Raw genomic sequence first — 71354 nt, 5'->3', positions numbered from 1 at the left:
GAGTTAAGACCTTAGCTATTAGGCAAGAGTAAGAGTTAAGACCTTAGCTATTAGGCCAGAGTACGAGTCTAAGACCTTAACCATTAGGCCAGAGTACGAGTCTAAGACCTTAGCTATTAGGCCAGAGTAAGAGTTAAGACCTTAGCTATTAGGCCAGAGTAAAAGTTAAGACCTTAACCATTAGGCCAGAGTACGAGTCTAAGACCTTAACCATTAGGCCAGAGTACGAGTCTAAGACCTTAGCTATTAGGCCAGAGTAAGAGTTAAGACCTTAACCAGTAGGCCAGGGTACGAGTCTAAGACCTTAGCTATTAGGCCAGAGTAAGAGTTAAGACCTTAGCTATTAGGCCACAGTAAGTGTTAAGACCTTAACCATTAGGCCAGAGTACGAATCTAAGACCTTAGCTATTAGGCCAGAGTATGAGTCTAAGACCTTAGCTTTTAGGCCAGAGTAAGAGTTAAGACCTTAGCTATTAGGCCAGAGTAAGAGTTAAGACCTTAGCTATTAGGCCAGAGTAAGAGTTAAGACCTTAGCTATTAGGCCACAGTAAGAGTTAAGACCTTAACCATTAGGCCAGAGTATGAGTCTAAGACCTTAGCTATTAGGCCAGAGTAAGAGTTAAGACCTTAACCAGTAGGCCAGAGTAAGAGTTAAGACCTTAACCATTAGGCCAGAGTACGAGTCTAAGACCTTAGCTATTAGGCCAGAGTAAGAGTTAAGACCTTAACCATTAGGCCAGAGTACGAGTCTAAGACCTTAGCTATTAGGCCAGAGTAAAAGTTAAGACCGTAGCTATTAGGCCAGAGTAAGAGTTAAGACCTCAACCATTAGGCCATAGTACGAGTCTAAGACCTTAGCTATTAGGCCAGAGTAAGAGTTAAGACCTTAGCTATTAGGCCAGAGTAAGAGTTAAGACTTTAACCAGTAGGCCAGAGTAAGAGTTAAGACCTTAACCTGTAGGCCAGAGTAAGAGTTAAGACCTTAACCATTAGGCCAGAGTACGAGTCTAAGACCTTAGCTATTAGGCCAGAGTAAGAGTTAAGACCTTAGCTATTAGGCAAGAGTAAGAGTTAAGACCTTAGCTATTAGGCCAGAGTACGAGTCTAAGACCTTAACCATTAGGCCAGAGTACGAGTCTAACACCTTAGCTATTAGGCCAGAGTAAGAGTTAAGACCTTAGCTATTAGGCCAGAGTAAAAGTTAAGACCTTAACCATTAGGCCAGAGTACGAGTCTAAGACCTTAACCATTAGGCCAGAGTACGAGTCTAAGACCTTAGCTATTAGGCCAGAGTAAGAGTTAAGACCTTAGCTATTAGGCCAGAGTAACAGTTAAGACCTTAGCTATTAGGCCAGAGTAAGAGTTAAGACCTTAGCTATTAGGCCAGAGTAAGAGTCGAGACCTTAGCTATTAGGCCAGAGTAAGAATTAAGACCTTAACCAGTAGGCCTGAGTACGAGTCTAAGACCTTAGCTATTAGGCCAGAGTAAGAGTTAAGAACTTAACCTGTAGGCCACAGTACGAGTCTAAGACCGTAGCTATTAGGCCAGAGTAAGAGTTAAGACCTTAGCTATTAGGCCAGAGTAAGAGTTAAGACCTTAACCATTAGGCCAGAGTACGAGTCTAAGACCTTAGCTGTTAGGCCAGAGTAAGAGTTAAGACCTTCGCTATTAGGCCAGAGAAAGAGTTAAGACCTTAACCATTAGGCCATAGTACGAGTCTAAGACCTTAGCTATTAAGCCAGAGTAAGAGTTAAGACCTTAACCAGTAGGCCAGAGTACGAGTCTAAGACCTTAGCTATTAGGCTAGAGTAAGAGTTAAGAAAGACCTTAACCAGTAGGCCAGAGTAAGAGTTAAGAACGTAACCATTAGGCCAGAGTACGAGTCTAAGACCTTAGCTATTAGGTAAGAGTACGAGTTAAGACCTTAGCTATTAGGCCAGAGTAAATGTTAAGACCTTAACCATTAGGCCAGAGTACGAGTCTAAGATCTTAGCTATTAGGCCCGTGTAAGAGTTAAGACCTTAGCTATTAGGCCAGAGTAAGATTTAAGACCTTAACCAGTAGGCCTGAGTAAGACTTAAGACCTTAACCTGTAGGCCGGAGTACAAGTCTAAGACCTTAGCTATTAGGCCAGAGTAAGAGTTAAAACCTTAGCTATTAGGCCAGAGAAAGAGTTAAGACCTTAACCATTAGGCCAGAGCACGAGTCTAAGACCTTAGCATTAGGCCATAGTACGAGTCTAAGACCTTAGCTATTAGGCCAGAATAAGAGTTAAGACCTTAGCTATTAGGCCAGAGTAAGAGTTAAGACCTTAACCAGTAGGCCAGAGTAAGAGTTAAGACCTTAACCAGTAGGCCAGAGTACGAGTCTAAGACCTTAACCAGTAGGCCAGAGTAAGAGTTAAGACCTTAACCTGTTTGGGAAAGCAAGCCATAAAACAGGAACAGTCAGGTGTGAAAGAGATTAGCTGGAGGCTTGTGTAGGATGAAAAGGCTTTATGGCGTGTCAAGCCCTGATGCTAATCACAGGTGGCCAGGGGACGGGGAGCTCGTGAGACCGGACTGACCTGGTGCAGTGGAGCCAAGCTGCCCAGGTCACAGAGAAGTCAAAGGAAAGTACATGTGTTCTGGAGGCCTGTATTTGTTCTAGAGTGTAGTCTATGTGAGGGCAACTATAAGATGGCCACCGCTCCAAGATGGAACCCACGGAGTCAATGTATAATAACGTATACATAGTGCATTTGGCAATGGGACGTTATGCAAAGCGCTTGTAAATACCGCATTGACCAATCGCGGTTTACTAATACATGAATAAACAGGGGCAGGGCCCTGTCTCCTACGCGGTCCCAAATATCAAAGTACGACAGGGCGTGGAAATGTTCTCCAGAACGCGCATCCTCTTCCGCCTCAAAATACCATAAATAGCTTTGATCAGCAAGCCAACGCGACTGGTAATACAGCTCAGTACTACAATAATGATTATTATGCAGAAGACGACAATGTAGAAGATGATGATTACTAGGACAGCCGTAGACAGAGAGAGGGAGTTGTTTCAGTGCCAGTGGATCAGAGCGGACCTTATGTTAAAGTAACTACAGCAAATGTAACAGAGCCCTTTCTGCTGGATACTGGTGCTGCAAAGAGTTCAATCATGCATTCAAAACTCCCTGGCGCGCCTTTGTCTGGCGAAATAAATGTCTCAGTAGGTTTTTCTGGCGCCCCAGTTAGGAACCCGATTTCTAGTCCTATGTCACTTTCTGTTGGTCCTTGTGAGCTAAAAGCACACCTCATCCTAACAACAGGTTGTGGTGAAAATTTGTTAGGCTTAGATTTGCTAAAAAGATTGCATGCGACGCTATATTGTTCTCCCTCAGGAGTACAACTTACATTAGGCAAGAAAGTGATTTCCCCAATGTATTGGTCTAAAAATGCAATGCCACCTGAATTGTCATCCCTTCCGGATGTCCTTTGGGCTACTGGGCCCAATGATGTGGGTCTCTTGGAAATACCGCCATATGTGGTAACTTTAAAGGCCAATGTCAGATTGCCACGTATTCCCCAGTACAAGATCTCCAATGAAGGTCAGAAAGCATTGTTAGCAATTGTCAGTGATTTAATTAAAAAGGGTGTAATTGAAGAGACAAGAGGCAACGTTTGCAATAGTCCTGTTTTACCTGTCTTAAAACGAATGGACCCTTCACAGCCACCTGTTTACAGATTTGTGATTGATCTTAGAGAGGTTAATAAGATTGTTGTACCACAGTTTCCAGTTGTCCCTGATATAACTGCCTTGTTAACCATGATTCCAGCCTCCGCTGCATGGTTCTCAGTAATCGATCTAAAGAATGCTTTCTTTAGCATCCCAATTGCAGAGGAGAGCAGAGACATTTTTGGTTTCAGTTTAGGAGGCCGAAGCTTCCGCTTTAAACGCGCTCCCCAGGGCTACTGTGAGAGTCCATCAATATACAGTCAGGCTTTAAAAGCACAGCTTGATGCACTGGTTTTACCTAGTGGCGCTATCCTCATTCAGTACGTCGATGATTTACTAATCGCCGCGGATACTGAAAAGATTTGCAAAAACGCTACCTTGTCATTGTTGCGTCATTTGTCTGCCTTCCATCACAAAGTGTCTCTCTCAAAGCTGCAATATTGTCGACAAGAAATGACCTACTTAGGTCATCTCTTATCGAAGGAAGGAAGGAAACTGACCCCAGAAAGAATTCAAGCCATTGCACAGTTGAGTGTGCCAAGAACACAGAGAGAAGTGCGTGCTTTCTTGGGCATTACTTCATACTGTAGACATTGGATTCCTAATTTTTCCTTGTTGGTAAAACCGTTGTTAGCATTAACATGCAAAGACACACCGAATCCTATCCCATGGTCTGAAGAGTGTCAGAAAAGTTTTTGGGAATTGCGTAATGCATTGTGTTCAGCTCCTGTATTGGGTACCCCTGACTACAGCAAGCCTTTTACATTGTATGTTCATGAGAAATATGGTTGCGCATTATCAGTGTTAACACAGCCTTTTGGCGACAGACCATGCGCATATTTTTTGTCAACCTTGGATCCGGTAGCGAGGGCATTGACAAGTTGTCTGAGAGCCACAGCCGCCACAGCTATGTCTATTCGACAGTCTGCTGGACTAGTAATGGATCATACATTGATTGTTATGGTTCCACATGCTGTGGACACATTGTTAAATAGGACCAAGACACAACACTTAACTAGTGCGCGATTATCTGGTTATGAGCTGACACTGTTAGCAAATCATATACACATAAAGAGATGCAACACATTGAATCCAGCTACACTATTACCAATCCCAGCAGACCTAGATGAGATTGAGCAACATGATTGTCTGTTCAGAACAGAAGAAGAGACGAAAGGGAGAGTAGATCTTAAAGATACTCCCCTGACTGAGTGTGATGGTACTTTATGGGTGGATGGTTCGTGTTTCAAGCTTCCAAATGGTGATACGACTGCTGCATATGCTATCACGACTTTGCACACGATTGTGGAAACTGCGCGTGTGCCACAAAATTCGGCTCAAGCAGAATTGATTGCCCTTATGAGAGCATGCGTGTTGTCTGAAGGAATGAAAGTGAACATATATACGGATAGCCAGTACGCCTTTGGCGTGGCTCATAGTTTTGGGCGATTGTGGAAGGAACGTGGGTTCCTGACTTCGCATGGAGCTAAGATTCAGAATGGCAAGTTGGTGAATGATCTCCTTGAGTCGCTGACCCTACCGTCACAAGTTGCGATTATGAAATGCAGTGCGCACAAGAAAATCACTGATGATGTTGGTCGTGGTAACGCGTTTGCTGATGAAACCGCGAAAGAAACAGCAAAAGATGTAAAGACTCGAATGTATGTTGCAGGCCCTGCCAGATGGGTTGGTGATGTTGGAATGTGTGAAAACACAATAGAGAGTGTAAAGTCCGTTCAAGCTGAAGCCACAGAGAAAGAGTTGAGCAAGTGGAGAGAAAGTATGGGTAAGTTGGATGAGAATGGTTGTTGGATTGATTTGTCAGAACATAGGCGATGGTTGCATATGTGCTTCCAGTGGTTACTATGGCACATGGAATGGCACATATCAGTACGAAAGGAATTTGTAAGTTGTTGGCTCCAGTGTGGCAGAATGCTGGAATTCCTAAGTGTGCAGAGAATGTGGTCAAGAATTGTATGGTATGCTTGAAGTACAACCCTGGTAGGGGAACCCCAACTCCAGCTGGTCATTTTGCGCCTCCATCATATCCATTTGAAGTTTTGCAGCTAGATTTTATCCACATGGAAAGGTGCAACAACCTGAAATACGTATTAGTGGTTGTTTGCGCTTTCTCAAAATGGATAGAGGCCTATCCTCTAAAAGATAACACTGCTCTGTCCACAGCCAAAGCCCTTGTGAAGGAATTTTTCCCTAGGTTTGGAATGCCAAGAATGGTATGGAGTGATAATGGGAGTGAGTTTGTGGGCCAAGTGATGAAGAATGTGTGTGAGGGACTAGGTATAAGGCAGAAATTTCACGCTGCAAATCTCCCCCAATCAGCTGGATTAGTAGAACGCTACAATGGCGCTCTAAAACTCAAACTGGCCAAAATCCAAGCGAGCTCAGGTCTTAAATGGCCTGACGCTCTGCCTCTAGCACTCCTATCCACCAGAATGACAGTGCATTCACGGGTGGGACTTAGTCCCTACGAGGTCGTTTTTGGCCGCCCGGCCAATGTATGGGGTGTGCCAAGACCGACGAAACTCAGTGAAATCGAACATCCAGTACTGCTTGATTACTTGTATGATTTGACGGTTAAACTGCGTGTTTTACACCAACAGGTGCACGATACTCTCCCCCCGGCCTCTGAGGCTCCAGGACACCCCATTGACCCTGGCACGTGGGTGCTCATCAAAAACTTCCAGCGGAAAACCAACGATGAGCCCCGCTGGATTGGCCCTCATCTCGTGCTACTGTCTACAAGATCAGCTGTTCGAGTGAAGGGGAAGAAGAACTGGATCCACGGCACCCACGTGAAGAGGATCCCTTTGCCTCTGCCGTATGACCAGTGGGTCCAGGAGGGTATCGCAGACTCTGAAACCGACACTGTACTTCGTTTTGTGCCGTTCAGTGATGCACGCATAAAAGGCACAACTTCAGCGCAGGAAAGTGACGATATTTTGCAAGAAGCTGTGCCACCGTCAATTTGATTGGACACTACAGAGCCTGAACTTTTGTTTCAAGATCAAATAGTACCTGGCCGTCTCCATTACAATCTAAGACCAAGGCCTATGGACAAATAAATATTCTTTTTCTTTTTACCTTTTTATTTTTTGATAACCAGAGCTCTCCCATCTGAAGGACTTTCTTGATTTTTGTTTTTCGAACCACCATCCGGGTTCAGCCGCAGGGTCGCGGTGCCAAGACTTTGGGGTACAGGCCGAAGACGTTAGGTCGACGGTTCTGGTTGGTCTAGGGCGTTCCCTGGCCTGACAGGCGTACTCCTTAGCAGAAGATACTCACCCGCCGTGATCGGCACGATTAGAGGATGGAGTTTTGTAAGATGGAGAGACTCACTGAGGAAATGAACTTTAAAGCAAGAATATGTAAAATAATGAGGAGCAAACATTTTGTATTTTTATGCCTATTCGTATTATGTAGTATGGTAGTGTTTACTGTAGGATTTGTATTCTTCTCCTCTCAAGAGCCCATTGCCCCCACTGTACAGCCTATACCTCCTCCTACTATCTCCTCACACTCTTTTCACCGTCTGCCTGAACATGAACAAGTTAGACGATCAGAGTTTGTGAATAACTCGTTTATTCAGCTCCTGGACCAGCACCAACTAGTCATGAATACAACAAATTGTTGGGTGTGCGGTTTAATGCCACATACCAATAATAAGGGTATTCCCTATCTGGTGCTGCCGTATAGTTACAATGGATCGTCATGGGCATTCCAGACCATGTTTCTCTATGCACTAGATGCGTACTCCCCGCGACAACCGCGTTCCATCAGACCTAGCACCAATAATAAAGCTTTAATGAAAGGAGTTGCCGATATGAGTAGAGATATCGATGCATACTCATCCATTCCCAAAGAAGAATTGAGAGCTTATGTAGGGTGGAACGCGACGGGGTATAGTATTAGTCTAGGTGAAAGACAGCGAAAAATTCCATCCCCAATCTGGGTCGTACCCCACATAGGTCGGTTCTGTTTGCAAGGTAATGGTCAGAATCCTAGAGCTCAACTGGGAAGAAGTGACTGTACTGAAACGTACACTTTTCCGTCACAGTTTTCCCCTGCGTTTTTGGCTGCCAAGGGTACATATTTTATCTGCAATGACCGAGCATATACATGGTTGCCCCCTGATTTCTCGGGCACATGTTATATTGCAAATCTGCTACCGCCAACATTTACTGCCGCCTCTGACCAGAGTCGTGAGAGGCGTGATTAGTAAGGAAGATACTGCCGGTCAGGAAGTGGGAGATTTCTTTTTGGGTTTCCTGCCGTTTTGGGGACCTATGGTCAATAGTAGGAACCTGAGACAGCTGACTCGTGTGGTTGAATCCACTGTTAATGTTACGGCAGGTGCCCTTGGTAATTTGACAGCTGAGCTCCAAGCGGATCGCCTCATGACTTTGCAGAACCGCATGGTTCTAGACGTCATACTTGCAGACTGCGGTGGGGTATGTAAGGTTATCCAATCCAGTTGTTGCATTTTCATACCAGACAATGCTCCAACAGTTTATCAAGCCATCTCCAAACTACATAAAATATCTGAGTCCATACACGTGGACAAAGGAGATTGGTCACTGGTGGGGTTGTTCTGGGAACTGATATCTGCCTTTGGTTGGAAAGTTCTGATGGTCATTGGAATTATCTTAGCCATCCTTTTCCTGTTCTGTCTGTGCATACAGTGTGCTCCTGCGATATGTGGCCTCTGTGCTACATTATGTATAAGGAAACCTGTATCGAGGGACGAGCTAAGTAATAGGATGATGCTACAGCAACATCTCCATGACTTCGTGAATATCGACCTAGATTCGGATTGAAATGAGTATAGTTATTGCCTATGTAAGGGCAAAAGGAGGGTCTGTCGTACTTTAGAATTTGGGACCGCGTAGGAGGCAGGGCCCTACCCCTGTCTATCCCGGTAATAGTGAACCGCGAATGGTTAATGCGGTATGTACAAGTGCTTTGTGTAACGTTTTAGCTATGAATGCACTGTGTATACGCTATTTCACATCACTACGTGGGTTCCATTTTGTATCGGTGGCCATCTTATGGTTGCCCTCACATAGGCTATATAGCATGAAGCGAAAACGGGCCTTTTGACTTTTCTGTGACCTGGGCAGCTTGGCTCCGCTGCCCCAGGTCAAACTGGTCCCACGAGTTCCCCGTCCTCTGGCCACCTGTGATTAGCATTAGGGCTTGACACACCATAAAGTCTTTTTCATCCTACACGAGCCTCCAGCTAATCTCTTTCTCACCTGACTGTTCCTGCTTTATGGCTTGTTTCCCAAAACAGGAGATGCTCATGTTTATTGGGGCCTATCGATATCTGATGTGGGATCTGAGCCTTGCTGTGTAAATAATTGCGGGCTGGCTTAACTGGAATGTGGGATGGTCATCATGACTCTGCCTTTTCGTTTTGTAATGTATACTTTAAATGACCATGCCATAAACCTAGGAATGTATGCCTGAAGCAGGAAATTCTGTATTTAAGGAGAAGCCCGTTTCTGTGATTTTCAGCAGTCTCCTGAGAACATACACGCTGTTGTACTTCTAGGATACCTTTAATTGGTCTGCAGCCAATAAACTGATCTTTGACTTCACCCAGAAGACTCTGTGTTTCTGTAGGTCTGAAACAGGAAGAACCCCGAAGTCATAGGGTGTGTTCCCCTGCACCGCTGGGCTTAAAATACCCAGTACTTCACCTATCGATATCTGATGTGGGATCTGAGCCTTGCTGTGTAAATAATTGCGGGCTGGCTTAACTGGAATGTGGGATGGTCATCATGACTGCCTTTTTCGTTTTGTAATGTATACTTTAAATGACTATACCATAAACCTAGGAATGTATGCCTGAAGCAGGAAATTCTGTATTTAAGGAGAAGCCCGTTTCTGTGATTTTCAGCAGTCTCCTGAGAACATACACGCTGTTGTACTTCTAGGATACCTGTAATTGGTCTGCAGCCAATAAACTGATCTTTGACTTCACCCAGAAGACTCTGTGTTTCTGTAGGTCTGAAACAGGAAGAACCCAGAAGTCATAGGGTGTGTTCCCCGGCACCGCTGGGCTTAAAATACCCAGTACTTCAGTTGGCACCCAACTCGGCGCGATTTCAGTGGTAACGGTCCAAGCCAGAGGTTCGTGAGGTGCTTTGTGTGGAAATTCTGGAGGAAGGCCGCCACTTCATCGACCCCTGCATGTCGACATGGTCCGAAAGTCTTTTCTACGAGGTTCTCCGCGTCCCGACGGCTACGAAGGACTGCTGCCCTGATTAATCGCCCTGTTTTGGACCCTTGACGATTTTTGGTAGAGCGAAACAATCGAGAGAGTCTTCTGGTGACGCCATCGATCATCAATATTCAGTTAAGTATAAGTGGAGCGTCTCCTAGTTTGAATTTGGTATCCTTCGGGATCATTTTCATTTGGTGCTTGCAAGTCCCAAAGCCAGAGGACTCGTGTATTCACGAGACTATCGTATTCGATAATCCTTTGACGTTTGAAACTAGACTAGTGAGCGAAGATGCCTGGTTCTAGGGTATTTTGTAGATTGTTTTGTTTGGGTTGTGGAAGGGATTTCCAGTTAGAGGATTCATGTCCGGTTCCTCCAATTGGAACTCCAACTTATGAGCTTTATGTAAAACATGGCGTGGGCCCCATTGCATATAATGAAATATGGATCCGATATACTAGAAAGGACGGTGTTTTAAAATGGCCCCAAAATGGTAGTTTCGATACAGATATCTTAGATAATTTGGAAGTGAAATTGTTTAAAAAGAAAGCCCGGCCGGCGATGTTTGATTCTTTCCGCCTATGGCGAAAGGAAGCCAAACAGAAGGAAATAAAGCTAGCGAAAAGGAATAAGAGAGAGAGAGGTATGTCAGTGATGCAAGCAGCTGTACAATTTAAAGATAATGAGGAGGAACAAATGAATGAGCAATTGCACAGACAGCGCAAACTAGGGATTGATAAATGTTACCCTGTTTTGTCACCCCTTGTGCAAGATGAGACAAAAGAGAAAGAAAAAGATTCCCTAATGTCCCATTTGTTAAGTTCGCCACCCCCATATGCGCAAAATGCCACCGCACCTCCACAGCTTGTAAATGCGCAACCTCTAGTAAATATGCCGCAAGCCTTCCCGCAGCTGCCAGCTCCTCTTCAGCTGGCTCCTATCCCTGCAGTGCAGCCCTCTCAAGGGCTGCCAGTTTTGCTACCTGTTATCCCCGCGCTTTCTGCGACTTTGCCTAGCACGCCAGCGGTTTCCCCTGGCGCTCCTTACACTACCCAGGTACCTGTATCTGAATCTGTTTTTCTTCCCTCCGTCTATCCCCCTGTTTTCGCCTCAACTTCTCCTTCAGCACGACAACGACTAGCTAATGTAGTTACTAGTTTAATGTCGCCTCTCTTTGGGTCATCTAGTGCGACTCCTGGTTTACAGCGTAAGCAATTGCGCAGTCAGCTACCTGGTCCCGAAGAGAAAGAGGTGTTAGATCATTTGGCGTGTAGGTGGATTGGTTTCCCTTCACTCTATGATGTGGAATCGGTTGTTAACGTTTTTCACCAATGGGATGCCCCAAAACAGAGATATGTCTTTGATAAAATGTGTGAATTCCTCTGTGCGGAATTGGAGGATAAGGGTGCAAACCCAAACCCACAGGAATTGTGTCGAGTGCGATTTGATTTCAAAACAGGTGTAATTGTGGGCCCCAAGGTAGATAAAGCAGTTGCGACTTTACTGTCCCTCAGAAATGGCGATTGTCAGCAATCATTGTTTGACCAGGATTCCCTGTGGGGAAGGAGGTAAAAGCGCGCCAATATCCGATGCGTGAGGTTCCCCCAGTTTGGAGACCTGCTGATCCGAATGCTAATCCAGCTGTCCCAGCACATTTTCAGCGTGTTTGGGTACATGTCCCATGGAAGCGATCTGAGGTGTTAGCGCTTAAACAGACATTGCCTGACCCCCGTAAAAACCCTACCGGTTATTATAAGGAGTTATCCCAAACTGCAGAGTCGTGTGTCATGAATTTGGCCGACGTAGATATGCTGTTTGGGAATGTGGTTCCACAGCCTTTATGGGGATCCATTCGTAATGTAGATCACGCTGTAGATTTGGGTGACACATGGGCTAATATCGTTGCTGCAGACGCTAGACAAGTTGGTGGTGCAAAACCTGAGCCTTTGGTAGCAGAGCTCCCTGGTAGAATTATTACCTACATGAAAACTATAATGCCTGCGATGCGCGTAAATTGGGATAAACTATCCGCATGCAAGCAGAAGAAAGATGAGACAGTGTCTGATTTCTTCACCAGGTTTGAAGAAACGTTTATCGACCACAGTGGTCAAGACATGAGCACTGAAGGTGGCCAACGGTTATTCGTTGATAAATTTGTGCAGAATCTACTTCCCGAGTTGTGTAAAAAATTAAAAGACTCAGTAAGTTCTTGGGCTGTTTCCTCTTCAGCGCAAATACTGGCTACTGCACAGTATTATGAGAATAGAGACAAAGATGAGAAGGATAGAACAGATAAGAAAACGAAAGAACTAAAGACAAATGGCCTTTTGCAGCAGGCCATTCCGCCACATGGAGGACAGAATAATTATAGGCAAACACAAGGTATCTATTCTGAAATTGTTGGGGTTGCTGATAGTCAGCAAATGAACGGGTATTATCAACCACGAATCCCTGTAGGTCCCAACCAATGTTCATATTGCAAAGAGGAAGGTCATTTTAAATATAGTTGCCCTAAATTAATGCAGCGTAACAGTAATGCGTATGGCGCAAGAGGTAGAGGTGGTCAGCAAGCTCCTAGGGGTAGAGGGCGTGGAAATGCTCCCCAGAACGAGCGTCCTTTTCCGCCTCAAAATACCATAAATAGCTTTGATCAGCAAGCCAACGCGACTGGTAATACAGCTTAGTACTACAATAATGATTATTATGCAGAAGACGACAATGTAGAAGATGATGATTACTAGGACAGCCGTAGACAGAGAGAGGGAGTTGTTTCAGTGCCAGTGGATCAGAGCGGACCTTATGTTAAACTAACTACAGCAAATGTAACGGAGCCCTTTCTGCTGGATACTGGTGCTGCAAAGAGTTCAATCATGCATTCAAAACTCCCTGGCGCGCCTTTGTCTGGCGAGATAAATGTCTCAGTAGGTTTTTCTGGCGCCCCAGTTAGGAACCCGATTTCTAGTCCTATGTCACTTTCTGTTGGACCTTGTGAGCTAAAAGCACCCCTCATTCTAACAACAGGTTGTGGTGAAAATTTACTAGGCTTAGATTTGCTAAAAAGATTGCATGCAACGCTATATTGTTCTCCCGAGTACAACTTACATTAGGCAAGAAAGTGATTTCCCCGATGTATTTGTCTAAAAATGCAATGCCACCTGAATTGTCATCCCTTCCGGATGCCCTTTGGGCCACTGGTCCCAATGATGTGGGTCTTTTGGAAATACCGCCATATGTGGTCACTTTAAAAGCCAATGTCAGATTGCCACGCATTCCCCAGTATAAGATCTCCAATGAAGGTCAGAAAGCGTTGTTAGAAATTGTCAGCGATTTGATCAAGAAGGGTGTGATTGAAGAGACAAGAGGCAACGTTTGCAATAGTCCTATTTTACCTGTCTTAAAACGAACGGACCCTTCACAGCCACCTGTTTACAGATTTGTGATTGATCTTAGAGAGGTTAATAAGATTGTTGTGCCACAGTTTCTAGTTGTCCCTGATATAACTGCCTTGTTAACCATGATTCTAGCCTCCGCTGCATGGTTCTCAGTAATCGATCTAAAGAATGCTTTCTTTAGCATCCCAATTGCAGAGGAGAGCAGAGACATTTTTGGCTTTAGTTTAGGAGGTCGCAGCTTCCGCTTTAAACGCGCTCCTCAGGGCTACTGTGAAAGTCCATCAATATACAGACAAGCTTTAAAAGCGCAGCTTGATGCACTGGTTTTACCCAGTGGCGCTATCCTCATTCAGTACGTCAACGATTTACTAATCGCCGCGGATACTGAAAGGATTTGCAAAGAAGCTACCTTGTCATTGTTGCGTCATTTGTCTGCCTTCCATGTATGTATGTATGTAAAAATATTTATAGAGCGCACTGCAACCCCACGGGCATCCTGGCGCTATAGACATAATGAAGGGAGGGAAGAAGAAGGGGAAAGAACAAGGAAAAAAATTAGGCTCTAGGGAACAGCCAAGTCTTAAGCAGTCCACGGAAACGTGTCAGATCATGAACCTGTCGTAGTTCCGGGGGGAGACCATTCCATAGGCGAGCAGCCGCATAGCTAAAAGCTCTGCCTCCCAAAGTAGCTCTCTTTATCTTGGGAATCAGGGCCAGCCTAGCTGAGGAAGAGCGCAGAAAGCGCGAGGGAGCATACCATCTAAAGCGACTTTGCAATGGTATAGGGCCATGGCCATGAAGAGCTTTAAAGGCTATACACAGGGATTTAAACATAATCCTCTGTTGCACAGGCAGCCAGTGAAGCTCAGCCAGAGCTTTGGTGCTGGATGAGTAGCGTGGTCTTTGAAGGGCTAGTTTTGCGGCAGCTGCTTGGATACGTTGAAGCCTCCGAATCAGATAAACTGGGGAAGCAAGCAACAAGGCGTTACAATAATCCAGACGACTAAGAATGGTGCATCGGACTACTGTACCTCGCACATGGGGAGGAAGAAGAGGCAAGATCCTGCGTAGGCCTCTCATAATCAAATAACAATTCGAGACAACCTTGTTGACATGCGACTCAAGACTTAGCTTCTCATTGAAACAGACCCCCAGATTACGTACAGTCTTTACAGGGACCAGGGGGGTGTCCAAAGGAAGAGGCCAGAAATTAAGAGGCAGGGCTGGCGATACCCTGCCCACTGAACAGTGTAAAATCTCGGTTTTGGCACCATTAAATTGCAGAGCATTATTTCTCAGCCAAGTCGTCATTTCCAGCATACAATTATGGAAGGTGGGCAGAGAGTCTGCCTGATCACCTTCCAGGGAAATGATTAGTTGCGTATCGTCGGCATAGTTGACGGCCGTAATGGTGCAAGATTTAATGATTTGTAACAACGGTCGCATGTAAACATTAAACAGTATCGGGCTGATAGAGGAGCCCTGCGGGACACCCTGTTTGTTAGGCGAAAAATCTGACTGATAAGGAGGCAGAAAAACCGCCTGCCGTCTATCTGACAGATAGGAACATAGCCATTTTAGGGCCGAGCCAGTGATCCCCACCTCTTCGAGCCGATGTAAAAGAATATTATGGCTGACTGTATCGAATGCGGCGGATAAGTCAAGTAATATCAACGTTGCAGACTGTCCCTTATCCGCTCGCATTCGCAGATCATCCAAGGCAGTGATCAGAGCAGTCTCGGTACCATGCCCCGGACGGAAACCAAATTGATTCTCCTCCAATATGCCTTTGCTCTCTAAGAACCCAGATAGCTCCTGGCTAACGAGGCGTTCAGCTATCTTAGCTGGATAAGGCAGCAGAGAAATAGGGCGATAGTTTCCATAACAGGTTGGATCCAGCGAAGGTTTTTTCAGAAGGGGAGATACCAACGCATCCTTCCAGTTGGCCGGGACCTCACCGCTAGTCAATGACTGATTGGTAATCAGGTGGAGGTGCGGAAAAGTTTCTGACCCCAATTCCTTCCAGAGTTTATGCGGAATAGGGTCAAGAGGAGACCAGGAGCAGACTTCCTTGGCCACATTGGAAAAGTCCTCCCAAGAAGGGCACGTCCAGTGATCCAAACGAGGTCCTGCTGTTACCTCCTCGTTTAGTCTGAGAGTTGAATGATTCGGTGGCTCCACTGTTGGTAGGCCTACATCAGTTTTGCAGCCAGTAATAGGATCATACTGCAGGCCCTGAAGGATCCCCTTGATTTTATTGTGAAAAAAGGCTGCCAGCCCATCACACAAATCCTGCGAGGGAGAGATCTTATTGGCCAAACATTCTGGATTAGCAAGACCTCTCAGAATGTTGAAGACACACTTAGCACTATTCGGGGAGTTTTGAATGAGGTCCGCAAAGTAGAGCGCCTTAGCAGATACAATAGCGCACTTATATCTGCCCAGCAGGTTCCGCCAAGTAGTCCTATCACTGGCTAGATAGTGACGTCGCCATTGCCTCTCTGCATGTTTGCACTGAATTTTAAAAGCCCTTAGTTCCTCTGAGAACCAGGGGGCCGAAGGGGTAACTCTTTTCCTGAGCTGTTTCATTGGAGCAATCTGATTTACCGTGTTCTTAATGTAACTGCAAAGCTCCTCAAAGTTAGTGTCAACCGACTGCCCTGGGACAGGGAGAGGGGCCGCACTAAACAGAGAGGTAACCTGCGCTCTCCTTTGTAAGGCTTTCCAGTCCCTGCTCAAAACACTATCACTACCTTTCGACAGCGAGGGTCTGCTCTTAGGAATTACCAGAATTCTGAAACTGATCAAATGATGATCAGACCAGTCCATAGGGAGGATATTGTCGAGAGTCGCTACATTCTCAGCCGCAAATAAAAGATCAAGGGCATGTCCTGCCGAGTGTGTCGCCTCCAGCACGTGTTGTACTAGATTGAGATTGGCACAAGATTGAATAATGTTGTTATATGACGTTTTCATCGTAGCATTAGGCCAAAGATTAAAATCTCCCAAGATCAACAAACTGTGGTGAGTGAGTGCCAGATTGCCAATCACATCCAGTAATTGCTGCTGTGTCAGTTCACTCACAGTCCCCGGAGGTCTATAACAAAGGATTCCTGTCAGGACATCATAAAGTGTCTCTCTCAAAATTGCAATATTGTCGACAAGAAGTGACCTACTTAGGTCATCTCTTGTCGAAGGAGGGAAGGAAACTGACCCCAGAAAGAATTCAAGCCATTGCACAGTTGAGTGTGCCAAGAACACAGAGAGAAGTGCGTGCTTTCTTGGGCATTACTTCATACTGTAGGCATTGGATTCCCAATTTTTCCTTGTTGGCAAAACCTTTGTTAGCATTAACATGGAAAGATACACCGAATCCTATCCCATGGTCTGAAGAGTGTCAGAAGAGTTTTTTAGAATTGCGTAATGCATTGTGTTCAGCTCCTGTGTTGGGGACCCCTGACTACAGCAAGCCTTTTACATTGTATGTTCATGAGAAAGATGGTTGCGCATTATCAGTGTTAACACAGCCTTTTGACGACAAACCGCGTCCATGCGCGTATTTTTCGTCAACCTTGGACCCTGTAGCGAGGGCATTGCCAAGTTGTCTGAGAGCCACAGCCGCCGCAGCTATGTCTATTCGACAGTCTGCTGGACTAGTAATGGATAATACATTGATTGTTATGGTTCCACATGCTGTGGACACATTGTTAAACAGGACCAAGACGCAGCACTTACCTAGTGCGCGATTATCTGGTTATGAGCTGACACTGTTAGCAAATCATATACACATAAAGAGATGCAACACGTTGAATCCAGCTACACTATTACCAATTCCAGCAGATCTAGATGAGATTGAGCAACATGATTGTCTGTTCAGAACAGAAGAAGAAACGAAAGGGAGAGTAGATCTTAAAGATACTCCCCTAACTGAGTGTGATGGTACTTTATGGGTGGATGGTTCGTGTTTCAAGCTTCCAAATGGTGATACGACTGCTGCATATGCTATTACGACTTTGCATACGATTGTTGAAACTGCGCGTGTGCCACAGAATTCGGCTCAAGCAGCAGAATTGATTGCCCTTACGAGAGCATGCGTGTTGTCTGAAGGAATGAAAGTGAACATATATACAGACAGCCAGTACGCCTTTGGCGTGGCTCATAATTTTGGGCGATTGTGGAAGGAACGTGGGTTCCTGACTTCGCATGGAGCTAAGATTCAGAATGGCAAGTTGGTGAATGATCTCCTTGACTCGCTGACCCTACCGTTGCAAGTTGCGATTATGAAATGCAGTGCGCACAAGAAAATCACTGATGATGTTGGTCGTGGTAATGCGTTTGCTGATGAAGTCGCGAAAGAAACAGCCAAAGATGTGAAGACTCGAATGTATGTTGCAGGCCCTGCCAGATGGGTTGGTGATGTTGGAATGTGTGAAAACACAATAGAGAGAGTAAAGTCCCTTCAAGCTGAAGCCACAGAGAAAGAATTGAGCAAGTGGAGAGAAAGTATGGGTAAGTTGGATGAGAATGGTTGTTGGATTGATTTGTCAGAACATAGGCGATGGTTGTTACCTGATGCATATGTGCTTCCAGTGGTTACTATGGCACATGGAATGGCACACATCAGTACGAAAGGAATCTGTAAGTTCTTGGCTCCAGTATGGCAGAATGCTGGAATTCCTAAGTGTGCAGAGAATGTGGTCAAGAATTGTATGGTATGCTTGAAGTACAACCCTGGTAGGGGAACCCCAACTCCAGCTGGTCATTTTGCGCCTCCATCATATCCATTTGAAGTTTTGCAGCTAGATTTTATCCACATGGAAAGGTGCAACAACCTGAAATATGTATTGGTGGTTGTTTGCTCTTTCTCAAAATGGATAGAGGCCTATCCTCTAAAAGATAACACTGCTCTATCCACAGCCAAAGCACTTGTGAAGGAATTTTTCCCTAGGTTTGGAATGCCAAGAATGGTGTGGAGTGATAATGGGAGTGAGTTTGTGGGCCAAGTGATGAAGAATGTGTGTGAGGGACTAGGTATAAGGCAGAAATTTCACGCTACAAATCACCCCCAATCAGCTGGATTAGTGGAGCGCTACAATGGAGCACTAAAACTCAAACTGGCCAAAATCCAAGCGAGCTCAGGTCTTAAATGGCCTGACGCTCTGCCTCTAGCACTCCTATCCACAAGAATGACCGTGCACTCACGAGTGGGACTTAGTTCTTATGAGGTTGTTTTTGGCCGCCCGGCCAATGTATGGGGTGTGCCAAGACCGACGAAATTCAGTGAAATCGAACACCCAGTACTGCTTGATTACTTGTATGATTTGACGGTTAAACTGCGTGTTTTACACCAACAGGTGCACGATACTCTCCCCCGGCCTCTGAGGCTCCAGGACACCCCATTGACCCTGGCGCGTGGGTGCTCATCAAAAACTTTCAGCGGAAAAACAACGATGAGCCCCGCTGGATTGGTCCTCATCTCGTGCTACTGTCTACAAGATCAGCTGTTCGAGTGAAGGGGAAGAAGAACTGGATCCACGGCACCCACATGAAGAGGATCCCTTTGCCTCTGCCGTATGACCAGTGGGTCCAGGAGGGTATCGCAGACTCTGAAACAGACACTGTACCTTGTTGTGTGCCGTTCAGTGATCCACGCATAAAAGGCACAACTTCAGCGCAGGAAAGTGACGATATTTTGCAAGAAGCTGTGCCAACGTCAATTTGATTGACACTACAGAGCCTGAACTTTTGTTTCAAGATCAAATAGTACCTGGCCGTCTCCATTACAATCTAAGACCAAGGCCTATGGACAAATAAATATTCTTTTCCTTTTACCTTTTTATTTTTTGATAACCAGAGCTCTCCCATCTGAAGGACTTTCTTGATTTTTGTTTTTCGAACCACCATCCGGGTTCAGCCGCAGGGTCGCGGTGCCAAGACTTTGGGGTACAGGCCGAAGACGTTAGGTCGACGGTTCTGGTTGGTCTAGGGCGTTCCCTGGCCTGACAGGCGTACTCCTTAGCAGAAGATACTCACCCGCCGCGAGCGGCACGATTAGAGGATGGAGTTATGTAAGATGGAGAGACTCACTGAGGAAATGAACTTTAAAGCAAGAATATGTAAAACAATAAGGAGCAAACGTTTTGTATTTTTATGTCTGTTTGTATTATGTAGTATGGTAGTGTTTACTGTAGGATTTGTATTCTTCTCCTCTCAAGAGCCCATTGCACCCACTGTACAGCCTATACCTCCTCCTACTATCTCCTCACACTCTTTTCACCCTCTGCCTGAACATGAACAAGCTAGACGATCAGAGTTTGTGAATAACTCGTTTATTCAGCTCCTGCACCAGCACCAACTAGTCATGAATACAACAAATTGTTGGGTGTGCGGTTTAACCCCTTCCATGCTGCGCAAATTCCGCCGCTGTGCTGACGGTTTCTTGCGCGGGCGTGGTCATGACGGAACGGTTCCGTCATGAGCACAGCTCAACCGTGGCTCATGACGGAACCGTTCCGTCATGAGCACCGAAGGGGTTAATGCCACATACCATTAATAAGGGTATTCCCTATCTGGTGCTGCCGTATAGTTACAATGGATCGTCATGGGCATTCCAGACCATGTTTCTCTATGCACTAGATGCGTACTCCCCGCGACAACCGCGTTCCATCAGACCTAGCACCAATAATAAAGCTTTAATGAAAGGAGTTGCCGATATGAGTAGAGATATTGATGCATACTCATCCATTCCCAAAGAAGAATTGAGAGCTTATGTAGGGTGGAACGCGACGGGGTATAGTATTAGTCTAGGTGAAAGACAGCGAAAAATTTCATCCCCAATCTGGGTCGTACCCCACATAGGTCGGTTCTGTTTGCAAGGTAATGGTCAGAATCCTAGAGCTCAACTGGGGAGAAGTGACTGTACTGAAACGTACACTTTTCCGTCACAGTTTTCCCCTGCGTTTCTGGCTGCCAAGGGTACATATTTTATCTGCAATGACCGAGCATATACATAGTTGCCCCCTGACTTCTCGGGCACATGTTATATTGCAAATCTGCTACCGCCAACATTTACTGCCACCTCCGACTATCACAAGACCAGAGTTGTGAGAGGCGTGATTAGTAAGGAGGATACTGCCGGTCAGGAAGCGGGAGATTTCTTTTTGGGTTTCCTGCCGTTTTGGGGACCTATGTTTAACAGTAGGAACCTGAGACAGCTGACTCGTGTGGTTGAATCCACTGTTAATGTAACGGCTGGTGCCCTTGGTAATTTGACAGCTGAGCTCCAAGCGGATCGCCTCATGACTTTGCAGAACCGCATGGTTCTAGACGTCATACTTGCAGACCGCGGTGGGGTATGTAAGGTTATCCAATCCAGTTGTTGCATTTTCATACCAGACAACGCTCCAACAGTTTATCAGGCCATCTCCAAACTGCATAAAATATCTGAGTCCATACACGTGGATAAAGGAGATTGGTCATTGGTGGGGTGGTTCTGGGAACCTCCTTTTGCCCTTACATAGGCAATAACTATACTCATTTCAATCCGAGTCTAAGTCAATATTCACGAAGTCATGGAGATGTTGCTGTAGCATCATCCTATTACTTAGCTCGTCCCTCGATACAGGTTTCCTTACACACTGTACGCACAGACAGAACAGGAAAAGGATGGCTAAGATCATTCCAATGACCATCAGAACTTTCCAACCCCAGGCAGATGTCGTACTTTAGAATTTGGGACCGCGTAGGAGGCAGGGCCCTACCCCTGTCTATCTCGGTAATAGTGAACCGCGAATGGTTATTGCGGTATGTACAAGTGCTTTGTGTAACATTTTAGCTATGAATGCACTGTGTATACGCTATTTCACATCACTACGTGGGTTCCATTTTGTATCGGTGGCCATCTTATTGCCCTCACATAGGCTACATAGCATAAAGCGAAAACGGGCCTTTTAGAGCACATGTGCCTTTCTTTGACTTTTCGGTGACCTGGGCAGCTTGGCTCCGCCGCCCCAGGTCAAACTGGTCTCACGAGTTCCCCGTCCTCTGGCCACCTGTGATTAGCATCAGGGCTTGACACGCCATAAAGTCTTTTCATCCTACACGAGCCTCCAGCTAATCTCTTTCTCACCTGACTGTTCCTGCTTTATGGCTTGTTTCCCAAAACAGGAGATGCTCATGTTTATTGGGGCCTATCGATATCTGATGTGGGATCTGAGCCTTGCTGTGTAAATAATTGCGGGCTGGCTTAACTGGAATGTGGGATGGTCATCATGACTCTGCCTTTTTCGTTTTGTAATGTATACTTTAAATGACCATACCATAAACCTAGGAATGTATGCCTGAAGCAGGAAATTCTGTATTTAACCCCTTCGATGCTGCGCAAATTCCGCCGCTGTGCTGACGGAATCTTGCGCGGGCGTGGTCATGACGGAACGGTTCCGTCATGAGCACAGCTCAACCGTGGCTCATGACGGAACCGTTCCGTCATGAGCACCGAAGGGGTTAAGGAGAAGCCCGTTTCTGTGATTTTCAGCAGTCTCCTGAGAACATACACGCTGTTGTACTTCTAGGGTAACGTTTTAGCTATGAATGCACTATGTATACATTATTATACATTGACTCCGTGGGTTCCATCTTGGAGCGGTGGCCATCTTATAGTTGCCCTCACATAGGCTACACTTTAAGAACAAATACAGGCCTTAGAACACATGCGCCTTCCTTTGACTTCTCTGTGACCTGTGCAAACTGACTCCACTGCCCGAGGTCAGCCCTGTCCGGCCGGTTCCTTTTACTGCGGCCACCTGTGATTAGCATCAGGGTTTGACACACCATAAAGCCTTTTCATCCCACACAAGCCTCCGGATAATCTCTTTCCCACCTGACTGTTCCTGCTTTATGGCCTGTTTTGCAAACAGGAGCTGCCCGTGTTTATTGGGGTCTGCTGATATCTGATGAGGGATCTGAGCCTCGCTGGGTAAATAATTGCGGGCTGGCTGAACTGAAATGTGGGATTGTAATCATGACTCTGCTTGTTCTTTGAAGTAAAATATGTGAAAGACCAACTGCAAGAGAAGGGCGGTGTTGCCCAAAGCGTAATATTCTGCATAAAAGAGAAGACTCGTGTTTGTTCTAGAGACTGCCTCATTCAGTTGCTAAGGCTTCTGTGCGACGTAGTCTCACTCATGTGAGTTTAATAAAGATGTCATATTTCAGCTTCTTTGCCAAGTTCTTTGTTATATTACCATGAGAGTGGAATTTTATAATACTACGCCAACATGGAAAAACGAAGTCATAGGGTGCTACCCCGGCACCGCTGGGGTCCTAAAATCCCCGGTACTTCAGCTTCATTTCACCTTTTCGACGCCCAGGAGTCTTCACTGTGAGATTTGGACACTTATGTGATGTTTATGGCTACGTGCATTTTCATACCAGACAACGCTCCAACAGTTTATCAGGCCATCTCCAAACTGCATAAAATATCTGAGTCCATACACGTGGATAAAGGAGATTGGTCATTGGTGGGGTGGTTCTGGGAACCTCCTTTTGCCCTTACATAGGCAATAACTATACTCATTTCAATCCAAGTCTAAGTCAATATTCACGAAGTCATGGAGATGTTGCTGTAGCATCATCCTATTACTTAGCTCGTCCCTCGATACAGGTTTCCTTACACACTGTACGCACAGACAGAACAGGAAAAGGATGGCTAAGATCATTCCAATGACCATCAGAACTTTCCAACCCCAGGCAGATGTCGTACTTTAGAATTTGGGACCGCGTAGGAGGCAGGGCCCTACCCCTGTCTATCTCGGTAATAGTGAACCGCGAATGGTTATTGCGGTATGTACAAGTGCTTTGTGTAACATTTTAGCTATGAATGCACTGTGTATACGCTATTTCACATCACTACGTGGGTTCCATTTTGTATCGGTGGCCATCTTATGGTTGCCCTCACATAGGCTACATAGCATAAAGCGAAAACGGGCCTTTTAGAGCACATGTGCCTTTCTTTGACTTTTCTGTGACCTGGGCAGCTTGGCTCCGCCGCCCCAGGTCAAACTGGTCTCACGAGTTCCCCGTCCTCTGGCCACCTGTGATTAGCATCAGGGCTTGACACGCCATAAAGTCTTTTCATCCTACACGAGCCTCCAGCTAATCTCTTTCTCACCTGACTGTTCCTGCTTTATGGCTTGTTTCCCAAAACAGGAGATGCTCATGTTTATTGGGGCCTATCGATATCTGATGTGGGATCTGAGCCTTGCTGTGTAAATAATTGCGGGCTGGCTTAACTGGAATGTGGGATGGTCATCATGACTCTGCCTTTTTCGTTTTGTAATGTATACTTTAAATGACCATACCATAAACCTAGGAATGTATGCCTGAAGCAGGAAATTCTGTATTTAACCCCTTCGATGCTGCGCAAATTCCGCCGCTGTGCTGACGGAATCTTGCGCGGGCGTGGTCATGACGGAACGGTTCCGTCATGAGCACAGCTCAACCGTGGCTCATGACGGAACCGTTCCGTCATGAGCACCGAAGGGGTTAAGGAGAAGCCCGTTTCTGTGATTTTCAGCAGTCTCCTGAGAACATACACGCTGTTGTACTTCTAGGGTAACGTTTTAGCTATGAATGCACTATGTATACATTATTATACATTGACTCCGTGGGTTCCATCTTGGAGCGGTGGCCATCTTATAGTTGCCCTCACATAGGCTACACTTTAAGAACAAATACAGGCCTTAGAACACATGCGCCTTCCTTTGACTTCTCTGTGACCTGTGCAAACTGACTCCACTGCCCGAGGTCAGCCCTGTCCGGCCGGTTCCTTTTACTGCGGCCACCTGTGATTAGCATCAGGGTTTGACACACCATAAAGCCTTTTCATCCCACACAAGCCTCCGGCTAATCTCTTTCCCACCTGACTGTTCCTGCTTTATGGCCTGTTTTGCAAACAGGAGCTGCCCGTGTTTATTGGGGTCTGCTGATATCTGATGAGGGATCTGAGCCTCGCTGGGTAAATAATTGCGGGCTGGCTGAACTGAAATGTGGGATTGTAATCATGACTCTGCTTGTTCTTTGAAGTAAAATATGTGAAAGACCAACTGCAAGAGAAGGGCGGTGTTGCCCAAAGCGTAATATTCTGCATAAAAGAGAAGACTCGTGTTTGTTCTAGAGACTGCCTCATTCAGTTGCTAAGGCTTCTGTGCGACGTAGTCTCACTCATGTGAGTTTAATAAAGATGTCATATTTCAGCTTCTTTGCCAAGTTCTTTGTTATATTACCATGAGAGTGGAATTTTATAATACTACGCCAACATGGAAAAACGAAGTCATAGGGTGCTACCCCGGCACCGCTGGGGTCCTAAAATCCCCGGTACTTCAGCTTCATTTCACCTTTTCGACGCCCAGGAGTCTTCACTGTGAGATTTGGACACTTATGTGATGTTTATGGCTACGTGCATTTTCATACCAGACAACGCTCCAACAGTTTATCAGGCCATCTCCAAACTGCATAAAATATCTGAGTCCATACACGTGGATAAAGGAGATTGGTCATTGGTGGGGTGGTTCTGGGAACCTCCTTTTGCCCTTACATAGGCAATAACTATACTCATTTCAATCCGAGTCTAAGTCAATATTCACGAAGTCATGGAGATGTTGCTGTAGCATCATCCTATTACTTAGCTCGTCCCTCGATACAGGTTTCCTTACACACTGTACGCACAGACAGAACAGGAAAAGGATGGCTAAGATCATTCCAATGACCATCAGAACTTTCCAACCCCAGGCAGATGTCGTACTTTAGAATTTGGGACCGCGTAGGAGGCAGGGCCCTACCCCTGTCTATCTCGGTAATAGTGAACCGCGAATGGTTATTGCGGTATGTACAAGTGCTTTGTGTAACATTTTAGCTATGAATGCACTGTGTATACGCTATTTCACATCACTACGTGGGTTCCATTTTGTATCGGTGGCCATCTTATGGTTGCCCTCACATAGGCTACATAGCATAAAGCGAAAACGGGCCTTTTAGAGCACATGTGCCTTTCTTTGACTTTTCTGTGACCTGGGCAGCTTGGCTCCGCCGCCCCAGGTCAAACTGGTCTCACGAGTTCCCCGTCCTCTGGCCACCTGTGATTAGCATCAGGGCTTGACACGCCATAAAGTCTTTTCATCCTACACGAGCCTCCAGCTAATCTCTTTCTCACCTGACTGTTCCTGCTTTATGGCTTGTTTCCCAAAACAGGAGATGCTCATGTTTATTGGGGCCTATCGATATCTGATGTGGGATCTGAGCCTTGCTGTGTAAATAATTGCGGGCTGGCTTAACTGGAATGTGGGATGGTCATCATGACTCTGCCTTTTTCGTTTTGTAATGTATACTTTAAATGACCATACCATAAACCTAGGAATGTATGCCTGAAGCAGGAAATTCTGTATTTAACCCCTTCGATGCTGCGCAAATTCCGCCGCTGTGCTGACGGAATCTTGCGCGGGCGTGGTCATGACGGAACCGTTCCGTCATGAGCACAGCTCAACCGTGGCTCATGACGGAACCGTTCCGTCATGAGCACCGAAGGGGTTAAGGAGAAGCCCGTTTCTGTGATTTTCAGCAGTCTCCTGAGAACATACACGCTGTTGTACTTCTAGGGTAACGTTTTAGCTATGAATGCACTATGTATACATTATTATACATTGACTCCGTGGGTTCCATCTTGGAGCGGTGGCCATCTTATAGTTGCCCTCACATAGGCTACACTTTAAGAACAAATACAGGCCTTAGAACACATGCGCCTTCCTTTGACTTCTCTGTGACCTGTGCAAACTGACTCCACTGCCCGAGGTCAGCCCTGTCCGGCCGGTTCCTTTTACTGCGGCCACCTGTGATTAGCATCAGGGTTTGACACACCATAAAGCCTTTTCATCCCACACAAGCCTCCGGCTAATCTCTTTCCCACCTGACTGTTCCTGCTTTATGGCCTGTTTTGCAAACAGGAGCTGCCCGTGTTTATTGGGGTCTGCTGATATCTGATGAGGGATCTGAGCCTCGCTGGGTAAATAATTGCGGGCTGGCTGAACTGAAATGTGGGATTGTAATCATGACTCTGCTTGTTCTTTGAAGTAAAATATGTGAAAGACCAACTGCAAGAGAAGGGCGGTGTTGCCCAAAGCGTAATATTCTGCATAAAAGAGAAGACTCGTGTTTGTTCTAGAGACTGCCTCATTCAGTTGCTAAGGCTTCTGTGCGACGTAGTCTCACTCATGTGAGTTTAATAAAGATGTCATATTTCAGCTTCTTTGCCAAGTTCTTTGTTATATTACCATGAGAGTGGAATTTTATAATACTACGCCAACATGGAAAAACGAAGTCATAGGGTGCTACCCCGGCACCGCTGGGGTCCTAAAATCCCCGGTACTTCAGCTTCATTTCACCTTTTCGACGCCCAGGAGTCTTCACTGTGAGATTTGGACACTTATGTGATGTTTATGGCTACGTGCAGTTTGCAGGCCTCGGGTGCAAAAATCAACCCTAATAGCTTGATTTGACTTTTGAGCCTGGGAGCCTTGTTAGACGTAACTGAGCTTGGGAGTCTCATATGGTTTTTCCGGCTCCCTGCAAGTCATTAAAGCACATTTTCAGGCTCTGGTTGTTCATGCTCCCAACAGTCAGTAAGCACGTTTCCAGGCCCTAGAGCTGCCAATACAGAACAGTGAGCTTGGGAGTCTCATGTGGTTTTTGAGGCTCCATGCTGTTTGCAGACCTCGGGTGCAAAAACCATCCCTCAACAAGCTTGATTTACCTTTTGAGCCTGGGAACATTTTTAGACATTAAGGTGAGCTTGGGAGTCTCATGCGGTTTTTCGGCCTCCCAGCAGTCAGTGAGCACGTTTCCAGGCTCTAGGGCACGGTTAGGTTAGGAGTCTCATGTGGTTTTTGAGGCTCCGTGCAGTTTGCAGACCTCGTGTGCAAAAATCAACCCTCAAAAAGCTTGATTTAACTTTTGAGCCTGGGAGCCTTGTTAGACGTAAGCTGAGCATTGGAGTCTCATATCGTTTTTCCTGCTCCCTGCAAGTCAGTAAGCACGTTTACAAGCTCTGGGATGGCAATACAGTTTTTGCCAGTGATTTTGAAATCCTGCCACGAACTGTGACTCTGGTCTACGTTAATAAGCTTCATTTCACCTTTTGGAGGACCAGGAGTCTTAACTGTGAGATTAGGACTCTCACGTGGCTTTTTTTGCTCCCAGCAGTTTGCAGGCCTCATGGGCAAAAATAGACCATGACCTCTCGCAAGCTTTTTTTTTTTGTTTGTTTGTTTTGTTCGACTTTTGAGCCTGGGAGCCTTGTAGACATCACAGTGAGCTTAGGAGTCTCATGTGGTTGTTCAGGCTCCCAACAGTCAGTAAGCACGTTTCCAGGCTCTAGAGCTGCCAATACAGAACAGTGAGCTTGGGAGTCTCATGTGGTTTTTGAGGCTCCATGTTGTTTGCAGACCTCGGGTGCAAAAACCATCCCTCAACAAGCTTGATTTACCTTTTGAGCCTGGGAACATTTTTAGACATTAAGGTGAGCTTGGGAGTCTCATGCGGTTTTTCGGTCTCCCAGCAGTCAGTGAGCACGTTTCCAGGCTCTAGAGCTGCCCATACAGAACGGTGAGCTTTGAGTCTCATGTGGTTTTCGAGGCTCCATGCTGTTTGCAGACCTCGGGTGCAAAAACCAACCCTCAACAAGCTTGATTTTACTTTTGAGCCTGGGAACCTTTTTAGACGTTAAGGTGAGCTTGGGAGTCTCATGCGGTTTTTCAGTCAGCCAGCAGTCAGTGAGCACGTTTCAAGGCTCTAGGGCTGCCAATACAGCTTTTGCCAGTGTTTTTGAAATCCTGCCACGAACTGTTACTCTGGCCTACGTTAATAAGCTTCATTTCACCTTTTCGACGTCCAGGAGTCTTAACTGTGAGATTAGGACTCTCACGTGGCTTTTTTTGCTCCCAGCAGTTTGCAGGCCTCATGGGCAAAAAAAGGCCATGACCTCTCGCAAGCTTTTTATTTTGTTTGTTTGTTTTGTTCGACTTTTGAGCCTGGGAGCCTTGTTAGACATCACAGGGAGCTTAGGAGTCTCATGTGGTTGTTCAGGCTGCCAACAGTCAGTAAGCACGTTTCCAGGCTCTAGGGCTGCCAATACAGAACAGTGAGCTTGGGAGTCTCATGTGGTTTTTGAGGCTCCATGCTGTTTGCAGACCTCGGGTGCAAAAACCATCCCTCAACAAGCTTGATTTTACTTTTGAGCCTGGGAACCTTTTTAGACGTTAAGGTGAGCTTGGGAGTCTCATGCGGTTTTTCGGTCTGCCAGCAGTCAGTGAGCACGTTTCCAGGCTCTAGGGCTGCCAATACAGCTGTGCCAGTGTTTTTGAAATCCTGCTACGAACTGTTACTCTGGCCTACGTTAATAAGCTTCATTTCACCTTTTCGACGTCCAGGAGTCTTAACTGTGAGATTAGGACTCTCACGTGGCTTTTTTTGCTCCCAGCAGTTTGCAGGCCTCATGGGCAAAAATAGACCATGACCTCTCACAAGCTTTTTTTTTTTTTGTTTTGTTCGACTTTTGAGCCTGGCAGCCTTGTTAGACATCACAGGGAGCTTAGGAGTCTCATGTGGTTGTTCAGGCTGCCAACAGTCAGTAAGCACGTTTCCAGGCTCTAGGGCTGCCAATACAGAACAGTGAGCTTGAGAGTCTCATGTGGTTTTTGAGGCTCCATGCTGTTTGCAGACCTCGGGTGCAAAAACCATCCCTCAACAAGCTTGATTTACCTTTTGAGCCTGGGAACATTTTTAGACATTAAGGTGAGCTTGGGAGTCTCATGCGGTTTTTCGGTCTCCCAGTAGTCAGTGAGCACGTTTCCAGGCTCTAGAGCTGCCCATACAGAACGGTGAGCTTAGAGTCTCATGTGGTTTTCGAGGCTCCATGCTGTTTGCAGACCTCGGGTGCAAAAACCAACCCTCAACAAGCTTGATTTTACTTTTGAGCCTGGGAAACTTTTTAGACGTTAAGGTGAGCTTGGGAGTCTCATGCGGTTTTTCGGTCAGCCAGCAGTCAGTGAGCACGTTTCCAGGCTCTAGGGCTGCCAATACAGCTTTTGCCAGTGTTTTTGAAATCCTGCCACGAACTGTTACTCTGGCCTACGTTAATAAGCTTCATTTCACCTTTTCGACGTCCAGGAGTCTTAACTGTGAGATTAGGAATCTCACGTGGCTTTTTTTGCTCCAGCAGTTTGCAGGCCTCATGGGCAAAAATAGACCATGACCTCTCGCAAGCTTTTTTTTTTTGTTTGTTTGTTTTGTTCGACTTTTGAGCCTGGGAGCCTTGTAGACATCACAGTGAGCTTAGGAGTCTCATGTGGTTGTTCAGGCTCCCAACAGTCAGTAAGCACGTTTCCAGGCTCTAGGGCTGCCAATACAGCACGGTTAGGTTAGGAGTCACATGTGGTTTTTGAGGCTCCGTGCAGTTTGCAGACCTCGTGTGCAAAAATCAACCCTCAAAAAGCTTGATTTAACTTTTGAGCCTGGGAGCCTTGTTAGACGTAAGCTGAGCATTGGAGTCTCATATCGTTTTTCCTGCTCCCTGCAAGTCAGTAAGCACGTTTACAAGCTCTGGGATGGCAATACAGTTTTTGCTAGTGATTTTGAAATCCTGCCACGACTCTGGTCTACGTTAATAAGCTTCATTTCACCTTTTCGACGACCAGGAGTCTTAACTGTGAGATTAGGACTCTCACGTGGCTTTTTTTGCTCCCAGCAGTTTGCAGGCCTCATGGGCAAAAATAGACCATGACCTCTCACAAGCTTTTTTTTTTGTTTGTTTTGTTCGACTTTTGAGCCTGGCAGCCTTGTTAGACATCACAGGGAGCTTAGGAGTCTCATGTGGTTGTCCAGGCTGCTAACAGTCAGTAAGCACGTTTCCAGGCTCTAGGGCTGCCAATACAGAACAGTGAGCTTGGGAGTCTCATGTGGTTTTCGAGGCTCCATGCTGTTTGCAGACCTCGGGTGCAAAAACCAACCCTCAACAAGCTTGATTTTACTTTTGAGCCTGGGAACCTTTTTAGACGTTAAGGTGAGCTTGGGAGTCTCATGCGGTTTTTCGGTCAGCCAGCAGTCAGTGAGCACGTTTCCAGGCTCTAGGGCTGCCAATACAGCTTTTGCCAGTGTTTTTGAAATCCTGCCACGAACTGTTACTCTGGCCTACGTTAATAAGCTTCATTTCACCTTTTCGACGTCCAGGAGTCTTAACTGTGAGATTAGGACTCTCACGTGGCTTTTTTTGCTCCCAGCAGTTTGCAAGCCTAATGGGCAAAAATAGACCATGACCTCTCATAAGCTTGTTTTTTTTTTTTGTTTGTTTTGTTCGACTTTTTGGGAGCCTTGTAGATATCACAGTGAGGTTAGGAGTCTCATGTGGTTGTGCAGGCTCCCAACAGTCAGTAAGCACGTTTCCAGGCTCTAGAGCTGCCAATACAGAACAGTGACCTTGAGAGTCTCATGTGGTTTTTGAGGCTCCATGCTGTGTGCAGACCTCGGGTGCAAAAACCATCCCACAACAAGCTTGATTTACCTTTTGAGCCTGGGAACATTTTTAGACATTAAGGTGAGCTTGGGAGTCTCATGCGGTTTTTCGGTCTCCCAGCAGTCAGTGAGCACGTTTCCAGGCTCTAGAGCTGCCCATACAGAACGGTGAGCTTAGAGTCTCATGTGGTTTTCGAGGCTCCATGCTGTTTGCAGACCTCGGGTGCAAAAACCAACCCTCAACAAGCTTGATTTTACTTTTGAGCCTGGGAACCTTTTTAGACGTTAAGGTGAGCTTGGGAGTCTCATGCGGTTTTTCGGTCAGCCAGCAGTCAGTGAGCACGTTTCCAGGCTCTAGGGCTGCCAATACAGCTTTTGCCAGTGTTTTTGAAATCCTGCCACGAACTAATACTCTGGCCTACGTTAATAAGCTTCATTTCACCTTTTCGACGTCCAGGAGTCTTAACTGTGAGATTAGGACTCTCACGTGGCTTTTTTTGCTCCCAGCAGTTTGCAGGCCTCATGGGCAAAAAAAGGCCATGACCTCTCGCAAGCTTTTTTTGTTTGTTTGTTTGTTTTGTTCGACTTTTGAGCCTGGGAGCCTTGTAGACATCACAGTGAGCTTAGTAGTCTCATGTGGTTGTTCAGGCTCCCAACAGTCAGTAAGCACGTTTCCAGGCTCTAGGGCTGCCAATACAGCACGGTTAGGTTAGGAGTCACATGTGGTTTTTGAGGCTCCGTGCAGTTTGCAGACCTCGTGTGCAAAAATCAACCCTCAAAAAGCTTGATTTAACTTTTGAGCCTGGGAGCCTTGTTAGACGTAAGCTGAGCATTGGAGTCTCATATCGTTTTTCCTGCTCCCTGCAAGTCAGTGAGCACGTTTACAAGCTCTGGGATGGCAATACAGTTTTTGCTAGTGATTTTGAAATCCTGCCACGACTCTGGTCTACGTTAATAAGCTTCATTTCACCTTTTCGACGACCAGGAGTCTTAACTGTGAGATTAGGACTCTCACGTGGCTTTTTTTGCTCCCAGCAGTTTGCAGGCCTCATGGGCAAAAATAGACCATGACCTCTCACAAGCTTTTTTGTTTTTTTGTTTTGTTCGACTTTTGAGCCTGGCAGCCTTGTTAGACATCACAGGGAGCTTAGGAGTCTCATGTGGTTGTTCAGGCTGCCAACAGTCAGTAAGCACGTTTCCAGGCTCTAGGGCTGCCAATACAGAACAGTGAGCTTGGGAGTCTCATGTGGTTTTTGAGGCTCCATGCTGTTTGCAGACCTCGGGTGCAAAAACCATCCCTCAACAAGCTTGATTTTACTTTTGAGCCTGGGAACCTTTTTAGACGTTAAGGTGAGCTTGGGAGTCTCATGCGGTTTTTCGGTCTGCCAGCAGTCAGTGAGCACGTTTCCAGGCTCTAGGGCTGCCAATACAGCTTTTGCCAGTGTTTTTGAAATCCTGCCACGAACTGTTACTCTGGCCTACGTTAATAAGCTTCATTTCACCTTTTCGACGTCCAGGAGTCTTAACTGTGAGATTAGGACTCTCACGTGGCTTTTTTTGCTCCCAGCGGTTTGCAGGCCTAATGGGCAAAAATAGACCATGACCTCTCATAAGCTTGTTTTTTTTTTTGTTTGTTTTGTTCGACTTTTTGGGAGCCTTGTAGATATCACAGTGAGCTTAGGAGCCTCATGTGGTTGTTCAGGCTCCCAACAGTCAGTAAGCACGTTTCCAGGCTCTAGAGCTGCCAATACAGAACAGTGACCTTGAGAGTCTCATGTGGTTTTTGAGGCTCCATGCTGTTTGCAGACCTCGGGTGCAAAAACCATCCCTCAACAAGCTTGATTTACCTTTTGAGCCTGGGAACATTTTTAGACATTAAGGTGAGCTTGGGAGTCTCATGCGGTTTTTCGGTCTCCCAGCAGTCAGTGAGCACGTTTCCAGGCTCTAGAGCTGCCCATACAGAACGGTGAGCTTAGAGTCTCATGTGGTTTTCGAGGCTCCATGCTGTTTGCAGACCTCGGGTGCAAAAACCAACCCTCAACAAGCTTGATTTTACTTTTGAGCCTGGGAACCTTTTTAGACGTTAAGGTGAGCTTGGGAGTCTCATGCGGTTTTTCGGTCAGCCAGCAGTCAGTGAGCACGTTTCCAGGCTCTAGGGCTGCCAATACAGCTTTTGCCAGTGTTTTTGAAATCCTGCCACGAACTGTTACTCTGGCCTACGTTAATAAGCTTCATTTCACCTTTTCGACGTCCAGGAGTCTTAACTGTGAGATTAGGACTCTCACGTGGCTTTTTTTGCTCCCAGCAGTTTGCAGGCCTCATGGGCAAAAAAAGGCCATGACCTCTCGCAAGCTTTTTTTTTTTGTTTGTTTGTTTTGTTCGACTTTTGAGCCTGGGAGCCTTGTAGACATCACAGTGAGCTTAGGAGTCTCATGTGGTTGTTCAGGCTCCCAACAGTCAGTAAGCACGTTTCCAGGCTCTAGGGCTGCCAATACAGCACGGTTAGGTTAGGAGTCACATGTGGTTTTTGAGGCTCCGTGCAGTTTGCAGACCTCGTGTGCAAAAATCAACCCTCAAAAAGCTTGATTTAACTTTTGAGCCTGGGAGCCTTGTTAGACGTAAGCTGAGCATTGGAGTCTCATATCGTTTTTCCTGCTCCCTGCAAGTCAGTGAGCACGTTTACAAGCTCTGGGATGGCAATACAGCTTTTGCCAGTGTTTTTGAAATCCTGCCACGAACTGTGACTCTGGCCTACGTTAATAAGCTTCATTTCACCTTTTCGACGACCAGGAGTCTTAACTGTGAGATTAGGACTCTCACGTGGCTTTTTTTGCTCCCAGCAGTGTGCAGGCCTCATGGGCAAAAATAGACCATGACCTCTCACAAGCTTTTTTTTTTTTTTGTTTTGTTCGACTTTTGAGCCTGGCAGCCTTGTTAGACATCACAGGGAGCTTAGGAGTCTCATGTGGTTGTTCAGGCTGCCAACAGTCAGTAAGCACGTTTCCAGGCTCTAGGGCTGCCAATACAGAACAGTGAGCTTGGGAGTCTCATGTGGTTTTTGAGGCTCCATGCTGTTTGCAGACCTCGGGTGCAAAAACCATCCCTCAACAAGCTTGATTTTACTTTTGAGCCTGGGAACCTTTTTAGACGTTAAGGTGAGCCTGGGAGTCTCATGCGGTTTTTCGGTCTGCCAGCAGTCAGTGAGCACGTTTCCAGGCTCTAGGGCTGCCAATACAGCTTTTGCCAGTGTTTTTGAAATCCTGCCACGAACTGTTACTCTGGCCTACGTTAATAAGCTTCATTTCACCTTTTCGACGTCCAGGAGTCTTAACTGTGAGATTAGGACTCTCACATGGCTTTTTTTGCTCCCAGCAGTTTGCAGGCCTAATGGGCAAAAATAGACCATGACCTCTCATAAGCTTGTTTTTTTGTTTTGTTTGTTTTGTTCGACTTTTTGGGAGCCTTGTAGATATCACAGTGAGCTTAGGAGTCTCATGTGGTTGTTCAGGCTCCCAACAGTCAGTAAGCACGTTTCCAGGCTCTAAGCTGCCAATACAGAACAGTGAGCTTGGGAGTCTCATGTGGTTTTTGAGGCTCCATGCTGTTTGCAGACCTCGGGTGCAAAAACCATCCCTTAACAAGCTTGATTTACCTTTTGAGCCTGGGAACATTTTTAGACATTAAGGTGAGCTTGGGAGTCTCATGCGGTTTTTCGGTCTCCCAGCAGTCAGTGAGCACATTTCCAGGCTCTAGAGCTGCCCATACAGAACGGTGAGCTTTGAGTCTCATGTGGTTTTCGGGGCTCCATGCTGTTTGCAGACCTCGGGTGCAAAAACCAACCCTCAACAAGCTTGATTTTACTTTTGAGCCTGGGAACCTTTTTGGACGTTAAGGTGAGCTTGGGAGTCTCATGCGGTTTTTCGGTCTGCCAGCAGTCAGTGAGCAGGTTTCCAGGCTCTAGGGCTGCCAATACAGCTTTTGCCAGTGTTTTTGAAATCCTGCCACGAACTGTTACTCTGGCCTACGTTAATAAGCTTCATTTCACCTTTTCGACGTCCAGGAGTCTTAACTGTGAGATTAGGACTCTCACGTGGCTTTTTTTGCTCCCAGCAGTTTGCAGGCCTAATGGGCAAAAATAGACCATGACCTCTCATAAGCTTGTTTTTTTTTTTTTGTTTGTTTTGTTCGACTTTTTGGGAGCCTTGTAGATATCACAGTGAGCTTAGGAGTCTCATGTGGTTGTTCAGGCTCCCAACAGTCAGTAAGAACGTTTCCAGGCTCTAGAGCTGCCAATACAGAACAGTGACCTTGAGAGTCTCATTTGGTTTTTGAGGCTCCATGCTGTTTGCAGACCTCGGGTGCAAAAACCATCCCTCAACAAGCTTGATTTACCTTTTGAGCCTGGGAACATTTTTAGACATTAAGGTGAGCTTGGGAGTCTCATGCGGTTTTTCGGTCTCTCAGCAGTCAGTGAGCACGTTTCCAGGCTCTAGAGCTGCCCATACAGAACGGTGAGCTTGGGAGTCTCATGTGGTTTTTGAGGCTCCATGCTGTTTGCAGACCTCAGGTGCAAAAATCAACCCTCAACAAGCTTGATTTTACTTTTGAGCCTGGGAACCTTTTTAGACGTTAAGGTGAGCTTGGGAGTCTCATGCGGTTTTTCGGTCAGCCAGCAGTCAGTGAGCACGTTTCCAGGTTCTAGGGCTGCCAATACAGCTTTTGCAAGTGTTTTTGAAATCCTGCCACGAACTGTTACTCTGGCCTACGTTAATAAGCTTCATTTCACCTTTTCGACGTCCAGGAGTCTTAACTGTGAGATTAGGACTCTCACGTGGCTTTTTTTGCTCCCAGCAGTTTGCAGGCCTCATGGGCAAAAAAAGGCCATGACCTCTCGCAAGCTTTTTTTTTTTGTTTGTTTGTTTTGTTCGACTTTTGAGCCTGGGAGCCTTGTAGACATCACAGTGAGCTTAGGAGTCTCATGTGGTTGTTCAGGCTCCCAACAGTCAGTAAGCACGTTTCCAGGCTCTAGGGCTGCCAATACAGCACGGTTAGGTTAGGAGTCACATGTGGTTTTTGAGGCTCCGTGCAGTTTGCAGACCTCGTGTGCAAAAATCAACCCTCAAAAAGCTTGATTTAACTTTTGAGCCTGGGAGCCTTGTAGACGTAAGCTGAGCATTGGAGACTCATATCGTTTTTCCTGCTCCCTGCAAGTCAGTAAGCACGTTTACAAGCTCTGGGATGGCAATACAGTTTTTGCTAGTGATTTTGAAATCCTGCCACGACTCTGGTCTACGTTATTAAGCTTCATTTCACCTTTTCGACGACCAGGAGTCTTAACTGTGAGATTAGGACTCTCACGTAGCTTTTTTTGCTCCCAGCAGTTTGCAGGCCTCATGGGCAAAAATAGACCATGACCTCTCACAAGCTTTTTTTTTTGTTTGTTTTGTTCAACTTTTGAGCCTGGGAGCCTTGTTAGACATCACAGGGAGCTTAGGAGTCTCATGTGGTTGTTCAGGCTGCCAACAGTCAGTAAGCACGTTTCCAGGCTCTAGGGCTGCCAATACAGAACAGTGAGCTTGGGAGTCTCATGTGGTTTTTGAGGCTCCATGCTGTTTGCAGACCTCGGGTGCAAAAACCATCCCTCAACAAGCTTGATTTTACTTTTGAGCCTGGGAACCTTTTTAGACGTTAAGGTGAGCTTGGGAGTCTCATGCGGTTTTTCGGTCTGCCAGCAGTCAGTAAGCACGTTTCCAGGCTCTAGGGCTGCCAATACAGCTTTTGCCAGTGTTTTTGAAATCCTGCCACGAACTGTTACTCTGGCCTACTAAATAAGCTTCATTTCACCTTTTCGACGTCCAGGAGTCTTAACTGTGAGATTAGGACTCTCACGTGGCTTTTTTTGCTCCCAGCGGTTTGCAGGCCTAATGGGCAAAAATAGACCATGACCTCTCATAAGCTTGTTTTTTTTGTTTGTTTGTTTTGTTCGACTTTTTGGGAGCCTTGTAGATATCACAGTGAGCTTAGGAGTCTCATGTGGTTGTTCAGGCTCCCAACAGCCAGTAAGCACGTTTCCAGGCTCTAGAGCTGCCAATACAGAACAGTGAGCTTGGGAGTCTCATGTGGTTTTTGAGGCTCCATGCTGTTTGCAGACCTCGGGTGCAAAAACCATCCCTCAACAAGCTTGATTTACCTTTTGAGCCTGGGAACATTTTTAGACATTAAGGTGAGCTTGGGAGTCTCATGCGGTTTTTCGGTCTCCCAGCAGTCAGTGAGCACGTTTCCAGGCTCTAGAGCTGCCCATACAGAACGGTGAGCTTTGAGTCTCATGTGGTTTTCGAGGCTCCATGCTGTTTGCAGACCTCGGGTGCAAAAACCAACCCTCAACAAGCTTGATTTTACTTTTGTGCCTGGGAACCTTTTTAGACGTTAAGGTGAGCTAGGGAGTCTCATGCGGTTTTTCGGTCTCCCAGCAGTCAGTGAGCACGTTTCCAGGCTCTAGAGCTGCCCATACAGAATGGTGAGCTTTGAGTCTCATGTGGTTTTCGAGGCTCCATGCTGTTTGCAGACCTCGGGTGCAAAAACCAACCCTCAACAAGCTTGATTTTACTTTTGAGCCTGGGAACCTTTTTAGACGTTAAGGGTGAGCTAGGTAGTCTCATGCGGTTTTTCGGTCTGCCAGCAGTCAGTGAGCACGTTTCCAGGCTCTAGGGCTGCCAATACAGCTTTTGCCAGTGTTTTTGAAATCCTGCCACGAACTGTGACTCTGGCCTACGTTAATAAGCTTCATTTCACCTTTTCGACGTCCAGGAGTCTTAACTGTGAGATTAGGACTCTCACGTGGCTTTTTTGGCTCCCAGCAGTTTGCAGGCCTCATGGGCAAAAATAGACCATGACCTCTCGCAAGTTTTTTTTTTTGTTTGTTTGTTTTGTTCGACTTTTGAGCCTGGGAGCCTTGTAGACATCACAGTGAGCTTAGGAGTCTCATGCGGTTTTTCGGTCTGCCAGCAGTCAGTGAGCACATTTCCAGGCTCTAGGGCTGCCAATACAGAACAGTGAGCTTGGGAGTCTCATGTGGCTTTTGAGGCTCCATGCTGTTTGCAGACCTCGGGTGCAAAAACCATCCCTCAACAAGCTTGATTTACCTTTTGAGCCTGGGAACATTTTTAGACATTAAGGTGAGCTTGGGAGTCTCATGCGGTTTTTCGGTCTCCCAGCAGTCAGTGAGCACGTTTCCAGGCTCTAGGGCTGCCAATACAGTTAGGTTAGGAGTCACATGTGGTTTTTGAGGCTCCGTGCAGTTTGCAGACCTCGTGTGCAAAAATCAACCCTCAAAAAGCTTGATTTAACTTTTGAGCCTGGGAGCCTTGTTAGACGTAAGCTGAGCATTGGAGTCTCATATCGTTTTTCCTGCTCCCTGCAAGTCAGTAAGCACGTTTACAAGCTCTGGGATGGCAATACAGTTTTTGCTAGTGATTTTGAAATCCTGCCACGACTCTGGTCTACGTTAATAAGCTTCATTTCACCTTTTCGACGACCAGGAGTCTTAACTGTGAGATTAGGACTCTCACGTGGCTTTTTTTGCTCCCAGCAGTTTGCAGGCCTCATGAGCAAAAATAGACCATGACCTCTCGCAAGCTTTTTTTTTTTGTTTGTTTGTTTTGTTCGACTTTTGAGCCTGGGAGACATCACAGTGAGCTTAGGAGTCTCATGTGGTTGTTCAGGCTCCCAACAGTCAGTAAGCACGTTTCCAGGCTCTAGAGCTGCCAATACAGAACAGTGAGCTTGGGAGTCTCATGTGGTTTTTGAGGCTCCATGCTGTTTGCAGACCTCGGGTGCAAAAACCAACCCTCAACAAGCTTGATTTTACTTTTGGGTCTGGGAACCTTTTTAGACGTTAAGGTGAGCTTGGGAGTCTCATGCGGTTTTTCGGTCTGCCAGCAGTCAGTGAGCACGTTTCCAGGCTCTAGGGCTGCCAATACAGCTTTTGCCAGTGTTTTTGAAATCCTGCCACGAACTGTGACTCTGGCCTACGTTAATAAGCTTCATTTCACCTTTTCGACGTCCAGGAGTCTTAACTGTGAGATTAGGACTCTCACGTGGCTTTTTTGGCTCCCAGCAGTTTGCAGGCCTCATGGGCAAAAACAGACCATGACCTCTCGCAAGTTTTTTTTTTTGTTTGTTTGTTTTGTTCGACTTTTTGGGAGCCTTGTAGATATCACAGTGAGCTTAGGAGTCTCATGTGGTTGTTCAGGCTCCCAACAGTCAGTAAGCACGTTTCCAGGCCCTAGAGCTGCCAATACAGAACAGTGAGCTTGGGAGTCTCATGTGGTTTTTGAGGCTCCATGCTGTTTGCAGACCTTGGGTGCAAAAAGCATCCCTCAACAAGCTTGATTTACCTTTTGAGCCTGGGAACATTTTTAGACATTAAGGTGAGCTTGGGAGTCTCATGCGGTTTTTCGGTCTCCAAGCAGTCAGTGAGCACGTTTCCAGGCTCTAGGGCTGCCAATACAGCACGGTTAGGTTAGGAGTCACATGTGGTTTTTGAGGCTCCGTGCAGTTTGCAGACCTCAAAACCCTCAAAAAGCTTGATTTAACTTTTGAGCCTGGGAGCCTTGTTAGACGTAAGCTGAGCATTGGAGTCTCATATCGTTATTCCTGCTCCCTGCAAGTCAGTAAGCACGTTTACGCTCTGGGATGGCAATACAGTTTTTGCTAGTGATTTTGAAATCCTGCCACGACTCTGGTCTACGTTAATGAGCTTCATTTCACCTTTTCGACGACCAGGAGTCTTAACTGTGAGATTAGGAATCTCACGTGGCTTTTTTTGCTCCCAGCAGTTTGCAGGCCTCATGGGCAAAAATAGACCATGACCTCTCACAAGTTTTTTTTTTTTTTGTTTTTGTTTTGTTCGACTTTTGAGCCTGGGAGCCTTGTTAGACATCACAGTGAGCTTAGGAGTCTCATGTGGTTGTTCAGGCTCCCAACAGTCAGTAAGCACGTTTCCAGGCTCTAGAGCTGCCAATACAGAACAGTGAGCTTGGGAGTCTCATGTGGTTTTTGAGGCTCCATGCTGTTTGGCAGACCTCGGGTGCAAAAACCATCCCTCAACAAGCTTGATTTACCTTTTGAGCCCGGGAACATTTTTAGACATTAAGGTGAGCTTGGGAGTCTCATGCGGTTTTTTGGTCTCCCAGCAGTCAGTGAGCACGTTTCCAGGCTCTAGGGCTGCCAATACAGCACGGTTAGGAGTCACATGTGGTTTTTGAGGCTCCGTGCAGTTTGCAGACCTCGTGTGCAAAAATCAACCCTCAAAAAGCTTGATTTAACTTTTGAGCCTGGGAGCCTTGTTAGACGTAAGCTGAGCATTGGAGTCTCATATCGTTTTTCCTGCTCCCTGCAAGTCAGTAAGCACGTTTACAAGCTCTGGGATGGCAATACAGTTTTTGCTAGTGATTTTGAAATCCTGCCACGACTCTGGTCTACGTTAATAAGCTTCATTTCTCCTTTTCGACGACCAGGAGTCTTAACTGTGAGATTAGGAATCTCACGTGGCTTTTTTTGCTCCCAGCAGTTTGCAGGCCTCATGGGCAAAAATAGACCATGACCTCTCGCAAGCTTTTTTTTTTTGTTTGTTTTGTTCGACTTTTGAGCCTGGGAGCCTTGTTAGACATCACAGGGAGCTTAGGAGTCTCATGTGGTTGTTCAGGCTGCCAACAGTCAGTAAGCACGTTTCCAGGCTCTAGGGCTGCCAATACAGAACGGTGAGCTTTGAGTCTCATGTGGTTTTCGAGGCTCCATGCTGTTTGCAGACCTCGGGTGCAAAAACCAACCCTCAACAAGCTTGATTTTACTTTTGAGCCTGGGAACCTTTTTAGACGTTAAGGTGAGCTTGGGAGTCTCATGCGGTTTTTCGGTCTGCCAGCAGTCAGTGAGCAAGTTTCCAGGCTCTAGGGCTGCCAATACAGCTTTTGCCAGTGTTTTTGAAATCCTGCCACGAACTGTGACTCTGGCCTACGTTAATAAGCTTCATTTCACCTTTTCGACGTCCAGGAGTCTTAACTGTGAGATTAGGACTCTCACGTGGCTTTTTTTGCTCCCAGCAGTTTGCAGGCCTCATGGGCAAAAATAGACCATGACCTCTCGCAAACTTTTTTTTTTTGTTTGTTTGTTTTGTTCGACTTTTGAGCCTGGGAGCCTGGTAGACATCACAGTGAGTTTAGGAGTCTCATGTGGTTGTTCAGGCTCCCAACAGTCAGTAAGCACGTTGCCAGGCTCTAGAGCTGCCAATACAGAACAGTGAGCTTGGGAGTCTCATGTGGTTTTTGAGGCTCCATGCTGTTTGGCAGACCTCGGGTACAAAAACCATCCCTCAACAAGCTTGATTTACCTTTTGAGCCCGGGAACATTTTTAGACATTAAGGTGAGCTTGGGAGTCTCATGCGGTTTTTTGGTCTCCCAGCAGTCAGTGAGCACGTTTCCAGGCTCTAGGGCTGCCAATACAGCACGGTTAGGAGTCACATGTGGTTTTTGAGGCTCCGTGCAGTTTGCAGACCTCGGGTGCAAAAACCATCCCTCAACAAGCTTGATTTACCTTTTGAGCCTGGGAACATTTTTAGACATTAAGGTGAGCTTGGGAGTCTCATGCGGTTTTCCGGTCTCCCAGCAGTCAGTGAGCACGTTTCCAGGCTCTAGAGCTGCCCATACAGAACGGTGAGATTTGAGTCTCATGTGGTTTTCGAGGCTCCATGCTGTTTGCAGACCTCGGGTGCAAAAACCAACCCTCAACAAGCTTGATTTTACTTTTGAGCCTGGGAACCTTTTTAGACGTTAAGGTGAGCTTGGGAGTCTCATGCGGTTTTTCGGTCTGCCAGCAGTCAGTGAACACGTTTCCAGGCTCTATGGCTGCCAATACAGCTTTTGCCAGTGTTTTTGAAATCCTGCCACGAACTGTTACTCTGGCCTACGTTAATAAGCTTCATTTCACCTTTTCGACGTCCAGGAGTCTTAACTGTGAGATTAGGACTCTCACGTGGCTTTTTTTGCTCCCAGCAGTTTGCAGGCCTAATGGGCAAAAATAGACCATGACCTCTCATAAGCTTGTTTTTTTTTTTGTTTGTTTTGTTCGACTTTTTGGGAGCCTTGTAGACATCACACTGAGGTTAGGAGTTTCATGTGGTTGTTCAGGCTCCCAACAGTCAGTAAGCACGTTTCCAGGCTCTAGAGCTGCCAATACAGAACAGTGAGCTTGGGAGTCTCATGTGGTTTTTGAGGCTCCATGCTGTTTGCAGACCTTGGGTGCAAAAACCATCCCTCAACAAGCTTGATTTACCTTTTGAGCCTGGGAACATCTTTAGACATTAAGGTGAGCTTGGGAGTCTCATGCGGTTTTTCGGTCTGCCAGCAGTCAGTGAGCACGTTTCCAGGCTCTAGGGCTGCCAATACAGCACGGTTAGGTTAGGAGTCACATGTGGTTTTTGAGGCTCCGTGCAGTTTGCAGACCTCAAAACCCTCAAAAAGTTTGATTTAACTTTTGAGCATGGGAGCCTTGTTAGACGTAAGCTGAGCATTGGAGTCTCATATCGTTATTCCTGCTCCCTGCAAGTCAGTAAGCACGTTTACAAGCTCTGGGATGGCAATACAGTTTTTGCTAGTGATTTTGAAATCCTGCCACGACTCTGGTCTACGTTAATGAGCTTCATTTCACCTTTTCGACGACCAGGAGTCTTAACTGTGAGATTAGGAATCTCACGTGGCTTTTTTTGCTCCCAGCAGTTTGCAGGCCTCATGGGCAAAAATAGACCATGACCTCTCACAAGTTTTTTTTTTTTTTTTTTTGTTTTGTTCGACTTTTGAGCCTGGGAGCCTTGTTAGACATCACAGTGAGCTTAGGAGTCTCATGTGGTTGTTCAGGCTCCCAACAGTCAGTAAGCACGTTTCCAGGCTCTAGAGCTGCCAATACAGAACAGTGAGCTTGGGAGTCTCATGTGGTTTTTGAGGCTCCATGCTGTTTGGCAGACCTCGGGTGCAAAAACCATCCCTCAACAAGCTTGATTTACCTTTTGAGCCCGGGAACATTTTTAGACATTAAGGTGAGCTTGGGAGTCTCATGCGGTTTTTTGGTCTCCCAGCAGTCAGTGAGCACGTTTCCAGGCTCTAGGGCTGCCAATACAGCACGGTTAGGAGTCACATGTGGTTTTTGAGGCTCCGTGCAGTTTGCAGACCTCGTGTGCAAAAATCAACCCTCAAAAAGCTTGATTTAACTTTTGAGCCTGGGAGCCTTGTTGACCGTAAGCTGAGCATTGGAGTCTCATATCGTTTTTCCTGCTCCCTGCAAGTCAGTAAGCACGTTTACAAGCTCTGGGATGGCAATACAGTTTTTGCTAGTGATTTTGAAATCCTGCCACGACTCTGGTCTACGTTAATAAGCTTCATTTCACCTTTTCGACGACCAGGAGTCTTAACTGTGAGATTAGGAATCTCACGTGGCTTTTTTTGCTCCCAGCAGTTTGCAGGCCTCATGGGCAAAAATAGACCATGACCTCTCGCAAGCTTTTTTTTTTTGTTTGTTTTGTTCGACTTTTGAGCCTGGGAGCCTTGTTAGACATCACAGGGATTCTCAGGGCAGGGTTGTTCAGGCTGCCAACAGTCAGTAAGCACGTTTCCAGGCTCTAGGGCTGCCAATACAGAACGGTGAGCTTTGAGTCTCATGTGGTTTTCGAGGCTCCATGCTGTTTGCAGACCTCGGGTGCAAAAACCAACCCTCAACAAGCTTGATTTTACTTTTGAGCCTGGGAACCTTTTTAGACGTTAAGGTGAGCTTGGGAGTCTCATGCGGTTTTTCGGTCTGCCAGCAGTCAGTGAGCACGTTTCCAGGCTCTAGGGCTGCCAATACAGCTTTTGCCAGTGTTTTTGAAATCCTGCCACGAACTGTGACTCTGGCCTACGTTAATAAGCTTCATTTCACCTTTTCGACGTCCAGGAGTCTTAACTGTGAGATTAGGACTCTCACGTGGCTTTTTTTGCTCCCAGCAGTTTGCAGGCCTCATGGGCAAAAATAGACCATGACCTCTCGCAAACTTTTTTTTTTTTTGTTTGTTTGTTTTGTTCGACTTTTGAGCCTGGGAGCCTGGTAGACATCACAGTGAGCTTAGGAGTCTCATGTGGTTGTTCAGGCTCCCAACAGTCAGTGAGCACGTTTCCAGGCTCTAGAGCTGCCAATACAGAACAGTGAGCTTGGGAGTCTCATGTGGTTTTTGAGGCTCCATGCTGTTTGCAGACCTCGGGTGCAAAAACCAACCCTCAACAAGCTTGATTTTACTTTTGAGCCTGGGAACATTAAGGTGAGCTTGGGAGTCTCATGCGGATTTTTCGGTCTCCCAGCAGTCAGTCGTTTCCAGGCTCTAGGGCTGCCAATACAGCACGGTTAGGTTAGGAGTCACATGTGGTTTTTGAGGCTTCGTGCAGTTTGCAGACCTCGTGTGCAAAAATCAACCCTCAAAAAGCTTGATTTAACTTTTGAGCCTGGGAGCCTTGTTAGACGTAAGCTGAGCATTGGCGTTATTCCTGCTCCCTGCAAGTCAGTAAGCACGTTTACAAGCTCTGGGATGGCAATACAGTTTTTGCTAGTGATTTTGAAATCCTGCCACGACTCTGGTCTACGTTAATGAGCTTAATTTCACCTTTTCGACGACCAGGAGTCTTAACTGTGAGATTAGGACTCTCACGTGGCTTTTTTTGCTCCCAGCAGTTTGCAGGCCTCATGAGCAAAAATAGACCATGACCTCTCGCAAGCTTTTTTTTTTTTGTTTGTTTGTTTTGTTCGACTTTTGAGCCTGGGAACCTTGTTAGACATCACAGTGAGCTTTGGAGTCTCATGCTCCCAACAGTCAGTAAGCACGTTTCCAGGCTCTAGAGCTGCCAATACAGAACAGTGAGCTTGGGAGTCTCATGTGGTTTTTGAGGCTCCATGCTGTTTGGCAGACCTCGGGTGCAAAAACCATCCCTCAACAAGCTTGATTTACCTTTTGAGCCCGGGAACATTTTTAGACATTAAGGTGAGCTTGGGAGTCTCATGCGGTTTTTTGGTCTCCCAGCAGTCAGTGAGCACGTTTCCAGGCTCTAGGGCTGCCAATACAGCACGGTTAGGAGTCACATGTGGTTTTTGAGGCTCCGTGCAGTTTGCAGACCTCGTGTGCAAAAATCAACCCTCAAAAAGCTTGATTTAACTTTTGAGCCTGGGAGCCTTGTTAGACGTAAGCTGAGCATTGGAGTCTCATATCGTTTTTCCTGCTCCCTGCAAGTCAGTAAGCACGTTTACAAGCTCTGGGATGGCAATACAGTTTTTGCTAGTGATTTTGAAATCCTGCCACGACTCTGGTCTACGTTAATAAGCTTCATTTCACCTTTTCGACGACCAGGAGTCTTAACTGTGAGATTAGGAATCTCACGTGGCTTTTTTTGCTCCCAGCAGTTTGCAGGCCTCATGGGCAAAAATAGACCATGACCTCTCGCAAGCTTTTTTTTTTTGTTTGTTTTGTTCGACTTTTGAGCCTGGGAGCCTTGTTAGACATCACAGGGAGCTTAGGTTGTTCAGGCTGCCAACAGTCAGTAAGCACGTTTCCAGGCTCTAGGGCTGCCAATACAGAACGGTGAGCTTTGAGTCTCATGTGGTTTTCGAGGCTCCATGCTGTTTGCAGACCTCGGGTGCAAAAACCAACCCTCAACAAGCTTGATTTTACTTTTGAGCCTGGGAACCTTTTTAGACGTTAAGGTGAGCTTGGGAGTCTCATGCGGTTTTTCGGTCTGCCAGCAGTCAGTGAGCACGTTTCCAGGCTCTAGGGCTGCCAATACAGCTTTTGCCAGTGTTTTTGAAATCCTGCCACGAACTGTGACTCTGGCCTACGTTAATAAGCTTCATTTCACCTTTTCGACGTCCAGGAGTCTTAACTGTGAGATTAGGACTCTCACGTGGCTTTTTTTGCTCCCAGCAGTTTGCAGGCCTCATGGGCAAAAATAGACCATGACCTCTCGCAAACTTTTTTTTTTTGTTTGTTTGTTTTGTTCGACTTTTGAGCCTGGGAGCCTTGTAGACATCACAGTGAGCTTAGGAGTCTCATGTGGTTGTTCAGGCTCCCAACAGTCAGTGAGCACGTTTCCAGGCTCTAGAGCTGCCAATACAGAACAGTGAGCTTGGGAGTCTCATGTGGTTTTTGAGGCTCCATGCTGTTTGCAGACCTCGGGTGCAAACCAACCCTCAACAAGCTTGATTTTACTTTTGAGCCTGGGAACCTTTTTAGACATTAAGGTGAGCTTGGGAGTCTCATGCGGTTTTTCGGTCTGCCAGCAGTCAGTCGTTTCCAGGCTCTAGGGCTGCCAATACAGCACGGTTAGCTTAGGAGTCACATGTGGTTTTTGAGGCTCCGTGCAGTTTGCAGACCTCAAAACCCTCAAAAAGCTTGATTTAACTTTTGAGCCTGGGAGCCTTGTTAGACGTAAGCTGAGCATTGGAGTCTCATATCGTTATTCCTGCTCCCTGCAAGTCAGTAAGCACGTTTACAAGCTCTGGGATGGCAATACAGTTTTTGCTAGTGATTTTGAAATCCTGCCACGACTCTGGTCTACGTTAATGAGCTTCATTTCACCTTTTCGACGACCAGGAGTCTTAACTGTGAGATTAGGAATCTCACGTGGCTTTTTTTGCTCCCAGCAGTTTGCAGGCCTCATGGGCAAAAATAGACCATGACCTCTCACAAGCTTTTTTTTTTTTTTTTTTGTTTTGTTCGACTTTTGAGCCTGGGAGCCTTGTTAGACATCACAGTGAGCTTAGGAGTCTCATGTGGTTGTTCAGGCTCCCAACAGTCATAAAGCACGTTTCCAGGCTCTAGAGCTGCCAATACAGAACAGTGAGCTTGGAAGTCTCATGTGGTTTTTGAGGCTCCATGCTGTTTGGCAGACCTCGGGTGCAAAAACCATCCCTCAACAAGCTTGATTTACCTTTTGAGCCTGGGAACATTTTTAGAGATTAAGGTGAGCTTGGGAGTCTCATGCGGATTTTTCGGTCTCCCAGCAGTCAGTGAGCACGTTTTCAGGCTCTAGGGCTGCCAATACAGCACGGTTAGGTTAGGAGTCACATGTGGTTTTTGAGGCTCCGTGCAGTTTGCAGACCTCGTGTGCAAAAATCAACCCTCAAAAAGCTTGATTTAACTTTTGAGCCTGGGAGCCTTGTTAGACGTAAGCTGAGCATTGGAGTCTCATATCGTTTTTCCTGCTCCCTGCAAGTCAGTAAGCACGTTTACAAGCTCTGGGATGGCAATACAGTTTTTGCAAGTGATTTTGAAATCCTGCCACGACTCTGGTCTACGTTAATGAGCTTCATTTCACCTTTTCGACGACCAGGAGTCTTAACTGTGAGATTAGGAATCTCACGTGGCTTTTTTTGCTCCCAGCAGTTTGCAGGCCTCATGGGCAAAAATAGACCATGACCTCTCACAAGCTTTTTTTTTTTTTTTTTGTTTTGTTCGACTTTTGAGCCTGGGAGCCTTGTTAGACATCACAGTGAGCTTAGGAGTCTCATGTGGTTGTTCAGGCTCCCAACAGTCAGTAAGCACGTTTCCAGGCTCTAGAGCTGCCAATACATAACAGTGAGCTTGGGAGTCTCATGTGGTTTTTGAGGCTCCATGCTGTTTGGCAGACCTCGGGTGCAAAAACCATCCCTCAACAAGCTTGATTTACCTTTTGAGCCTGGGAACATTTTTAGACATTAAGGTGAGCTTGGGAGTCTCATGCGGATTTTTCGGTCTCCCAGCAGTCAGTGAGCACGTTTCCAGGCTCTAGGGCTGCCAATACAGCACGGTTAGGTTAGGAGTCACATGTGGTTTTTGAGGCTCCGTGCAGTTTGCAGACCTCGTGTGCAAAAATCAACCCTCAAAAAGCTTGATTTAACTTTTGAGCCTGGGAGCCTTGTTAGACGTAAGCTGAGCATTGGAGTCTCATATCGTTTTTCCTGCTCCCTGCAAGTCAGTAAGCATGTTTACAAGCTCTGGGATGGCAATACAGTTTTTGCTAGTGATTTTGAAATCCTGCCACGACTCTGGTCTACGTTAATAAGCTTCATTTCACCTTTTCGACGACCAGGAGTCTTAACTGTGAGATTAGGAATCTCACGTGGCTTTTTTTGCTCCCAGCAGTTTGCAGGCCTCATGGGCAAAAATAGACCATGACCTCTCGCAAGCTTTTTTTTTTTTTTTTGTTTTGTTCGACTTTTGAGCCTGGGAGCCTTGTTAGACATCACAGTGAGCTTAGGAGTCTCATGTGGTTGTTCAGGCTCCCAACAGTCAGTAAGCACGTTTCCAGGCTCTAGAGCTGCCAATACAGAACAGTGAGCTTGGGAGTCTCATGTGGTTTTTGAGGCTCCATGCTGTTTGGCGGACCTCGGGTGCAAAAACCATCCCTCAACAAGCTTGATTTTACTTTTGAGCCTGGGAACCTTTTAGACGTTAAGGTGAGCTTGGGAGTCTCATGCGGTTTTTCGGTCTGCCAGCAGTCAGTGAACACGTTTCCAGGCTCTATGGCTGCCAATACAGCTTTTGCCAGTGTTTTTGAAATCCTGCCACGAACTGTTACTCTGGCCTACGTTAATAAGCTTCATTTCACCTTTTCGACGTCCAGGAGTCTTAACTGTGAGATTAGGACTCTCACGTGGCTTTTTTTGCTCCCAGCAGTTTGCAGGCCTAATGGGCAAAAATAGACCATGACCTCTCATAAGCTTGTTTTTTTTTTTGTTTGTTTTGTTCGACTTTTTGGGAGCCTTGTAGATATCACAGTGAGCTTAGGAGTCTCATGTGGTTGTTCAGGCTCCCAACAGTCAGTAAGCACGTTTCCAGGCTCTAGAGCTGCCAATACAGAACAGTGAGCTTGAGAGTCTCATGTGGTTTTCGAGGCTCCATGCTGTTTGCAGACCTCGGGTGCAAAAACCAACCCTCAACAAGCTTGATTTTACTTTTGAGCCTGGGAACCTTTTTAGACGTTAAGGTGAGCTTGGGAGTCTCACGCGGTTTTTCGGTCTGCCAGCAGTCAGTGAGCACGTTTCCAGGCTCTAGGGCTGCCAATACAGCTTTTGCCAGTGTTTTTGAAATCCTGCCACGAACTGTGACTCTGGCCTACGTTAATAAGCTTCATTTCACCTTTTCGACGTCCAGGAGTCTTAACTGTGAGATTAGGACTCTCACGTGGCTTTTTTTTGCTCCCAGCAGTTTGCAGGCCTCATGGGCAAAAATAGGCCATGACCTCTCGCAAGCTTTTTTTTTTGTTTGTTTGTTTTGTTCGACTTTTGAGCCTGGGAGCCTTGTAGACATCACAGTGAGCTTAGGAGTCTCATGTGGTTGTTCAGGCTCCCAACAGTCAGTAAGCACGTTTCCAGGCTCTAGAGCTGCCAATACAGAACAGTGAGCTTGGGAGTCTCATGTGGTTTTTGAGGCTCCATGCTGTTTGCAGACCTTGGGTGCAAAAACCATCCCTCAACAAGCTTGATTTACCTTTTGAGCCTGGGAACATTTTTAGACATTAAGGTGAGCTTAGGAGTCTCATGTGGTTGTTCAGGCTCCGAACAGTCAGTAAGCACGTTTCCAGGCTCTAGAGCTGCCAATACAGAACAGTGAGCTTGGGAGTCTCATGTGGTTTTTGAGGCTCCATGCTGTTTGGCGGACCTCGGGTGCAAAAACCATCCCTCAACAAGCTTGATTTTACTTTTGAGCCTGGGAACCTTTTAGACGTTAAGGTGAGCTTGGGAGTCTCATGCGGTTTTTCGGTCTGCCAGCAGTCCGTGAACACGTTTCCAGGCTCTATGGCTGCCAATACAGCTTTTGCCAGTGTTTTTGAAATCCTGCCACGAACTGTTACTCTGGCCTACGTTAATAAGCTTCATTTCACCTTTTCGACGGCCAGGAGTCTTAACTGTGAGATTAGGACTCTCACGTGGCTTTTTTTGCTCCCAGCAGTTTGCAGGCCTAATGGGCAAAAATAGACCATGACCTCTCATAAGCTTGTTTTTTTTTTTGTTTGTTTTGTTCGACTTTTTGGGAGCCTTGTAGATATCACAGTGAGCTTAGGAGTCTCATGTGGTTGTTCAGGCTCCCAACAGTCAGTAAGCACGTTTCCAGGCTCTAGAGCTGCCAATACAGAACAGTGAGCTTGAGAGTCTCATGTGGTTTTCGAGGCTCCATGCTGTTTGCAGACCTCGGGTGCAAAAACCAACCCTCAACAAGCTTGATTTTACTTTTGAGCCTGGGAACCTTTTTAGACGTTAAGGTGAGCTTGGGAGTCTCACGCGGTTTTTCGGTCTGCCAGCAGTCAGTGAGCACGTTTCCAGGCTCTAGGGCTGCCAATACAGCTTTTGCCAGTGTTTTTGAAATCCTGCCACGAACTGTGACTCTGGCCTACGTTAATAAGCTTCATTTCACCTTTTCGACGTCCAGGAGTCTTAACTGTGAGATTAGGACTCTCACGTGGCTTTTTTTGCTCCCAGCAGTTTGCAGGCCTCATGGGCAAAAATAGGCCATGACCTCTCGCAAGCTTTTTTTTTTGTTTGTTTGTTTTGTTCGACTTTTGAGCCTGGGAGCCTTGTAGACATCACAGTGAGCTTAGGAGTCTCATGTGGTTGTTCAGGCTCCCAACAGTCAGTAAGCACGTTTCCAGGCTCTAGAGCTGCCAATACAGAACAGTGAGCTTGGGAGTCTCATGTGGTTTTTGAGGCTCCATGCTGTTTGCAGACCTTGGGTGCAAAAACCATCCCTCAACAAGCTTGATTTACCTTTTGAGCCTGGGAACATTTTTAGACATTAAGGTGAGCTTGGGAGTCTCATGCGGTTTTTCGGTCTCCAAGCAGTCAGTGTGCACGTTTCCAGGCTCTAGGGCTGCCAATACAGCACGGTTAGGTTAGGAGTCACATGTGGTTTTTGAGGCTCCGTGCAGTTTGCAGACCTCGTGTGCAAAAATCAACCCTCAAAAAGCTTGATTTAACTTTTGAGCCTGGGAGCCTTGTTGACCGTAAGCTGAGCATTGGAGTCTCATATCGTTTTTCCTGCTCCCTGCAAGTCAGTAAGCACGTTTACAAGCTCTGGGATGGCAATACAGTTTTTGCTAGTGATTTTGAAATCCTGCCACGACTCTGGTCTACGTTAATAAGCTTCATTTCACCTTTTCGACGACCAGGAGTCTTAACTGTGAGATTAGGAATCTCACGTGGCTTTTTTTGCTCCCAGCAGTTTGCAGGCCTCATGGGCAAAAATAGACCATGACCTTTTGCAAGCTTTTTTTTTTTTGTTTGTTTTGTTCGACTTTTGAGCCTGGGAGCCTTGTTAGACATCACAGGGAGCTTAGGTTGTTCAGGCTGCCAACAGTCAGTAAGCACGTTTCCAGGCTCTAGGGCTGCCAATACAGAACGGTGAGCTTTGAGTCTCATGTGGTTTTCGAGGCTCCATGCTGTTTGCAGACCTCGGGTGCAAAAACCAACCCTCAACAAGCTTGATTTTACTTTTGAGCCTGGGAACCTTTTTAGACGTTAAGGTGAGCTTGGGAGTCTCATGCGGTTTTTCGGTCTGCCAGCAGTCAGTGAGCACGTTTCCAGGCTCTAGGGCTGCCAATACAGCTTTTGCCAGTGTTTTTGAAATCCTGCCACGAACTGTGACTCTGGCCTACGTTAATAAGCTTCATTTCACCTTTTCGACGTCCAGGAGTCTTAACTGTGAGATTAGGACTCTCACGTGGCTTTTTTTGCTCCCAGCAGTTTGCAGGCCTCATGGGCAAAAATAGACCATGACCTCTCGCAAACTTTTTTTTTTTGTTTGTTTGTTTTGTTCGACTTTTGAGCCTGGGAGCCTGGTAGACATCACAGTGAGCTTAGGAGTCTCATGTGGTTGTTCAGGCTCCCAACAGTCAGTGAGCACGTTTCCAGGCTCTAGAGCTGCCAATACAGAACAGTGAGCTTGGGAGTCTCATGTGGTTTTTGAGGCTCCATGCTGTTTGCAGACCTCGGGTGCAAAAACCAACCCTCAACAAGCTTGATTTTACTTTTGAGCCTGGGAACATTAAGGTGAGCTTGGGAGTCTCATGCGGATTTTTCGGTCTCCCAGCAGTCAGTCGTTTCCAGGCTCTAGGGCTGCCAATACAGCACGGTTAGGTTAGGAGTCACATGTGGTTTTTGAGGCTCCGTGCAGTTTGCAGACCTCGTGTGCAAAAATCAACCCTCAAAAAGCTTGATTTAACTTTTGAGCCTGGGAGCCTTGTTAGACGTAAGCTGAGCATTGGAGTCTCATATCGTTTTCCCTGCTCCCTGCAAGTCAGTAAGCACGTTTACAAGCTCTGGGATGGCAATACAGTTTTTGCTAGTGATTTTGAAATCCTGCCACGACTCTGGTCTACGTTAATGAGCTTCATTTCACCTTTTCGACGACCAGGAGTCTTAACTGTGAGATTAGGAATCTCACGTGGCTTTTTTTGCTCCCAGCAGTTTGCAGGCCTCATGGGCAAAAATAGACCATGACCTCTCACAAGCTTTTTTTTTTTTTTTTTGTTTTGTTCGACTTTTGAGCCTGGGAGCCTTGTTAGACATCACAGTGAGCTTAGGAGTCTCATGTGGTTGTTCAGGCTCCCAACAGTCAGTAAGCACGTTTCCAGGCTCTAGAGCTGCCAATACAGAACAGTGAGCTTGGGAGTCTCATGTGGTTTTTGAGGCTCCATGCTGTTTGGCAGACCGCGGGTGCAAAAACCATCCCTCAACAAGCTTGATTTACCTTTTGAGCCTGGGAACATTTTTAGACATTAAGGTGAGCTTGGGAGTCTCATGCGGTTTTTTGGTCTCCCAGCAGTCAGTGAGCACGTTTCCAGGCTCTAGGGCTGCCAATACAGCACGGTTAGGTTAGGAGTCACATGTGGTTTTTGAGGCTCCGTGCAGTTTGCAGACCTCGTGCGCAAAAATCAACCCTCAAAAAGCTTGATTTAACTTTTGAGCCTGGGAGCCTTGTTAGACGTAAGCTGAGCATTGGAGTCTCATATCGTTTTTCCTGCTCCCTGCAAGTCAGTAAGCACGTTTACAAGCTCTGGGATGGCAATACAGTTTTTGCTAGTGATTTTGAAATCCTGCCACGACTCTGGTCTACGTTAATAAGCTTCATTTCACCTTTTCGACGACCAGGAGTCTTAACTGTGAGATTAGGAATCTCACGTGGCTTTTTTTGCTCCCAGCAGTTTGCAGGCCTCATGGGCAAAAATAGACCATGACCTCTCGCAAGCTTTTTTTTTTTGTTTGTTTTGTTCGACTTTTGAGCCTGGGAGCCTTGTTAGACATCACAGGGAGCTTAGGTTGTTCAGGCTGCCAACAGTCAGTAAGCACGTTTCCAGGCTCTAGGGCTGCCAATACAGAACGGTGAGCTTTGAGTCTCATGTGGTTTTCGAGGCTCCATGCTGTTTGCAGACCTCGGGTGCAAAAACCAACCCTCAACAAGCTTGATTTTACTTTTGAGCCTGGGAACCTTTTTAGACGTTAAGGTGAGCTTGGGAGTCTCATGCGGTTTTTCGGTCTGCCAGCAGTCAGCGAGCACGTTTCCAGGCTCTAGGGCTGCCAATACAGCTTTTGCCAGTGTTTTTGAAATCCTGCCACGAACTGTGACTCTGGCCTACGTTAATAAGCTTCATTTCACCTTTTCGACGACCAGGAGTCTTAACTGTGAGATTAGGACTCTCACGTGGCTTTTTTTGCTCCCAGCAGTTTGCAGGCCTCATGGGCAAAAATAGGCCATGACCTCTCGCAAGCTTTTTTTTTTTGTTTGTTTGTTTTGTTCGACTTTTGAGCCTGGGAGCCTTGTTAGACGTAAGCTGAGCATTGCAGTCTCATATCGGTATTCCTGCTCCCTGCAAGTCAGTAAGCACGTTTACAAGCTCTGGGATGGCAATACAGTTTTTGCTAGTGATTTTAAAATCCTGCCACGACTCTGGTCTACGTTAATGAGCTTCATTTCACCTTTTCGACGACCAGGAGTCTTAACTGTGAGATTAGGAATCTCACGTGGCTTTTTTTGCTCCCAGCAGTTTGCAGGCCTCATGGGCAAAAATAGACCATGACCTCTCACAAGCTTTTTTTTTTTTTTTTTGTTTTGTTCGACTTTTGAGCCTGGGAGCCTTGTTAGACATCACAGTGAGCTTAGGAGTCTCATGTGGTTGTTCAGGCTCCCAACAGTCAGTAAGCACGTTTCCAGGCTCTAGAGCTGCCAATACAGAACAGTGAGCTTGGGAGTCTGATGTGGTTTTTGAGGCTCCATGCTGTTTGGCAGACCTCGGGTGCAAAAACCATCCCTCAACAAGCTTGATTTACCTTTTGAGCCTGGGAACATTTTTAGACATTAAGGTGAGCTTGGGAGTCTCATGCGGATTTTTCGGTCTCCCAGCAGTCAGTGAGCACGTTTCCAGGCTCTAGGGCTGCCAATACAGCACGGTTAGGTTAGGAGTCACATGTGGTTTTTGAGGCTCCGTGCAGTTTGCAGACCTCGTGTGCAAAAATCAACCCTCAAAAAGCTTGATTTAACTTTTGAGCCTGGGAGCCTTGTTAGACGTAAGCTGAGCATTGGAGTCTCATATCGTTTTTCCTGCTCCCTGCAAGTCAGTAAGCACGTTTACAAGCTCTGGGATGGCAATACAGTTTTTGCTAGTGATTTTGAAATCCTGCCACGACTCTGGTCTACGTTAATGAGCTTCATTTCACCTTTTCGACGACCAGGAGTCTTAACTGTGAGATTAGGAATCTCACGTGGCTTTTTTTGCTCCCAGCAGTTTGCAGGCCTCATGGGCAAAAATAGACCATGACCTCTCACAAGCTTTTTTTTTTTTTTTTTTGTTTTGTTCGACTTTTGAGCCTGGGAGCCTTGTTAGACATCACAGTGAGCTTAGGAGTCTCATGTGGTTGTTCAGGCTCCCAACAGTCAGTAAGCACGTTTCCAGGCTCTAGAGCTGCCAATACAGAACAGTGAGCTTGGGAGTCTCATGTGGTTTTTGAGGCTCCATGCTGTTTGGCAGACCTCGGGTGCAAAAACCATCCCTCAACAAGCTTGATTTACCTTTTGAGCCTGGGAACATTTTTAGACATTAAGGTGAGTGGGAGTCTCATGCGGTTTTTTGGTCTCCCAGCAGTCAGTGAGCACGTTTCCAGGCTCTAGGGCTGCCAATACAGCACGGTTAGGTTAGGAGTCACATGTGGTTTTTGAGGCTCCGTGCAGTTTGCAGACCTCGTGTGCAAAAATCAACCCTCAAAAAGCTTGATTTAACTTTTGAGCCTGGGAGCCTTGTTAGACGTAAGCTGAGCATTGGAGTCTCATATCGTTTTTCCTGCTCCCTGCAAGTCAGTAAGCACGTTTACAAGCTCTGGGATGGCAATACAGTTTTTGCTAGTGATTTTGAAATCCTGCCACGACTCTGGTCTACGTTAATAAGCTTCATTTCACCTTTTCGACGACCAGTAGTCTTAACTGTGAGATTAGGAATCTCACGTGGCTTTTTTTGCTCCCAGCAGTTTGCAGGCCTCATGGGCAAAAATAGACCATGACCTCTCGCAAGCTTTTTTTTTTTGTTTGTTTTGTTCGACTTTTGCGCCTGGGAGCCTTGTTAGACATCAAAGTGAGCTTAGGAGTCTCATGTGGTTGTTCAGGCTCCCAACAGTCAGTAAGCACGATTCCAGGCTCTAGAGCTGCCAATACAGAACAGTGAGCTTGGGAGTCTCATGTGGTTTTTGAGGCTCCATGCTGTTTGGCGGACCTCGGGTGCAAAAACCATCCCTCAACAAGCTTGATTTTACTTTTGAGCCTGGGAACCTTTTAGACGTTAAGGTGAGCTTGGGAGTCTCATGCGGTTTTTCGGTCTGCCAGCAGTCAGTGAACACGTTTCCAGGCTCTATGGCTGCCAATACAGCTTTTGCCAGTGTTTTTGAAATCCTGCCACGAACTGTTACTCTGGCCTACGTTAATAAGCTTCATTTCACCTTTTCGACGTCCAGGAGTCTTAACTGTGAGATTAGGACTCTCACGTGGCTTTTTTTGCTCCCAGCAGTTTGCAGGCCTAATGGGCAAAAATAGACCATGACCTCTCATAAGCTTGTTTTTTTTTTTGTTTGTTTTGTTCGACTTTTTGGGAGCCTTGTAGATATCACAGTGAGCTTAGGAGTCTCATGTGGTTGTTCAGGCTCCCAACAGTCAGTAAGCACGTTTCCAGGCTCTAGAGCTGCCAATACAGAACAGTGAGCTTGAGAGTCTCATGTGGTTTTCGAGGCTCCATGCTGTTTGCAGACCTCGGGTGCAAAAACCAACCCTCAACAAGCTTGATTTTACTTTTGAGCCTGGGAACCTTTTTAGACGTTAAGGTGAGCTTGGGAGTCTCACGCGGTTTTTCGGTCTGCCAGCAGTCAGTGAGCACGTTTCCTGGCTCTAGGGCTGCCAATACAGCTTTTGCCAGTGTTTTTGAAATCCTGCCACGAACTGTGACTCTGGCCTACGTTAATAAGCTTCATTTCACCTTTTCGACGTCCAGGAGTCTTAACTGTGAGATTAGGACTCTCACGTGGCTTTTTTTGCTCCCAGCAGTTTGCAGGCCTCATGGGCAAAAATAGGCCATGACCTCTCGCAAGCTTTTTTTTTTGTTTGTTTGTTTTGTTCGACTTTTGAGCCTGGGAGCCTTGTAGACATCACAGTGAGCTTAGGAGTCTCATGTGGTTGTTCAGGCTCCCAACAGTCAGTAAGCACGTTTCCAGGCTCTAGAGCTGCCAATACAGAACAGTGAGCTTGGGAGTCTCATGTGGTTTTTGAGGCTCCATGCTGTTTGCAGACCTTGGGTGCAAAAACCATCCCTCAACAAGCTTGATTTACCTTTTGAGCCTGGGAAAATTTTTAGACATTAAGGTGAGCTTGGGAGTCTCATGCGGTTTTTCGGTCTCCAAGCAGTCAGTGAGCACGTTTCCCGGCTCTAGGGCTGCCAATACAGCACGGTTAGGTTAGGAGTCACATGTGGTTTTTGAGGCTCCGTGCAGTTTGCAGACCTCAAAACCCTCAAAAAGCTTGATTTAACTTTTGAGCCTGGGAGCGTTGTTAGACGTAAGCTGAGCATTGGAGTCTCATATCGTTTTTCCTGCTCCCTGCAAGTCAGTAAGCACGTTTACAAGCTCTGGGATGGCAATACAGTTTTTGCTAGTGATTTTGAAATCCTGCCACGACTCTGGTCTACGTTAATAAGCTTCATTTCACCTTTTCGACGACCAGGAGTCTTAACTGTGAGATTAGGAATCTCACGTGGCTTTTTTTGCTCCCAGCAGTTTGCAGGCCTCATGGGCAAAAATAGACCATGACCTCTCGCAAGCTTTTTTTTTTTGTTTGTTTTGTTCGACTTTTGAGCCTGGGAGCCTTGTTAGACATCACAGGGAGCTTAGGTTGTTCAGGCTGCCAACAGTCAGTAAGCACGTTTCCAGGCTCTAGGGCTGCCAATACAGAACGGTGAGCTTTGAGTCTCATGTGGTTTTCGAGGCTCCATGCTGTTTGCAGACCTCGGGTGCAAAAACCAACCCTCAACAAGCTTGATTTTACTTTTGAGCCTGGGAACCTTTTTAGACGTTAAGGTGAGCTTGGGAGTCTCATGCGGTTTTTCGGTCTGCCAGCAGTCAGTGAGCACGTTTCCAGGCTCTAGGGCTGCCAATACAGCTTTTGCCAGTGTTTTTGAAATCCTGCCACGAACTGTGACTCTGGCCTTAATAAGCTTCATTTCACCTTTTCGACGTCCAGGAGTCTTAACTGTGAGATTAGGACTCTCACGTGGCTTTTTTTGCTCCCAGCAGTTTGCAGGCCTCATGGGCAAAAATAGGCCATGACCTCTCGCAAGCTTTTTTTTTTTTTTTTTTTGTTTTGTTCGACTTTTGAGCCTTGGAGCCTTGTTAGACATCACAGTGAGCTTTGGAGTCTCATGCTCCCAACAGTCAGTAAGCACGTTTCCAGGCTCTAGAGCTGCCAATACAGAACAGTGAGCTTGGGAGTCTCATGTGGTTTTTGAGGCTCCATGCTGTTTGGCAGACCTCGGGTGCAAAAACCATCCCTCAACAAGCTTGATTTACCTTTTGAGCCCGGGAACATTTTTAGACATTAAGGTGAGCTTGGGAGTCTCATGCGGTTTTTTGGTCTCCCAGCAGTCAGTGAGCACGTTTCCAGGCTCTAGGGCTGCCAATACAGCACGGTTAGGAGTCACATGTGGTTTTTGAGGCTCCGTGCAGTTTGCAGACCTCGTGTGCAAAAATCAACCCTCAAAAAGCTTGATTTAACTTTTGAGCCTGGGAGCCTTGTTAGACGTAAGCTGAGCATTGGAGTCTCATATCGTTTTTCCTGCTCCCTGCAAGTCAGTAAGCACGTTTACAAGCTCTGGGATGGCAATACAGTTTTTGCTAGTGATTTTGAAATCCTGCCACGACTCTGGTCTACGTTAATAAGCTTCATTTCACCTTTTCGACGACCAGGAGTCTTAACTGTGAGATTAGGAATCTCACGTGGCTTTTTTTGCTCCCAGCAGTTTGCAGGCCTCATGGGCAAAAATAGACCATGACCTCTCGCAAGCTTTTTTTTTTGTTTGTTTTGTTCGACTTTTGAGCCTGGGAGCCTTGTTAGACATCACAGGGAGCTTAGGTTGTTCAGGCTGCCAACAGTCAGTAAGCACGTTTCCAGGCTCTAGAGCTGCCAATACAGAACAGTGAGCTTGGGAGTCTCATGTGGTTTTCGAGGCTCCATGCTGTTTGCAGACCTTGGGTGCAAAAACCATCCCTCAACAAGCTTGATTTACCTTTTGAGCCAGGGAACCTTTTTAGACGTTAAGGTGAGCTTGGGAGTCTCATGCGGTTTTTCGGTCTCCAAGCAGTCAGTGAGCACGTTTCCAGGCTCTAGGGCTGCCAATACAGCACGGTTAGGTTAGGAGTCACATGTGGTTTTTGAGGCTCCGTGCAGTTTGCAGACCTCAAAACCCTCAAAAAGCTTGATTTAACTTTTGAGCCTGGGAGCCTTGTTAGACGTAAGCTGAGCATTGGAGTCTCATATCGGTATTCCTGCTCCCTGCAAGTCAGTAAGCACGTTTACAAGCTCTGGGATGGCAATACAGTTTTTGCTAGTGATTTTGAAATCCTGCCACGACTCTGGTCTACGTTAATAAGCTTCATTTCACCTTTTCGACGACCAGTAGTCTTAACTGTGAGATTAGGAATCTCACGTGGCTTTTTTTGCTCCCAGCAGTTTGCAGGCCTCATGGGCAAAAATAGACCATGACCTCTCGCAAGCTTTTTTTTTTTGTTTGTTTTGTTCGACTTTTGCGCCTGGGAGCCTTGTTAGACATCACAGGGAGCTTAGGTTGTTCAGGCTGCCAACAGTCAGTAAGCACGTTCCCAGGCTCTAGGGCTGCCAATACAGAACGGTGAGCTTTGAGTCTCATGTGGTTTTCGAGGCTCCATGCTGTTTGCAGACCTCGGGTGCAAAAACCAACCAACCAAGCTTGATTTTACTTTTGAGCCTGGGAACCTTTTTAAAGGTTAAGGTGAGCTAGGGAGTCTCATGCGGTTTTTCGGTCTGCCAGCAGTCAGTGAGCACATTTCCAGGCTCTAGGGCTGCCAATACAGCTTTTGCCAGTGTTTTTGAAATCCTGCCACGAACTGTGACTCTGGCCTACGTTAATAAGCTTCATTTCACCTTTTCGACGTCCAGGAGTCTTAACTGTGAGATTAGGACTCTCACGTGGCTTTTTTTGCTCCCAGCAGTTTGCAGGCCTCATGGGCAAAAATAGACCATGACCTCTCGCAAACTTTTTTTTTTTGTTTGTTTGTTTTGTTCGACTTTTGAGCCTGGGAGCCTTGTAGACATCACAGTGAGCTTAGGAGTCTCATGTGGTTGTTCAGGCAACAGTCAGTAAGCACGTTTCCAGGCTCTAGAGCTGCCAATACAGAACAGTGAGCTTGGGAGTCTCATGTGGTTTTTGAGGCTCCATGCTGTTTGCAGACCTTGGGTGCAAAAACCATCCCTCAACAAGCTTGATTTACCTTTTGAGCCAGGGAACCTTTTTAGACGTTAAGGTGAGCTTGGGAGTCTCATGCGGTTTTTCGGTCTCCAAGCAGTCAGTGAGCACGTTTCCAGGCTCTAGGGCTGCCAATACAGCACGGTTAGGTTAGGAGTCACATGTGGTTTTTGAGGCTCCGTGCAGTTTGCAGACCTCAAAACCCTCAAAAAGCTTGATTTAACTTTTGAGCCTGGGAGCCTTGTTAGACGTAAGCTGAGCATTGGAGTCTCATATCGGTATTCCTGCTCCCTGCAAGTCAGTAAGCACGTTTACAAGCTCTGGGATGGCAATACAGTTTTTGCTAGTGATTTTGAAATCCTGCCACGACTCTGGTCTACGTTAATAAGCTTCATTTCACCTTTTCGACGACCAGTAGTCTTAACTGTGAGATTAGGAATCTCACGTGGCTTTTTTTGCTCCCAGCAGTTTGCAGGCCTCATGGGCAAAAATAGACCATGACCTCTCGCAAGCTTTTTTTTTTTGTTTGTTTTGTTCGACTTTTGCGCCTGGGAGCCTTGTTAGACATCAAAGTGAGCTTAGGAGTCTCATGTGGTTGTTCAGGCTCCCAACAGTCAGTAAGCACGTTTCCAGGCTCTAGAGCTGCCAATACAGAACAGTGAGCTTGGGAGTCTCATGTGGTTTTTGAGGCTCCATGCTGTTTGGCGGACCTCGGGTGCAAAAACCATCCCTCAACAAGCTTGATTTTACTTTTGAGCCTGGGAACCTTTTAGACGTTAAGGTGAGCTTGGGAGTCTCATGCGGTTTTTCGGTCTGCCAGCAGTCAGTGAACACGTTTCCAGGCTCTATGGCTGCCAATACAGCTTTTGCCAGTGTTTTTGAAATCCTGCCACGAACTGTTACTCTGGCCTACGTTAAAAGCTTCATTTCACCTTTTCGACGTCCAGGAGTCTTAACTGTGAGATTAGGACTCTCACGTGGCTTTTTTTGCTCCCAGCAGTTTGCAGGCCTAATGGGCAAAAATAGACCATGACCTCTCATAAGCTTGTTTTTTTTTTTGTTTTTTTTGTTCGACTTTTTGGGAGCCTTGTAGATATCACAGTGAGCTTAGGAGTCTCATGTGGTTGTTCAGGCTCCCAACAGTCAGTAAGCACGTTTCCAGGCTCTAGAGCTGCCAATACAGAACAGTGAGCTTGAGAGTCTCATGTGGTTTTCGAGGCTCCATGCTGTTTGCAGACCTCGGGTGCAAAAACCAACCCTCAACAAGCTTGATTTTACTTTTGAGCCTGGGAACCTTTTTAGACGTTAAGGTGAGCTTGGGAGTCTCACGCGGTTTTTCGGTCTGCCAGCAGTCAGTGAGCACGTTTCCAGGCTCTAGGGCTGCCAATACAGCTTTTGCCAGTGTTTTTGAAATCCTGCCACGAACTGTGACTCTGGCCTACGTTAATAAGCTTCATTTCACCTTTTCGACGTCCAGGAGTCTTAACTGTGAGATTAGGACTCTCACGTGGCTTTTTTTGCTCCCAGCAGTTTGCAGGCCTCATGGGCAAAAATAGGCCATGACCTCTCGCAAGCTTTTTTTTTTGTTTGTTTGTTTTGTTCGACTTTTGAGCCTGGGAGCCTTGTAGACATCACAGTGAGCTTAGGAGTCTCATGTGGTTGTTCAGGCTCCCAACAGTCAGTAAGCACGTTTCCAGGCTCTAGAGCTGCCAATACAGAACAGTGAGCTTGGGAGTCTCATGTGGTTTTTGAGGCTCCATGCTGTTTGCAGACCTTGGGTGCAAAAACCATCCCTCAACAAGCTTGATTTACCTTTTGAGCCTGGGAAAATTTTTAGACATTAAGGTGAGCTTGGGAGTCTCATGCGGTTTTTCGGTCTCCAAGCAGTCAGTGAGCACGTTTCCCGGCTCTAGGGCTGCCAATACAGCACGGTTAGGTTAGGAGTCACATGTGGTTTTTGAGGCTCCGTGCAGTTTGCAGACCTCAAAACCCTCAAAAAGCTTGATTTAACTTTTGAGCCTGGGAGCGTTGTTAGACGTAAGCTGAGCATTGGAGTCTCATATCGTTTTTCCTGCTCCCTGCAAGTCAGTAAGCACGTTTACAAGCTCTGGGATGGCAATACAGTTTTTGCTAGTGATTTTGAAATCCTGCCACGACTCTGGTCTACGTTAATAAGCTTCATTTCACCTTTTCGACGACCAGGAGTCTTAACTGTGAGATTAGGAATCTCACGTGGCTTTTTTTGCTCCCAGCAGTTTGCAGGCCTCATGGGCAAAAATAGACCATGACCTCTCGCAAGCTTTTTTTTTTTGTTTGTTTTGTTCGACTTTTGAGCCTGGGAGCCTTGTTAGACATCACAGGGAGCTTAGGTTGTTCAGGCTGCCAACAGTCAGTAAGCACGTTTCCAGGCTCTAGGGCTGCCAATACAGAACGGTGAGCTTTGAGTCTCATGTGGTTTTCGAGGCTCCATGCTGTTTGCAGACCTCGGGTGCAAAAACCAACCCTCAACAAGCTTGATTTTACTTTTGAGCCTGGGAACCTTTTTAGACGTTAAGGTGAGCTTGGGAGTCTCATGCGGTTTTTCGGTCTGCCAGCAGTCAGTGAGCACGTTTCCAGGCTCTAGGGCTGCCAATACAGCTTTTGCCAGTGTTTTTGAAATCCTGCCACGAACTGTGACTCTGGCCTTAATAAGCTTCATTTCACATTTTCGACGTCCAGGAGTCTTAACTGTGAGATTAGGACTCTCACGTGGCTTTTTTTGCTCCCAGCAGTTTGCAGGCCTCATGGGCAAAAATAGGCCATGACCTCTCGCAAGCTTTTTTTTTTTTTTTTTTTTGTTTTGTTCGACTTTTGAGCCTGGGAGCCTTGTTAGACATCACAGTGAGCTTTGGAGTCTCATGCTCCCAACAGTCAGTAAGCACGTTTCCAGGCTCTAGAGCTGCCAATACAGAACAGTGAGCTTGGGAGTCTCATGTGGTTTTTGAGGCTCCATGCTGTTTGGCAGACCTCGGGTGCAAAAACCATCCCTCAACAAGCTTGATTTACCTTTTGAGCCCGGGAACATTTTTAGACATTAAGGTGAGCTTGGGAGTCTCATGCGGTTTTTTGGTCTCCCAGCAGTCAGTGAGCACGTTTCCAGGCTCTAGGGCTGCCAATACAGCACGGTTAGGAGTCACATGTGGTTTTTGAGGCTCCGTGCAGTTTGCAGACCTCGTGTGCAAAAATCAACCCTCAAAAAGCTTGATTTAACTTTTGAGCCTGGGAGCCTTGTTAGACGTAAGCTGAGCATTGGAGTCTCATATCGTTTTTCCTGCTCCCTGCAAGTCAGTAAGCACGTTTACAAGCTCTGGGATGGCAATACAGTTTTTGCTAGTGATTTTGAAATCCTGCCACGACTCTGGTCTACGTTAATAAGCTTCATTTCACCTTTTCGACGACCAGGAGTCTTAACTGTGAGATTAGGAATCTCACGTGGCTTTTTTTGCTCCCAGCAGTTTGCAGGCCTCATGGGCAAAAATAGACCATGACCTCTCGCAAGCTTTTTTTTTTGTTTGTTTTGTTCGACTTTTGAGCCTGGGAGCCTTGTTAGACATCACAGGGAGCTTAGGTTGTTCAGGCTGCCAACAGTCAGTAAGCACGTTTCCAGGCTCTAGGGCTGCCAATACAGAACGGTGAGCTTTGAGTCTCATGTGGTTTTCGAGGCTCCATGCTGTTTGCAGACCTCGGGTGCAAAAACCAACCCTCAACAAGCTTGATTTCACTTTTGAGCCTGGGAACCTTTTTAGACGTTAAGGTGAGCTTGGGAGTCTCATGCGGTTTTTCGGTCTGCCAGCAGTCAGTGAGCACGTTTCCAGGCTCTAGGGCTCCCAATACAGCTTTTGCCAGTGTTTTTGAAATCCTGCCACGAACTGTGACTCTGGCCTACGTTAATAAGCTTCATTTCACCTTTTCGACGTCCAGGAGTCTTAACTGTGAGATTAGGACTCTCACGTGGCTTTTTTTGCTCCCAGCAGTTTGCAGGCCTCATGGGCAAAAATAGACCATGACCTCTCGCAAACTTTTTTTTTTTGTTTGTTTGTTTTGTTCGACTTTTGAGCCTGGGAGCCTTGTAGACATCACAGTGAGCTTAGGAGTCTCATGTGGTTGTTCAGGCTCCCAACAGTCAGTGAGCACGTTTCCAGGCTCTAGAGCTGCCAATACAGAACAGTGAGCTTGGGAGTCTCATGTGGTTTTTGAGGCTCCATGCTGTTTGCAGACCTCGGGTGCAAAAACCAACCCTCAACAAGCTTGATTTTACTTTTGAGCCTGGGAACCTTTTTAGACATTAAGGTGAGCTTGGGAGTCTCATGCGGTTTTTCGGTCTGCCAGCAGTCAGTCGTTTCCAGGCTCTAGGGCTGCCAATACAGCACGGTTAGGTTAGGAGTCACATGTGGTTTTTGAGGCTCCGTGCAGTTTGCAGACCTCAAAACCCTCAAAAAGCTTGATTTAACTTTTGAGCCTGGGAGCCTTGTTAGACGTAAGCTGAGCATTGGAGTCTCATATCGTTATTCCTGCTCCCTGCAAGTCAGTAAGCACGTTTACAAGCTCTGGGATGGCAATACAGTTTTTGCTAGTGATTTTAAAATCCTGCCACGACTCTGGTCTACGTTAATGAGCTTCATTTCACCTTTTCGACGACCAGGAGTCTTAACTGTGAGATTAGGAATCTCACGTGGCTTTTTTTGCTCCCAGCAGTTTGCAGGCCTCATGGGCAAAAATAGACCATGACCTCTCACAAGCTTTTTTTTTTTTTTTTCGTTTTGTTCGACTTTTGAGCCTGGGAGCCTTGTTAGACATCACAGTGAGCTAAGGAGTCTCATGTGGTTGTTCAGGCTCCCAACAGTCAGTAAGCACGTTTCCAGGCTCTAGAGCTGCCAATACAGAACAGTGAGCTTGGGAGTCTCATGTGGTTTTTGAGGCTCTATGCTGTTTGGCAGACCTCGGGTGCAAAAACCATCCCTCAACAAGCTTGATTTACCTTTTGAGCCTGGGAACATTTTTAGACATTAAGGTGAGCTTGGGAGTCTCATGCGGATTTTTCGGTCTCCCAGCAGTCAGTGAGCACGTTTCCAGGCTCTAGGGCTGCCAATACAGCACGGTTAGGTTAGGAGTCACATGTGGTTTTTGAGGCTCCGTGCAGTTTGCAGACCTCGTGTGCAAAAATCAACCCTCAAAAAGCTTGATTTAACTTTTGAGCCTGGGAGCCTTGTTAGACGTAAGCTGAGCATTGGAGTCTCATATCGTTTTTCCTGCTCCCTGCAAGTCAGAAAGCACGTTTACAAGCTGGGATGGCAATACAATTTTTGCTAGTGATTTTGAAATCCTGCCACGACTCTGGTCTACGTTAATGAGCTTCATTTCACCTTTTCGACGACCAGGAGTCTTAACTGTGAGATTAGGAATCTCACGTGGCTTTTTTTGCTCCCAGCAGTTTGCAGGCCTCATGGGCAAAAATAGACCATGACCTCTCACAAGCTTTTTTTTTTTTTTTTTAGTTTTGTTCGACTTTTGAGCCTGGGAGCCTTGTTAGACATCACAGTGAGCTTAGGAGTCTCATGTGGTTGTTCAGGCTCCCAACAGTCAGTAAGCACGTTTCCAGGCTCTAGAGCTGCCAATACAGAACAGTGAGCTTGGGAGTCTCATGTGGTTTTTGAGGCTCCATGCTGTTTGGCAGACCTCGGGTGCAAAAACCATCCCTCAACAAGCTTGATTTACCTTTTGAGCCTAGGAACATTTTTAGACATTAAGGTGAGCTTGGGAGTCTCATGCGGATTTTTCGGTCTCCCAGCAGTCAGTGAGCACGTTTCCAGGCTCTAGGGCTGCCAATACAGCACGGTTAGGTTAGGAGTCACATGTGGTTTTTGAGGCTCCGTGCAGTTTGCAGACCTCGTGTGCAAAAATCAACCCTCAAAAAGCTTGATTTAACTTTTGAGCCTGGGAGCCTTGTTAGACGTAAGCTGAGCATTGGAGTCTCATATCGTTTTTCCTGCTCCCTGCAAGTCAGTAAGCACGTTTACAAGCTCTGGGATGGCAATACAGTTTTTGCTAGTGATTTTGAAATCCTGCCACGACTCTGGTCTACGTTAATAAGCTTCATTTCACCTTTTCGACGACCAGGAGTCTTAACTGTGAGATTAGGAATCTCACGTGGCTTTTTTTGCTCCCAGCAGTTTGCAGGCCTCATGGGCAAAAATAGACCATGACCTCTCGCAAGCTTTTTTTTTTTGTTTGTTTTGTTCGACTTTTGAGCCTGGGAGCCTTGTTAGACATCACAGGGAGCTTAGGTTGTTCAGGCTGCCAACAGTCAGTAAGCACGTTCCCAGGCTCTAGGGCTGCCAATACAGAACGGTGAGCTTTGAGTCTCATGTGGTTTTCGAGGCTCCATGCTGTTTGCAGACCTCGGGTGCAAAAACCAACCCTCAACAAGCTTGATTTTACTTTTGAGCCTGGGAACCTTTTTAAAGGTTAAGGTGAGCTAGGGAGTCTCATGCGGTTTTTCGGTCTGCCAGCAGTCAGTGAGCACGTTTCCAGGCTCTAGGGCTGCCAATACAGCTTTTGCCAGTGTTTTTGAAATCCTGCCACGAACTGTGACTCTGGCCTACGTTAATAAGCTTCATTTCACCTTTTCGACGTCCAGGAGTCTTAACTGTGAGATTAGGACTCTCACGTGGCTTTTTTTGCTCCCAGCAGTTTGCAGGCCTCATGGGCAAAAATAGACCATTACCTCTCGCAAACTTTTTTTTTTTGTTTGTTTGTTTTGTTCGACTTTTGAGCCTGGGAGCCTTGTAGACATCACAGTGAGCTTAGGAGTCTCATGTGGTTGTTCAGGCAACAGTCAGTAAGCACGTTTCCAGGCTCTAGAGCTGCCAATACAGAACAGTGAGCTTGGGAGTCTCATGTGGTTTTTGAGGCTCCATGCTGTTTGCAGACCTTGGGTGCAAAAACCATCCCTCAACAAGCTTGATTTACCTTTTGAGCCAGGGAACCTTTTTAGACGTTAAGGTGAGCTTGGGAGTCTCATGCGGTTTTTCGGTCTCCAAGCAGTCAGTGAGCACGTTTCCAGGCTCTAGGGCTGCCAATACAGCACGGTTAGGTTAGGAGTCACATGTGGTTTTTGAGGCTCCGTGCAGTTTGCAGACCTCAAAACCCTCAAAAAGCTTGATTTAACTTTTGAGCCTGGGAGCCTTGTTAGACGTAAGCTGAGCATTGGAGTCTCATATCGGTATTCCTGCTCCCTGCAAGTCAGTAAGCACGTTTACAAGCTCTGGGATGGCAATACAGTTTTTGCTAGTGATTTTGAAATCCTGCCACGACTCTGGTCTACGTTAATGAGCTTCATTTCACCTTTTCGACGACCAGGAGTCTTAACTGTGAGATTAGGAATCTCACGTGGCTTTTTTTGCTCCCAGCAGTTTGCAGGCCTCATGGGCAAAAATAGACCATGACCTCTCACAAGTTTTTTTTTTTTTTTTTTTTGTTTTGTTCGACTTTTGAGCCTGGGAGCCTTGTTAGACATCACAGTGAGCTTTGGAGTCTCATGCTCCCAACAGTCAGTAAGCACGTTTCCAGGCTCTAGAGCTGCCAATACAGAGCAGTGAGCTTGGGAGTCTCATGTGGTTTTTGAGGCTCCATGCTGTTTGGCAGACCTCGGGTGCAAAAACCATCCCTCAACAAGCTTGATTTACCTTTTGAGCCCGGGAACATTTTTAGACATTAAGGTGAGCTTGGGAGTCTCATGCGGTTTTTTGGTCTCCCAGCAGTCAGTGAGCACGTTTCCAGGCTCTAGGGCTGCCAATACAGCACGGTTAGGAGTCACATGTGGTTTTTGAGGCTCCGTGCAGTTTGCAGACCTCGTGTGCAAAAATCAACCCTCAAAAAGCTTGATTTAACTTTTGAGCCTGGGAGCCTTGTTAGACGTAAGCTGAGCATTGGAGTCTCATATCGTTTTTCCTGCTCCCTGCAAGTCAGTAAGCACGTTTACAAGCTCTGGGATGGCAATACAGTTTTTGCTAGTGATTTTGAAATCCTGCCACGACTCTGGTCTACGTTAATAAGCTTCATTTCACCTTTTCGACGACCAGGAGTCTTAACTGTGAGATTAGGAATCTCACGTGGCTTTTTTTGCTCCCAGCAGTTTGCAGGCCTCATGGGCAAAAATAGACCATGACCTCTCGCAAGCTTTTTTTTTTTGTTTGTTTTGTTCGACTTTTGAGCCTGGGAGCCTTGTTAGACATCACAGGGAGCTTAGGTTGTTCAGGCTGCCAACAGTCAGTAAGCACGTTTCCAGGCTCTAGGGCTGCCAATACAGAACGGTGAGCTTTGAGTCTCATGTGGTTTTCGAGGCTCCATGCTGTTTGCAGACCTCGGGTGCAAAAACCAACCCTCAACAAGCTTGATTTTACTTTTGAGCCTGGGAACCTTTTTAGACGTTAAGGTGAGCTTGGGAGTCTCATGCGGTTTTTCGGTCTGCCAGCAGTCAGTGAGCACGTTTCTAGGCTCTAGGGCTGCCAATACAGCTTTTGCCAGTGTTTTTGAAATCCTGCCACGAACTGTGACTCTGGCCTACGTTAATAAGCTTCATTTCACCTTTTCGACGTCCAGGAGTCTTAACTGTGAGATTAGGACTCTCACGTGGCTTTTTTTGCTCCCAGCAGTTTGCAGGCCTCATGGGCAAAAATAGACCATGACCTCTCGCAAACTTTTTTTGTTTGTTTGTTTGTTTTGTTCGACTTTTGAGCCTGGGAGCCTTGTAGACATCACAGTGAGCTTAGGAGTCTCATGTGGTTGTTCAGGCTCCCAACAGTCAGTGAGCACGTTTCCAGGCTCTAGAGCTGCCAATACAGAACAGTGAGCTTGGGAGTCTCATGTGGTTTTTGAGGCTCCATGCTGTTTGCAGACCTCGGGTGCAAAAACCAACCCTCAACAAGCTTGATTTTACTTTTGAGCCTGGGAGCCTTGTTAGACGTAAGCTGAGCATTGGAGTCTCATATCGTTATTCCTGCTCCCTGCAAGTCAGTAAGCACGTTTACAAGCTCTGGGATGGCAATACAGTTTTTGCTAGTGATTTTAAAATCCTGCCACGACTCTGGTCTACGTTAATGAGCTTCATTTCACCTTTTCGACGACCAGGAGTCTTAACTGTGAGATTAGGAATCTCACGTGGCTTTTTTTGCTCCCAGCAGTTTGCAGGCCTCATGGGCAAAAATAGACCATGACCTCTCACAAGCTTTTTTTTTTTTTTTTTGTTTTGTTCGACTTTTGAGCCTGGGAGCCTTGTTAGACATCACAGTGAGCTTAGGAGTCTCATGTGGTTGTTCAGGCTCCCAACAGTCAGTAAGCACGTTTCCAGGCTCTAGAGCTGCCAATACAGAACAGTGAGCTTGGGAGTCTCATGTGGTTTTTGAGGCTCTATGCTGTTTGCAGACCTCGGGTGCAAAAACCATCCCTCAACAAGCTTGATTTACCTTTTGAGCCTGGGAACATTTTTAGACATTAAGGTGAGCTTGGGAGTCTCATGCGGATTTTTCGGTCTCCCAGCAGTCAGTGAGCACGTTTCCAGGCTCTAGGGCTGCCAATACAGCACGGTTAGGTTAGGAGTCACATGTGGTTTTTGAGGCTCCGTGCAGTTTGCAGACCTCGTGTGCAAAAATCAACCCTCAAAAAGCTTGATTTAACTTTTGAGCCTGGGGCCTTGTTAGATGTAAGCTGAGCATTGGAGTCTCATATCGTTTTTCCTGCTCCCTGCAAGTCAGTAAGCACGTTTACAAGCTCTGGGATGGCAATACAGTTTTTGCTAGTGATTTTGAAATCCTGCCACGACTCTGGTCTACGTTAATAAGCTTCATTTCACCTTTTCGACGACCAGGAGTCTTAACTGTGAGATTAGGAATCTCACGTGGCTTTTTTTGCTCCCAGCAGTTTGCAGGCCTCATGGGCAAAAATAGACCATGACCTCTCGCAAGCTTTTTTTTTTTGTTTGTTTTGTTCGACTTTTGAGCCTGGGAGCCTTGTTAGACATCACAGGGAGCTTAGGTTGTTCAGGCTGCCAACAGTCAGTAAGCACGTTTCCAGGCTCTAGGGCTGCCAATACAGAACGGTGAGCTTTGAGTCTCATGTGGTTTTCGAGGCTCCATGCTGTTTGCAGACCTCGGGTGCAAAAACCAACCCTCAACAAGCTTGATTTTACTTTTGAGCCTGGGAACCTTTTTAGACGTTAAGGTGAGCTTGGGAGTCTCATGCGGTTTTTCGGTCTGCCAGCAGTCAGTGAGCACGTTTCCAGGCTCTAGGGCTGCCAATACAGCTTTTGCCAGTGTTTTTGAAATCCTGCCACGAACTGTGACTCTGGCCTACGTTAATAAGCTTCATTTCACCTTTTCGACGTCCAGGAGTCTTAACTGTGAGATTAGGACTCTCACGTGGCTTTTTTTGCTCCCAGCAGTTTGCAGGCCTCATGGGCAAAAATAGACCATGACCTCTCGCAAACTTTTTTTTGTTTGTTTGTTTGTTTTGTTCGACTTTTGAGCCTGGGAGCCTTGTAGACATCACAGTGAGCTTAGGAGTCTCATGTGGTTGTTCAGGCTCCCAACAGTCAGTGAGCACGTTTCCAGGCTCTAGAGCTGCCAATACAGAACAGTGAGCTTGGGAGTCTCATGTGGTTTTTGAGGCTCCATGCTGTTTGCAGACCTCGGGTGCAAAAACCAACCCTCAACAAGCTTGATTTACCTTTTGAGCCTGGGAACATTTTTAGACATTAAGGTGAGCTTGGGAGTCTCATGCGGTTTTTCGGTCTCTCAGCAGTCAGTGAGCACGTTTCCAGGCTCTAGAGCTGCCCATACAGAACGGCGAGCTTTGGAGTCTCATGTGGTTTTCGAGGCTCCATGCTGTTTGCAGACCTCGGGTGCAAAAACCAACCCTCAACAAGCTTGATTTTACTTTTGAGCCTGGGAACCTTTTTAGACGTTAAGGTGAGCTTGGGAGTCTCATGCGGTTTTTCAGTCTGCCAGCAGTCAGTGAGCACGTTTCCAGGCTCTAAGGCTGCCAATACAGTTTTTGCCAGTGTTTTTGAAATCCTGCCACAAACTGTTACTCTGGCCTAAGTTAATAAGCTTCATTTCACCTTTTCGACGTCCAGGAGTCTTAACTGTGAGATTAGGACTCTCACGTGGCTTTTTTTGCTCCCAGCTGTTTGCAGGCCTCATGGGCAAAAATAGACCATGACCTCTCGCAAGCTTTTTTTTTTTTGTTGTTTGTTTTGTTCGACTTTTGAGCCTGGGAGCCTTGTAGACATCACAGTGAGCTTAGGAGTCTCATGTGGTTGTTCAGGCTCCCAACAGTCAGTAAGCACGTTTC

This window comes from Triturus cristatus, chromosome 9, assembly GCF_964204655.1.
Source record: "Triturus cristatus chromosome 9, aTriCri1.1, whole genome shotgun sequence".
Lineage (NCBI taxonomy): Eukaryota > Metazoa > Chordata > Amphibia > Caudata > Salamandridae > Triturus > Triturus cristatus.
Note: the sequence above shows the minus strand (reverse complement) of the source record.